The sequence below is a fragment of the Coturnix japonica genome, chromosome 5 (assembly GCF_001577835.2).
Source record: "Coturnix japonica isolate 7356 chromosome 5, Coturnix japonica 2.1, whole genome shotgun sequence".
Taxonomy (NCBI): Eukaryota; Metazoa; Chordata; class Aves; order Galliformes; family Phasianidae; genus Coturnix; species Coturnix japonica.
Genome location: NC_029520.1, coordinates 31,030,419 through 31,102,507, shown reverse-complemented (window position 1 = coordinate 31,102,507; position 72,089 = coordinate 31,030,419). Strand labels below are relative to the sequence as shown.

Genomic DNA, 72,089 nt, shown 5'->3' with positions numbered 1-72,089 from the left:
TAACTTGTTATAATATTTTACCATCTCTCCAAGCTGAGCAACACAATGCAGTTGAAAGCCTGTACTTATAAGTTGAGTTCTGAATGTCCCTGTCACATTGGTGACTGTCCACTGGACTCATTTCGGGATGTATCTGTCTTTCTTGCGCTGGAGAACCCCAGTCTAGGCATAATATTCTAGACAGTTACATAAGAAGTCAGCAATGAGGGATAATTATTTCCCTTAGCCTTCTGGGTGCACTCCTTCATGCATCCCAGTAGTTGATCACTTTTGCCAGAAGTCAGCAATTTTCAGTTTTGTTGGCTACACCCAGAATTTTTCTACAGAGTTGCTTTTTATCCATTCAACCCCAGCCTTCATAATTTCCAAAGCCATTCTATGATTCAGTGATACTATTTAATCCCAGGTGGAGGACGTTGTATTTTCCTTTGTTAAATTTCAAAAGTTTCCTGACATAGCATTCATCTAGGCTGTCACACACTCTCTGAGTATAAGTCTGCTCTCCAATATGGCCATTGCTCCCTCCAGCTTGCTGAGCACTTGTTCTGTTTTTTAATTCAGACAATTAATAAAATCACTAAACTATTTTCCTTGGTGTTGACCCTTGATAGATACTGCTATTAACCAGCCAGCACATGGGCTTCTCCCTGACAGTGGTATCCCTCTAAGACATCTTTCTATAATATGAGACATCCCACTTCTGTCTGTGACTGATACATGAGATAATAAAGAAACAGAAATATGAGTGATTAAAGATTACAACCTTGGCTAACAACCCAATCAGCCTAACAGCCCGATAATTACTAAATGTTAGTTTAGTCAAGAATTTAATGAAATACTTCATTCTGAAGCTTTCAAATTGTCCTTTGTCATTCACCAACAATCTTCTTGTAAAGGATGAGTAAATTCAATAACTCTGACCAAGACCTTCTGACAAAAAATTGTCACTTATTTCTGGAGAACCACACAGCTATGGAGTCCTGTTTCTTGAGGTCTTGTTAAGACCTAAGGACATAAGATTCAAGTCTTATGTCCTTTGGCATTCTTGCACAGCATAATCTTTTTATTACTTATTTGAACAGCCAGTTTGTAAAGTAATCCAACACAGAGTTCACAGTTTCTAGTCTGTTACAAATAATTGATGACAGTGACCTCAAACGGAATAATCTATCTATAGACATTGATGAGATAACAGCTCTAATAAAATGGTATTTTTGTCATATGATATTGTTATTTGGAGTTTTCTTCACACTGGGTGTTTTAAAGATTTTAACTATGTTACCATACTGCTTATTCCTAGGTCAAAATATACCCTAATATAAAGCTTTCCCATGTAAACCATGGTAATATGGAAAACTTAATAAATCCAAAGCAGAACACGATCATTTCAGCCCTTGATTGCACTTCCTGCTGATTCATGCTGGATAAGACAGTGGGAGTCCTGGATATCCCAGTGTATGAATAGCCCATGTGTCAAATGCATGATGACGTAACTCTGACTAGAACTAGTTTATGTCTCTATCCTTGCAGTTAGCAGATGCCCCAATTTCTGAACAGACACAAAATATCACTTTCCAGTAGAGCAAAGACTGACCTTTTCCATCCCAGTTCTTCCTTGCGGTTTGGTGTGCTAATAAATTAATGTGCTTGTAAGTGTTGTATATGTAGGGAACTACAACTGTAAGAAACATTCTACATGTTTAATGAAGATTACTGAAAATGCTGTCCTGGTAGGATCCACATCATACTGTCTAGTTCAGTAACTGAGTTAATTAATAGATTAATGTAATTTTACCTGGTTTCAGCAAAACATCAGACTGGTTCTGCAACAGACATCAGGCTATCTGGGCGCTGTAGTTCACCACCCTCATCTTATTGACATGCTTGACAGACAGCAAAATATTCTGAAGTTCTATCTGAGTTTCCTGCAAAGCATTTTTGTTTGATGAATACTGAAGTAACATCATCATACATGCATAAGATATGTCATCAGACCTATAAAGCTGATGAACTGTTTTACAGTAATATTGACTTGAAAAGAATCTTTCTAGGTAGATTTAGAAATCTTTTTATTTTTTTATTTTTATTTTTTTTACCTTTATCTGTTTTGATTTTATATACCTAGCTGACCCCAAAAGTAATGCATTCTATTTATTTCCATGAAAACTACAACAAATAAAAAGAGTTGATAACTCTATAAAGCACTACAATAAAGGAAATTTTCAGCTACAAAACATTATTTTTCAACATAGTCACCACTATTAGCTGTGCATTTTGGTAGTGATGAACATGAGCATGCATGCTGCACTTGTAAAAATCTGCTCCAGCAGAAATGTCCCACTGTTTTACAGCTGCTGTAAGAGCACTGTTGCTAGGAAAATGTTGCTCATGCAGTCCATCTTTCATTGGCCTGAACAGATGTAAATCAGAAGGCACCAAAACAAGACTATGCAGACAGTGTAGTAGGACATTCCAGCCAAGACTGGTGCTGCATGGTCTTCAAACTGGTGGCCTGGTAATGAGACCTAGCATTATCCTGTTGCAAGGGAAAGGTTGTATTCTTCCCTACACTGACTCTGAAAGTTTGAGCCTTCAGCTTAGTCAGCACTTTGTTTTTGCAGTCAGCATTGGTGGTTTGTCCATGTTCTAGGAAATCCAGAAAGATAACCCCCTTTCCCATCCCAATAGTCAGTGCACATCACTGACTGAGTGAGAACCGTGTCTTGGACTTTTCTCTGCTGCTGTCTGACTCATCAGAACAAAATGGAATGGAATGTTGGCAGGAAGGTTCAACTTCTATTGCTGTATCACCAACATCATGGACTATCATAATAAAACAGGCAGCATTACTTATGGAGCAGCCTCTGTACACTGGGGCTGAAACTAGCTCAGTGAAATCTTTAGTATGTAAAAAGATAGGTACTAAGAAATAAATGCAGTTCTACATCCAGCTGCTGCTAGCAGTGTGTGATGAGATCTCTTTTCACAAGTGCAGGTGCTGGTTATTCATGCAGGCATGTAAATAATTATTTCCACAGGTGTTATAAAATCTGATGCAAGAGGGAAATTTGAATAATGATACAAATGCGTGATAAGTAAGTAACTTACCAGAGCTAAAAATGTATAGGTAAGACCATGGAAGATTTTGAGGTACATTCAGGCCAAGGCAACATATCATGTTTCTCCCACTCTCCCTGCTGTTATTGTGTATTTAGTATCATAAACAATGATTAAAGTGCTTTATGTGAAATGATAAATTCTATCCTATTCTGCAACCCTGTTATACAGCTTTGGCTTACAAAGTCCCTTTGAAAAAATTAGAATATTAATTCAACTTCAATTATTTCAATGTACAACAAAATAAATTCCTCTTCTAAGGATATATAAGTAGTGCACATATTTATGTCAATTTTAATATCAATAATAATATCGTGATTTAATTTTATTAGCTACATTTGCAGTATATTTCCTCTTTCAAGGACAAATCTAAGGCTATCTTTCAATTTCCACATTCTGTCCAGCATTGCTATTTTATGTTTGTATTATTAATTTCTATTTTGACATTCAAAATCCCAGTTGAACACGTGCCATTGTTGGCTTTGCCAGAGGAGTAAAATTTAGCAAATACTGATCCCAAAGCCTAAGCAAGCAAGATGAGCCACTCATAAGAGAACCAACCAGGGTGTATAGTGGCTTGAACTTGCACTGAGAAGATCAATTGCAGAGCCTGAAAAGTCCAGGCCTCTTGAGACTCATCTGCTGAGTAACACCTTGGACAACTGTTCCCTGGAATTTAGTAGCAATCAGAATTGACTTAGTACAGGGCTATTAATTGCAATTCAAATTATAGGGCATGGTACAGCTTTCAGACAATTGGTGCTCAACAGATTAGCAGTATAAGGTATGTCAGTATTATCTGCTACTACACAATAAAACATGAAATTCCATATCTCAGCTTGAAATACCCAAAAGTAATCCATTTCAAGATACTTATTCCACGAATGAAATTATTATTTTGATCTGTAGCTATCAAGACTTTCGGTAGGAATTTATTTTGGAGTCATGGAACATGACAAGCCTTTAAGGATAAATTCTATTTCCAGAAGTTAAAGAAAATTGATTTCCCAGTCAAAAATGAAGCAGAAGCAATCATTCCTTCACTGGGAGAAAATAAAGACAAACCAGCCCTAAGCAGAGTAGATTCTGCTGTAGCCTTTCTCAAATATGCAAGCCTAAAGAGACCACAAGCCAACACAGTGTAGTATTTAAGCTCTAGTATTCTACAGGTAAACTACTCCAACATTTTCCCAGAGCAGAATCTCTGAGGTCCACTATGCTGTATACAGAAATATAGATGTAGGAAGAACTTTGTATTTTGACAAGAAAACACCAGTACGCTGAGCAAAGTGGCCACAAGAGCACTGTTAAATTTAAATTTCTGGGAAAACTCTAAAGAAAGCACTGAGAGACTAACATAAGAAATTACTTTTGATGAAGTATTTTGTATACATATCAGCATATATCAGCAGTTTTCTTATACTGGGATGAGTAACATTTTGTTATCCCAGAAAGCGTAACAATCTTACTCAAGCAAAGTTAAAAGATCACAAAAAAAAAAACAAAACAACAAAAAAAACAGTCCTAAATGGAGAGAACTGACACAAAAGATCAAGCTGACTGCAGGTGTTTATACCATTACTAGACTGTAGTCCAGGTAGGAACTGATGAGAATGAGAATGAGAATGAGAATGAGAATGAGAATGAGAATGAGAATGAGAATGAGAGTGAGAGTGAGAATGTCATATAAATGGCGGCTCTAGGGTATCTAAAATCCTTTTTTTTTTTTTTTTTTTTTTTTTTGGTGTGTGTGCACATAACAATGAAGGCAGAAGTAATGCTAATATAGGCATCAGCATGCCCCTGAGTGACCCAAATTTAGGGAGTTAGAGTGGATTACAGCTTTCTTCATAACCATTTTCTTTTTAACACTTTGTGAAACATTTAAGAAAACCTGTTTATTTCTTTTTTTAAGAGAACTTGGGGCCTAATGTTCTAGGGCCTAGTGTTCTCTGTGGCCATCAGTTTCTGACAAACTGCATGGAAACCATCTTCACACTAGACAGACATTCAGTGATAATTCTGCTTCTTATGTGCTGACATAGGCTGGATTTCAACCTGAGACTTGCAATTGCTTATCTTTCAAAAAACAATTGCTGCCTAGGTTTACTAAATTTTGCTGCTTTAGAAGTCATTAGGCAACTTTTTTCTTTGGCATAACTGTTCTGCTTTTTGTTTTCTTCTGTAAGCTATTCAAAGACACAGGATTTCTTGCTATCCAGAGAGGTAGTTAGACCTTTATAATTTAGATTTAATATTTATACAATTCTTCAAGTTTTTTACTTTAAAAGGTCTTAGTTTTTGATGTTACTAATGCATTAACATATTGGAAGAGAGTCTACAATATTACTGTAAACTCAACAGCATTTGCTATAGCAAGTGTTACTTGTGATGCTATCCATGTGTGCTCTGCTACAGTGTGCAATGACATGCATTGTGAAAGGACCGTTGTAGACTTTTTCACTTCATACTTTCTGGTAATGCAGAAGGAAACCTGGAATGAAGGAGGAAACACTGAGAAGAAATTGGATTGAACTTATTGACTTTGAAACCCGAAGCTTTGAACATTTAAAACACAGAATGAGTCATCTATATGTATGCTTGGCTTAATTTTCTTAATTTAATATCATTCTGAAATAGGCAACGCTTTATGGCATATCTTAATTTAACATATTTGACTACAATTATCATACTCATACAGTTGACTGTTACTCTAATTTTTGGTTTGTAAAAGTACAGTTACCATAGAGATGTTATTTAGAATGAGATTCACTGTGAGAGATTCACAAATAGTTTTAATTTTCCAGCATATTTGAGGTCACATTAATATTTCATCAATGAATAGTCTGTACAGTAGAGAGTCACGATTTAACTGATCAGTGATGAAGTGATAATATTTTCTTCACTGGGTTGAAAAAGTATTACCTAGAAGATAATATTGAATGTTAAAGACAGACTATATATCAGTGAAAAAGAAAAATATTTTCTTGTTTGCATTTTTTTCATCCCTTTCAGGAAGAAGAAAGCTTTTGTATCAGTAAAAGTGGATAATTGCTATTCAAGAGTATAATTAATAATATGGGCTTCCTACACACAGCTCTGCTAAAGAATGTCACTTCAGATTCAGATTATTTAATTAATGCTCAGTGATAGAGGGGTACAGTTGTGATGCCCTATGTATAGCTTTGATTTCTTTCATATTCCTGAATTATGCATCTGTAATAACGATATGCAAATTTTGACTTTTTAGTAACTGCTATGATAATACGTCACCTAATTTGGACCACTTCTGTGCACAAGTACCTAGTAGTGAAAAATTGCTCTTCATCTGTGGTTTCAGAATATAAAGTAAAAGGCTACTTAGTACAATAGTCCACGGCAGTTCATAGACCTTATGGCTGAGTTTCTTACGCATGACTGCCTGGAAATGAACCATAAATAACCATGGCTTGCTGAGCTAAAAACAGCACTATCAACCAAAATCCTATATCTGAATCTCCTGTCTGATCTCTTATTACTAATGTAGACAAAGAACTGGATACATAAAGCAAAGGGAAATACTTATTTTCTTCCACGCTAAAGCAAGAATATGTGGTAATTTTTTGCTGGTCAATGGAGAATTTTAAAATATTAACTCAAAACTTGCTTAGGAAAATAAGGGACAGAGCCCAGCAGACTTGAATATTATAGAAGGTATTCCTTCTCAATAATATATATTATCAAGTAGGTATATAATTTTATGCTGAAGTCTTTATTTTGTGTATTTACTATTCTAATTTTGTAGATATTTAGAACAAAAATACTTTGAGAGCTATAATAAATTATTTGTTACAATTCAATTTAGCATTTGTAGTTATATGAATTTTTAATGTTGTGTAATGTTTTGAATATTTATTGTCTATCTATTTTATGTTGAGCATATTGTTATGCCCTCTAGGATACTTTAAAGAAAACATTTTATTTGAAGTGTTATTTCCTGAAGGAACAAGCAGAAACTTCTGTGCTATTACTTAAACATGTAATTGTCCTCATCTCTGAGTAGATGTTGTCTAGATAAACTTTCTTCCAATTAAAATCAAACTGATATCCAACATGAATATAATTCAAGTGGCTGTTTTAACTAATTACATACTTCATACTCTTGATTCACTGTCACTATCGTATAGCCTGAAAATTGCAGGAACTTAATGTGACTATATATTGATCGATTCTGAATCTGAGCCCAAGACAATAGACTTCTAGATCACATATCCCTCAGAGATTGTATAAATTGTACCAGTTCTATTAATTTAGCTTTCCAGATACAAGATATTCTTTACAGTGGAGCAATATTTAATCTGCTTTTTAAGCAAACTCATCTCTATTAACTCTATCAATCTTCATCAGACCTACACAAACTTTCTATAGGACTCAGCTATCATACAATGATGGCACAGAAGAAACTAAAAGCTCCATAAATCTTCCATCCAAATAGAAGATTTTTCTAATACTACTTACTCTGGTGATGAAAAAGCAAACAATATGTAACAGATGTTATTCATGTTGTTTAAAACACTGCTGCAAGCTGTTCAGATGAAATTATTAGTGTGTAAATATATACAAAGCAGAAACATGACCGTTGACAAAAATATTTATGATATGTTTTACAGTACCTAGTAAGATGAACAGTAGTCACCTCAAGAAGAAACAAAAATCTGTTTCAATATTTTATTCCATTTTTTGTGTATGAATTAGTTTTATCATTTCTGAAATGCCATAAAACTTCACAGAGAATACAAAAGATTAAGTCCCAGTAACAATTTATTTTCTTTTGGGGAGTGTGGGAGTAGCAGCAGTCAGCACTGGAAAATAAACTCTTTATAATCCACTAATTAGGAAGCTTGTTTAAGTAGGTTTGAATAAATACCTGCCTTCCTCTCTGCTCTCAAAAAATTCCTCAGCATTCTTAAGTTTCCATTTGGTGTGAGAAGTACCTTTTAAGCTATCTGTCACACTTAAATCTCTCATCATGAATCCTCCACAAGGTCAGATATAATCAGTTCTTTAAGAGGCATCAGATAGCTTTGGACTGAATCCCATATGCCTCTGAGTACAGCAAGCTGATAAGCCTTCACTTTTAGCAGTTACCATCAGCAATTTCATGTTTTGTTCTACAGTGATAAAATTGTGCCTAGTGTAATTATTTGATCCATCTTTTGGCTCTCATCTAATTCTGTAACTGGCATGTTGCCAAGCACATGAAAGATCCAAAAAGGCAGCCATGGATCCTATTACTTGTTGCTGATTGCTGAGACCCAGCGATATATTTAGATTTATAATTAACTGGTTTTATTTTATTTCCTACATGAAGACACTAGCCCTAGACTACAGATTTTTTTGGTCTTAGTAATAGCGTTTAAAATGGTTCTGTTTACTGACAAAGTTTTCATTTATCCTGATAAAACCAGTTTTGCATGGAATCATAGAAACATAGAATGGCCTAGATTGAGAAGGACCTCAAAGATCATCTAGTTTCAACCCCCCTTCCACAGGCTGGATCACCACAGACTAGACCAAGTTGCCCAGAGCCACATCCAGCCTTGCCTTGAATGCCTCCAGGGATGGGGAAACCACAACCTATTGGGGCAACCTGTTTCAGTGTGACGTCGCCCTCTGAGTGAAAAACTTCCTCCTGATATCTAACCAAAATCTCCCCTTGTCCTATCACTATTTACCCATGTAACAGCCATTTGCCCTCCCATTTATATGCTCCTTTCAAGTAGTGGAAGAACGCAATGAGGACTCCCTAGAGCCTACTCTTCCAAGCTCAACAAGCTCAGTTCACTCAATGTTTATTCATCAAAGAGGTGCTCCAGCCCTCTGATCATCTTAGTGGCCCTCCTCTGGACATGTTCCAAAAGCTCTGCAGCTTTCTTCTGATGGGGACTCCAGGTCTGGTCACAGTACTCCATCACAGATAGATGCTGAGAGAAGACAGTAGAATACACTTCTCTGATATTTTCTTTGCTATAAGGATTTTTGGTGGTAATATTGTTTCTCCTTTTGTCCATATTGTCTCATAAACATTGACATCAGTAGAAAAAAAATAAACTAAATAAACTTTTATCCACTTATATGACTGAAAATGTGTGTATCCTCCTGAAAGGAGAGATAAGGTGATTTCCTCTATTAATTATTGGATTGGTCTACCGCTTTCTCAGCATCACTTCTACAATCCTTTCTCCTCTAATTTACTCTTTTACTCTCAACTATTTGCCATAAAGCTTTTCAGAGTCATTGTAAGTGCTTAGCTCTTGCTAAATTCAGGGTTGAATATTGTTGAAAATATGGGTCTTCCTAAGTAGTGCGGAGAAGAATCTGTCTTGAAGGAACATGAAGTAAAAATAGCTGTTATTGTGTCTTCATTTTCATATTTTATTGTAACAAACCTATTAATTTTCTCTTTATAAACTGTACTAGTTGTCTCATCAGAAATATTAACCAGGGAGACATAGCTGAGGAAGTGAGTGTCTCATTTTCCCATGTAGTAAGAAACACATTAGAAGTTTGCTGTGGAAAGTCAGTGACTGTATCTCATAAACTGTAGTTTTAGCAAATTTCACTATGCAAAAGAGTTATTTTTTTCCCCCCTTTTTAATGCCTATTCCAAGTAGATGTGTTTACATATCAGTTGCTTTAAATGAAACAAGTCTGTTCGTAAGGTTGGCACAAGGACCACAAAGAGTCATTAGAGCTGCAAACTTGGCTACACAAAAGCCACAAAATGGCAAGGAACATTTTCAACTCATGTAATGACAATCTTTGTTAAGGAATCATGTACTCATCATCTTGACTAACACAACATTGCATCAGGAGTACATGCTGTATTTACTCATCAATAAGTAATGTCTTGGAGAAGGTAGGGAGAGAAAAGATATTTTCTGGTTATGAACTTATTCTAGTCTTCCTTTTGCTCTTACTGAAAGCCTTTGTTATCTTTTATACTATCACTCCTGTCATTTTACATATGGAAGATAAGATCCAAGATTCAGCAAATAGCTTCACGAGCCCTTTTCCTCTTGGCTCAATTACCCACACAATTTGTGTTTCTCACACATAGGACAAACATTACAGTGTCTGACTTTATGTCAGTTTGGACGATTGCAGAATACACACGGGTCTGCGCCACAGAAAGTGGGAATTATACTAACAGGCTAGAATGATGCAGTCAAATTCTACTCCAGTGGCTCTTTAGTATTGCCAGGTATTTTTATTATCTTATCACTCCTAGGTATAATTTACTAAAAGAGGAAGCTAATACTGTGTCTTGCATAGGTAGCATTTTAGCCCTTTAACCTTAAAAGGTTGTCTGAATTTGTAACTGAGTCGGTCTTTGCTAATATATTTTTCTTGTTTGTAAGAGTTTGCGTGCTGTTTTTATAATGTTTTCATTGATGTCAAGACCTTAGTATAAAAACAAGACTGGCACTGTACTAATTTACCCCATGGTCTCCTGTGTATCCCTTTGCTTCTCTCCTTGAGCAACTGGCATAGCTGCAGGACTGTTTACTCCACGGCTTATTTCCCCTTTATCTTTGATGTCCCAGGATGTCAAAGGCTGTGAATTTAATATTGATTTTATAAAGTACTTTTACTGTAACATGTCAGTTAGGATTAGCCTCAACCTCAAGTAAGCTTATGCACTGAGCTGGATTTGCACGCAATGTGGCTCTCCAGCTCTCAGACTCTTTTCCCGAGCGAATGCTTTATTTATAAGAGTGACAGTGTGCTGTGAAAGCAGGGACAGCACACAGCCCCCAGCTATCTCTGTGTCTTGTATACACAGCATCAGTGCCCTGTGTATACATTAGGCTTGAAAATGTAAGTGGATCAGAGAGACGTATCATTTGCTGGTATGTAAACAGACAGATGAGTTTATAGATCGCATTAAACCCCAGTGGCTGTAACTTGTGGAAGAGTCTTCCTGGACTCCCATCCCCCATCTCACTCCTTCTTACTCCTCCTTTTGCATCAACACCAACACCACAAGCTAGACTCACCTCCTTTAGGGAGTAAATAAAGGCATTCTTCCAAAGGAAGAGGCATGTCTGAAGAGTATTCTTGCCTTGATCTAGGTCCCTTAGCCTTTTCCTGCTCCTTTGAATTGGCAGGCACTGCTGACGAAATGTATTAATCCTCAGATTAATCTGCAAAGTCCTTTCATATCTCAGTATTGATCCTTCACTCAATTCCAACAAAGGTGAAAAGTTTTTCTTGATTTCTACCCTTTTCCTCTCTTTTTTTCTCCTTCTTTTATCCTATGCATTTGGCGGGGGGGGGGGGGGGGGGGGGGGGCGGAAGTAAGAAAAACATCATTGCCATATTTTATGTCTAAAACAGCTATGTAAGGTTTCTCCAAAGATTGATAATACTGAGGCTTGGATCTGCGCTCCCAGGGGGGCAGTCACCAATTTTCTTCTGTTTTGAACAAGTCATGCCAAATGATTACACAGTGTTAATGAAAGATTAACTATTTAATGCATTAGCTTTTTGTAGCCACATGGAACAGCTGTGCATTTGGGCTATGTCTGCTCCATTCATAGCATGTTTAATTTTCTTATAGCTCCCCAGTTGCTCTGAGCTCACTTTCTTCCTCAGCTGGGACTTGAGGGACTTGAGTCTTCTGAGCGTGTTGAAAAAATTTCTTGTTTGGTTCATTAATAATTCCATAAGCCTTGACTTTGTAGCCTATCTACACTTATGGCAATACATAAATAATAAAAATGTTATAATTGTAGATTATGAAACAAGACTCCTGCATCTGCAATATCTTTGCATTCAGTGTTTCCCTGCTAAAATGTATATGACAGAGTTTTGTTTTAAGTCATTTTCACAAAAGATTGGCTGCTCCAACATAAAACTTCCAGGAGTTTATAATAATTTTGCTGAGATGCAGTAACTGACAAAGAAAGAAGGAATATGAATGGAATATTAATATTTATCTTATTATTCTGTGTTTCATATAATATGACAGATCAGCTATAGAGCAAAATCCGTGGTTGCGGTTGCAGGGAACAAACTGGAATCAAAAAACTGAAATCTGATTTCATGTGCATACAGAGAAGTACGCATATGCCCTCAGTGCTCCCTACTTATACAAGAAATGGAAGTACATTTCTGGTAGAATCTGGCAAACATCACTTAGGCAACAAAATCAAGGTCACGTAATTTCTTTCATGAATTCACACAAACTGGTAACAGACTCAAAATCTACAAATCTACTTCCAGAATGCTGTTTCAGAATTTAGTAAGACTGTACTTTGATGCCCATTCTCACATTTCTTATCCATGGGAGGGACATTAAGTGTAAATAGGCCCAGTCTTTTATATATTTCTCCTCAGGGTAAAAACACAAGAATATTCCCAATGTTATGTTCAAGTTTCCCACACTGGATGTCAGAGGATAACATTTTAAACATATATCAAATTCAGAAATCAAATGAAGTCTCTGAAGCATTTTGAGAATAGTCTGCCAGTACTGCTGATGTTATGGTAAGCCCATAAATATTTGATATTGATATCACATCTTCTGGTTCTTTTGTGTTAGGTATACCAAGTATTATCTCTGTTTTATGTAGAACATAAAAATTATGTCTATCTACAACATATGATGTGATTATTTTACGGGTAATATAATAAATTGAAACATTATTTTCAAAGATTTATGACTATATTTAATAAAGTATGTCTGAGTAATCAAGGATAATGGATCAGTCCTCAGCAAAAAATTCAGTTGGAGAAAATTTCATTCTGCTTCTATGAAATTCAAGCATACAAGTGAGGTTGAAATATTAGTGAGGGTTTTTCTTAAAACTTAATAAAAATCAATGAAATTCCCCATTTTGTAATTAATTTTTGTAATGCTAGAAGTAAAGATTGCAATTAGTGTGTGGTAATTAAATTTTAGTTAACATTAACTAACATTTTCCTAATAAAAAAAATCCATTCATATTGCTTCCAAATTTTCTCCAAACAATGTGATAACTGTGACACATCAGAAATGCTGAGTTTTTGCCTCACTTCTGGAAACAAATCCATGCATGTGTGTAAATCTATTCCTAGGATATTATTTTATGAATATCATTCATATCTATATAGATATAGATAATTTCATCAAAGCATATACTCAGAGAATTTTTATTGGATGTAGTTTTACAGATGGTTGTCGATTTTCATTCCTTTTTCATTCCTTTTGAATGCTAAAAAGACGCAAGGAATCAAAAAAATCTTTCATGTATTGCAGCTCAAGCTCTAAACTGAAACTGTAAATGGGGACTCTTCTGTCACAGACCAACCAAAGGCTGCCAAACTGTTAGCAGACTTCTCTGGCTTTGTGCATCAAGATTAAAAATAAATAAATAAAAATACATTAATTTCATAGCCCATTTATAAAACACAGAAATGTTAGTGAGTGCTGCTTCTTCATACAGCAGCAGGAGGCACAGAAAGACTAATGTTTCCTAATATCACTCAAACATTCTGTGGTATAGTCAAGAATTGAATGAAGGTCTCCTGAATTCCCATTCACAGCAAGCTGCTTTGCTTTCATCCAATAAACCCTGACTGCCAGAGGCTATTGCAGGGTGGCCTAAATTAAGGGAAGCCTGAGGTAATTTTGAATTGTACCATAAGGTCAAAGCAGTCTCTACTACTTTGTTAGAGCTCTTAGTGCAGTGGTGGCAGGGTCACTTCTAATGTTTCTTCTTGTGGCTCAAGTAGCCTAGCGAATAATAAACACAGGACACTCACATGGTCAGATTTATTTGCCACTAGAAAGTCTTTAACAACAGTTTATGCTAACAAAGTTCAGTCTAAGGCTGTTTATGAATTCTTTATAATTTATGGTATATGAATGCTCATAGCACGTTTCCACCATAATTATGAATATCTACATTTTTTAAAGAGAAATGGTAAATAGACAGTAGCTAATTCAATTTGAGAGGATTTATTTTCTTAAGAACAGTAATTCCAAAGTTCTGGTAGAAATGTGAATGCTTGTAAACAGCAAATCTTGAGATGTATATGTATAGTTAATTTGAACTGCTGCTTAAAATTTGAACATATGCTTTTGCACAGTCTTTAGAAATAGTTGACTGACTCTACCTATATATATTTTAATAACACACAGAGATGCATTTCAGTATATACATATGACATCAGCTTTTGTATATTTGTGCATTTACCCTCTAAATCATGAACTGACATTGTCATACCTGCCATGATATTTACTTTAGATAAATTTGGTCCCCACATCTACTTCAAAAGTACTATTGCTGTACAGTTCAGCTGTAATGCCACCTTTTCCACTGGACCCTGTCCTTGAGTGTCAACTTTGACTTCAGCATTCTTATCATTTAACAGTGCACTTGAGGATGGTTGAGAAGAAAGGCTAGGAACTAAGAACGAAAGCTTATCTCCATTCTTCACAAAAAAAGAAACCAGTCAAGCATTCTTCCTCATGTTTCAATGAATCAGATCTAGAAATATAGACATAAAAGCACTGTCATGCTCTATAAGTTTAGTGTACTGAGAGTAAGTTTCAAAAATGGGCAAGTATATGTATCAACTACATGTTTGCATTATGGCTACCTCTCAGTTTTAAGAATTACTCCTAAAGTATCATGCTACTCTCATCTCAGATCTGCTGGGCCATTGTCAGCCTGTGGAGGTTCTGCTTTGTGTGACACTAGTTGCTGTTCTTGCATCCTCAGCATCTGTGGATATAACATCTTTCCCTCTGCTTCTCAGAGATACTCACACAAAACCCCATCTCTGTTTCTTCACTTCTTTCCTTATTAGTGGATTTTCAATCTGTTTAGACTGCAGTTTTCTCAATCTAATCCTCACTGGTGCTGATTCTTACTTGAATCAAGGTAATACTGCATAGTTTTGCTAGATTAAGAGAACCTAAAAACAAAGTTCATAACCCACAAGACTGGATTTATTACAGGAGACAGTGTGAGTGTAATCTTACTTTTCAGATAAAAGTCTTGATAGTCACTCAGCATTTGTTATTTTAGTAACTGAATTGTTATTTTGTTCTTGTGCCATTGTTACTATATTTTCTGTCTGAAATTGACTCCTTAAATTTTGTAATTCAATGTGTACACTCGATCTTGGTTTGTCTTGCTTCACAGGAATATGGTGAGACAATATTTAGATATATTCTCACTGAAAATTTTGCACAAAATATCTTGCCAAAAGTGACCCTTTAGGACAGAACTTGCAGGACAAGCAGTCTGCTAAATAAAGCAGGTTCTCTATAGTGAGTTGGCTATATGTATATATTGACTGAGATTCTTCTTGTCAGCAAAACTTCTACCTTGGACTTCCGGAGGGTGGACCTTGAACTGTTCTGGACGCTGGTAGGGATGGTCCCTTGGGAGTCAGTCCTAAAGGGCAAAGGCTGAATGCTTCTCAAGAAGGAAGTCCTACAGGTACAGGTACAGGCTGTCCCCATGTGCCTGCAGGGAAGAAAACCACCACTAAGGCACATGTAAAATAAAGTTGCAGTCAACAGCTCAGTGTCCAGTTGAAGACAAGTTCCTCAGGGACTAATGCTGGGACTGGTGCTATTTAACATCTTTGTAAGTGAATTGGACAGTGGGATTGAGTGCACCCTCAGCATGAGTTGTGCAGTACACATGCTAGAGGGAACAGATGCATCCAGATGGACCTGGACAGGCTTGAGAGGTGAGCCCATGCCAACCTCATGAAGTTTAACAAGGCCAAGTGCAAGATCCTGCACCTGGGTCAGGACAGATACAGACTGGGTGGAGAATGGCTTAAGAGTAGCCCTGAGGAAAAGGATTTGGGGGTGTTGGTTGATGAAAGATTCAACATGACACAGCAATATGGGCTTTCAGCCCAGAAGGCCAACTATCCTGGGTTGCATCAAGAGAAGTGTGACCAAAAGTCAAGGTATGTGATTCTGCCCCTCTACTTTGCTTTCATGAGATTCTACCTGGAGTACTGTGTCCAGTTCTGGGGTTCTCAACATAAGAAGGACATCAAGCTAGATGGAGCATGTCTAGAGGAGGGCCACAAAGACGATCAGAGGGCTGGAGCATCTCCTTTATGAGGACAGGCTGACACAGCTGGGACTCTTCAGCCAGGAGAAGGCTCCAGGGGAACCTTATAGTGGCCTTCTGGTACCTGAACAGGGCTTACAGGAAAGCTGAGGAGGGACTTTTTATAAGGGCATGTAGCAATAGGATGAGGGAAAATGGTTTTAAACTGGAAGAGGGTAGATTTATGTGAGATATTAGGAAGAAGTTATTTGCTGTGAGAGTTGTAAGACTGGAACAGGTTGTCCAGTGATGTCATGAATGCGCCTTCCCTGGAAGCATTCAAGATCAGGTTGAATGGGGCTCTGAGTAACCTGGCCTAGTGGAAAGTGTCCCTTCTGTAGCAGGGGATTGGAAGTAGATGATCTTAAGGGTCCCTTCCAACCCAAACCATTCTATGATTCTGTGATTAGAAATTCTGGTGAGGGGTAGAGGTCCCATATGACTAGAGACTTGCTAGTGCAATGGCTTTCTGTAAAAGGGTCATAAGGAGAATCCGGGGAATTGCAGGCCTTTCAGTATAAACTTTTTTTCTCATGAAAGTCTAAAATTCATACTAAAATCTGAATAAGAATTAAGACAAGAATGATATTGAAACACATCTGAGAATGTAGATGGAGCATTACTTTCAGATCCCTTTGATTCCCTCACCATTTTCTAGCCAAATTTCATTTAGTAACTCCAATTTTCTTGGCTTTGTACACCATGCTAAAATTAGGTGCATCCTTGAAAGCCTTATTAAATGTCATTGGATTTATTCAAGCACTTTGTTTTGGTGTTTTGCCTTGTTTTGAGCAGCATAACTTAATCAGCAGTCATGTAACAACATCCAAGACATGTACAATAATAGCCTTGTGTTCTATTTTTCATTAATTGAAATGGATCTTGTGATGCCTTCCATTGTGCTTGTATTAATTTCACTTTTTTTCTGTGAAAAGGCTTAGGAATATATTTTAATTAGCAATTAAATGATGTATGTAATAATATCAAGCACAATCAAACCTCATATGATGATCATAAATGTTAGTTTTATCCTCATTTTGGAGCCTCTCCTATTTATATCGTTATACTTTTCAGGACTTAGAAGGCTAAACCCATGATCTAGTTTAAAAAGATGCAGGTTAGGATTATAGCCAAAGTACATTCCATATCAGGAAATGCATTACTGAGTGTTATGATAATGGCTTCTTTAATACAAATACAATATTCTACTTTAATTCTCAGAAGTCAGTTGGAAAGTGTTGTATACTAACAAGTGTTGAGGCCTTAACATTTTTTGTGAAGAAAATTCACCATATACTGTTCAGAATTCCAATGTGTTCTTTCACGTTCTGTGTCTCAGCTTCAGCTGAAAGAGTATTTTCAGTAATAATCCTTGGAGTTAAAAAGAAATAAATATTATTCAGCTTTTTCAGATGTCCCCAAAATTTCTCAAAGTCCTTCCATTTTATTAGTCTTGCTGTAGAGTAAGGCTGAATAATGAAACCTCATTTATTTTGATAATACTAACTGAGTAGATGTGTGGTGTGTTTTTGTGTTTTTTTTTGTTTTGGTTTGTTTGTTTGTTTTGGTTTTTTTTTTATGGCTGCAGTTTTTTAAAGACTTCTGAGGTCACTTTTCACATTTTTACTGTTGAATACAATTTCTCCTGTAAAAGTATTCCTTCTGGGTATCTGTGTTTCTCAAGAGCTGAAAACCACACTTTTGTTACAATCATTATACATCAGAGGTTCCAGGAGCAAACCAATAGGCAGCTGTGACTGGATTGTTACCACTGAGAGCCAGAAAGTCCTTATGGCAAACAGGATTGACAAGAACACTGCAATAATAGTCCTACAATGGCTCTCTGTTGTTGAAAATATTTGGTATAGCAGTGGGGCAGCCTATGTGAGCCTTCAGAAGCTATCCAGCAGAGCTGTGTTTTACTTCAGTCTTTTTTCACAGGAAAGCAACCTACTTATTTTGGGAAAATTATGCTTGTGTGGGAAATGATCATTGTTAAAGATAAAACTGTGATTTAATTAGCAGCCGGACCTAAAAGAAAAGTGCTAACAGTTAAGTCTGTGGAGAAGTTTACACAAGTACTAAGTGTTTAAAGCTAAAATATAGTTACATGAAACGTTTTACATTACTTTTTAAATATCAGATTAACTGTGTTATTTATAAAATGTATTTTATGAGTTCATGCTCCAAAGTAAATGCACATAGTTGCTAAAAGAAAGATACTGTTTTTGCTTTTACTTCTCATGCTGGCACTTCTAAAGCTTGTTGAAAAAAAATTTGAAATCCCTGTCACTGATGTGTTTAAAACTATTTTCATTAAAAAAAAAAAAAAAAAAAAAAGTAATCATATATAATAATACTACACATGATCTCTGCTTCTTCAGAGCAAAAAAAAAACCTAAAATTTTAACGCAAGCCTCTGCCTGACTGTGTTGAAGGTGTTTAGCCACCTTTTAATCAGGTTAGTATTGTTTATGGATAACGCTGAAATCACTTATTGTCTTAAGCAGTCATAACACCTCAGCAGTTATATTCACAGTCCACACTACAGTAGCAGATGCCATACTTAAATGGACAGACACAACAATTCACTTTAATAATGAATTAAATCTTTTTCTTAGAATAATAATAAGGGTTATCAATTCTCTGCTGTTAATTATACTTCCTTTTAATAAGATCATATACAAATACCCAAATACAAATTTCAGGCAATTCATGGTAAACATACTGAGCTACAGTTCCTTTTAGGGATGCCTAATATAATAAAGGTATCTGGCATCACTATTTCCAGAAGCAGACACAGAAAAAAGTTTCTGCAAGGAATTCAGCTGCTGGTAAAGAAAAAAATCTCAAGGTGGCACTAATTAGAAATAATTTGAAGAGTCTTGCTTTGTGGTTTTTTTCTATACAATAGTGCTTCTCAGAGTGCTGAATTATTTTGTTCAGCAATGAACAGAATGATAATACTGATGTATCTGTCATTCATGTCACTATCCCTCGCTTAGTCAGTAACAATTGTTTCCTGGTTTTATGCCATTCTGCCCTGTTACTCCTCTCCATAACACATCAAATACTTTTTCTCAAATTGTTTTAACTAAACTACTTTTTCTAACTTCTCCCACTTGATCATCTCCCAGATTTTTAATGTCTGCTATCTATATAAGCCAAATCCTACAAAGTTCCAGTTCTTTTACTCCTCACATTCCTTCGATTTCTCATCACTGTCATAGGAGTGACAAGAAGGTGTCAAGGTTCTTTTCACAAAAGTAAAAGGAAGCATAGACTAAGTTCTTATTTTTATTAGTATATAAAAAAATAGTATATATATAGACATTTTCAGTTTCATCCATTTCTTGATGTCTATACCTTTTGCAATCTCAGCACAACAAAGTAGGTCTGGTTATATTTGGCATAAGAAGCGTTACGCATCCATGCATTCAGTAGGTTACACAGTATGATACAATATGACACTTTGCTAATTGTAAGTCATACATAAGACTTTTATCAGAGGATTATTTCTGAGGTGGTTTTAGGGTATTCCACTTTAAACTTCTAAGAGTTTAAGATAAAAAGTCAAAAAGGAGATTTGAATCAAAAGGAAATATTATCACTATAACACTGGGTGAAAAAGCCAAAAGGAAACTAAAATTTTACTTTTACCTCTATTTTATAGAAAGTTCTAATCACAAGAATATGCCAAAAAGAGAAAGTTTATCGAAAACTGCTTTTGGACTAAGAAGAATACTGAATGGGTTAACCAGAAGAAAAAGAACTGCTTTATAATACCTGCCATCTATGATTATTATAATCTTGCAGACAAATATAATTACAGTGTGTGATGTCTGTTTATGTCTGTGAAAGCTTTGATTGTGTAGCCTTGTCTGTATTACACTGCAAAACAGCATAAACAATTACACTGTATAGTAAGTCTAATCCGGTGCTAATGCCCTGAGCTATGGGTGTCACTTCGAATTGAAAGGATTTATGTGATATTTATATCTGCCTTTTTCAGGTGAATTTGATCACAATGCACTTAGTGTTTTACTAATTTGCAGAGTCTTGAAGCTGATTAACAGACTGTAGAAATAAGTGGAATTACTTGAATACGAGCACATACAATAAAATAACAATTACTCTAGAGTTTCATTATCTGATACAGAAATGAAAAGGGATGTTGCAGTGTCTTTGTAATGATTAAAATATTAAGATAGGGTCATTTAAATTTTAAAAACATGGTTGATAATAACATTTTGTCAATGTGCATGTTCCACTCAAAATAAAAGCTCTTAGGCCATATCTCTGCCTCATGCCTGAAAAATTCTCAGCATGTGAAGGCAATAACCAGAAACAAGCGAGCATTGTATTTTGTTTATATTTACAAAAATAAAAACTTTAATTTATAAGAGCATTAGGTAAGAAATGGACAGACAGAACTGAGCACAACTTTCGTAGATAGCTAATGTCTTTTCTCAGCTTGAGATTAAATTGATCCTCTAATCTACAGGTAACTGGCAAAATAACCAAAGGTTTACAGAGAGATAGTGGCGAGGCTTTAGAATACGTGTTTGATGTGTATGTGGGGTGACTAAAGTAAATAAGAATACAAATGCTCATCATAGTGAGTTACAAGTGTCTCTTGCAGGAGTGCCCAGATTGTAAATTTCTTTGATTTCCCACTTACTAGCAGTAATCAGGGTATAGAAAAGAATAAACAAGAGGAGTCTGGTGTCACAGCCTTCTCCTGGGGTTTTGGATGCCTGGGCTTAGAGCCAGCAGTGGCAGTGCAGCTGTGTGGCCTTGAATTGGTGAGCTGTTTGAAAAAGAGCTGTGAGAAGCATTAGCAGGGGCTGACCCCTTTCATTCAGGAGCTGCATTAAAGCTGGGCAATTGCGCTTGGTCCTCACTTGGCCATGTACCTCACTGATGTGACCCTGCTTGACCCCACACCTGCCTCAATGCTTATGGACTTTTGTATTCTGTCCCAACATGTTAACTGACTTTCCCCAGATGTGCTTTGCTCTCCTTGTTCTCCTACCGTGCGACTGTGCCACTTGTCATCCAGGACACTATTCCTGCAGCCCTGCTGTCTCAGCTCCTGGCTCGGCCCCCCAGCAGAAAAGCCTGCTATTGCAGCTTTGACTCTATTAGAGCCGAACCAGAACACAGTTTGATCGCTGCTAGAAGGAAGAAAGCATCTGACAAGGATGATATATGTGTTTTGCTCCACTCTTTTTAGAATTAGTTTGCACTTTGGGTGAAACACAAGGATTTCTTCTTACTGTGCACTTCTGTGTCTCTAGAAATTTTGCAGTTCTGTGAGTGGAGGAGTCAATAACTGGAACACCATATGAGAATACTGACAACTCTGATGTCTCAGTATTCTGATATGTAAAATTTTAATCTTGTTCAAATGTTGTTGTTGTTTTTTGTGTTGTTTTATTTTTTTTTAAGTAAATATGTAGGATCAAGCCTTTGCATGCCGGTAAGAGTTATCTCTCTAAGACACTGTACTGTCATCAAAGATACATTATTTACATTGTGAATGTAAATCAGAGCAGGTTAAGGTTACACTGGCATAAAATGCACATTGGCTCGGTTATTTCTATATAAGTATATATATTATTATTATATACTTATACATTAGTGACTGAAGGGACTGCAGTGACTGAAGGAACTGGGGCTGTTTAGTCTGGGGAAAAGAAGGCTGAGGGGAGATCTTGTTTCTCTATTCAAATACATGAAAAGCACTTCCAGCAAGAAAACGGTTGATCTCTTCTCACTGGTGACAGGTGACGGGACAAGGGGAAATGGCCTCAAACAGGTTGGGTATCAGGACAAACTTCTTTACAGAAAGGGTTGTTAAGCACTGGAATAGGCTCCCAAGGGAGATGGTTGAATCACCATCCCTGAATGTTTAAAACCCTTTGGACATGGTACTCAGGAACATGATTTATTGGAGGGCTGTTAGAGTTAGGATGGTATGGTTAGATTGAGGTTGAACTTGATGATCTTGAAGGTCTTTTCCAACCTGAGCAATTCTATGATTCTGTGATTCTAAGTCTAGCCTATGACCACAAAACTACTATAATTAAGGATGAACATCTCCATTCATCCTCTTTAGGTTTCAGTGTGTTCCATATATATAACAATGCATTTAAACATTTGTATTAAGGCTTGCTTTGGCACAGACACTCAAACACACTTTAACACATGTATGATTTTTTTAAAAGTAATATTTTAATTTTCATATTCTCTAAAATGAAACTGAATTTACATTAATAGTCTTTCATTTTTTATATATCAATCATAATAGAACGTAAAAACAAAACAGATACATACCTATGTCATGAAACAATACAAATATTATAATGCTGTTTTCATTTCCTTCTTCAAGAAACAAACTTATTTGCTCTTTAGCTGTGTGTTACAGGACTGACCACAGCTTCCCAAGACCCTGTGAATTTCTAACTAATTGATTAAATGGTATTTATGTTGATATTGGTTTTAGTAAGTTCAGTTAGCCAGTAAAATTAAGGAGAGAAAAAAGGTTTTTTGAAAGTGAAGAGTGCCAAATTCAGGAATGTATGCAATTTTAAATACGGTCTTCCTAACATAATACAGAAATAGCAAACATATTCCAAGATAAATAAAAGAAATATATATGCATCCACTCCTGAATGAATTAAACCATTATTTTGAAAAGCGTTTCATTAAACACTCAAGGATTTCAAAAAGGAAAATAGATTCTAAGTACAGGGCTGTTCTTTTTTTGCATTCTTAAACATCTGAATCTGTTCTGCATATTAACAAGTCAGGAAGGAAGCAAACTACTTGCGTTCTTTTCCAAAATAGTGCAAGTTCTGCACTTTCTGGATGAGGACAGCAGATGGTTAGCACATACTTACCGTGTGAACACCTGAATTCCTTCATAGTGAGCAAGATGGTGTTGTTGCAGCATAAGAATTTCAACAAATACCATCCAAATGTTCAAAATGCCTTCCAGCCAAGATCGATAAAATTCTACTGTTTGTTTCTGTTTATATATATGAGCCTGTGTGCTTATATCTTGACGTGTAAGAAAGTGTGAGTAACTGAATGCCCAGAGGATCACAACCATTTATTTTTTAATATCAGAGCAGAGATTTAGCCTCTAGCTGGAAGGGTATGCTTTTGCCTAGAACCAAGAAATGAGGTCTAGTAGTATGGTATACCAGTCCTCACTTTATCTCGGTGGCTTGTTAAAAGTTTTGATGCAACATTTCTGCTAGAGTTAAGTAGGTCAGGTCTGAGTAAGACCTAGTAAGTAAATAATGGGCCTCAGTAGAAACTCCCTTTCAACAATGACCAGCCATGGCATTGCATTTTGAATGATGTGCAATAGTGTAAACTTTTGGCCAGGATGTGCAAGATGTTACTTGTATGCAAAAATACATAATAAATATGATATGCCTTTCTCCACACCTAAAGTGATTGACTCTTTTCTACTGTCACTTCATGACTCTTACACAAAGACACACATTTATACTGAAACTTCAGACACCAGTGTTTCACAAAATAAAAAGCTCACCTTTCTACAAATTATAAAAACTGCTTTAGTCTGAAAATCTAAGATAAAACATTTTCTTTTAATTAAAAAAAAATTCCTTAGTAGTTATGTTAGACTGAAAAATGACAAGTAGAACAAAGTATAAGCATATCAGTAATCAAAATGTAAAAATTGTTCATAACAAAGAGAAAAAAATGACATTTTAAATAAATATTCCATCTTTTCAATATGAAGCTGACCTAGCATTATTTATTCCTGAGTCACACACACAAATGTTGCTATGCAGTGAACCATAGTAGCATAAAAGTCTGATCATTCTGCAGATTAACAGGATCTCAGTAGTATTTTCTTTCTAAATATAAGCTATATGTTATATGCACTGGCAGAGTCTTAAAATGATATTAATGTCTTGATATTGGTGTTACCAAGAAAGCATTGATACTTTGAACCAGTGCTGCTGCTATGCAATTCTGTCATTTCGAAACTTGAATGAAGTCTAGGTGTCTTAATGCTAGCCTGTATCAAACTCTTTAAATGACACACCAAATATGTGATGAACTAATAAATCATTTTGAAGTTATTGGCACATATATCTGAAAAGATATGACTTCTTAACAAGCTTTCATAATTTAAATACCCCCTCTGTAAGAACAATTGGACAAAATGCAGAGTGTATGAAGGGAAAGCTGTTTGTTTGCCGACAGCATTGAAAATGAAGGTGATCCTGTAATTGGCTACAGTTTTAACTTTTCCATCATCACCCTCACACATGAAGGTCTTCAGTGTTTGTCAAATTTATAGACAATCCATGGACAGTTTACAGGTTCTTCAGTAAACCAAAACTTTTCAGAAACCACTGTGAAGAAAAAAATGCTTTCTCTAAATTATTGGTCAGCTGTAGATTCTGCATAGAAAAAAGCTGATAACAAATGCCTATAAATTCCTTTTATTTATGACACATTTCGTTTTTAGCACTATGGCGTTTGTGAAGTAGAGGCCTGCTTGTACACGTATCCTACAATATTTATTTCTATGTTAACTTCAGATTTGAAATGGAACTAATATGGAACACTTCTTTCTGTCAGCTTTCTGTAGTGAAGAAGCATAAAATAACTTTTTAAGTCCCAGCACTGATGGCACGGCCACATAAGTATGCCAACCAGCAAACTCTTTATACTCAATCCGCCTTTTTCATCTCTTTGTACCTCCATATTACCACGGTTTGAAGGAACTTTGATTCCTCCCAAAATCACCCAAAATCCTCCTTTTCCTTGTATTTATCTACTCTTCTAAAAATCCCACAGTAAATCCTGTGTAGTCCCCAGATGTTTTCCCCTGCATCTCTTAATGTATCCCATACCCGTCATTTCAAGAGGTACTCCAGTACTGACTAATTTTCATGGGTTTTGCACCTACTCAATGGGGCAAAAAACCCCATATTTTGCCTTCTTTTCAATCCTTATTTTCTGGTCCCCACATACTTTTGCTCCCCTGTGGTTCTCTGGCCCTGAGGAGATGGGCCTTCAGTGGGCTGACAGCTCCTAGATGGGCCAGGAAGAAACGTCCTCCACCTGTCCCTCTGTATCCATGTCCCTTTGTGGGTGTGTAGATGAAATTTTAGCACCATACATATTCAGTATGTAGGCTGTTTAGAAAGGATTCAGCAGACAAAACAACCTTAGAAAACATCATCCTCAAAACTGCATAAAACAAGGTGTTGCTGGACTTCCATATCAGTCTAAGTACCAAGATTCATAACAGATGATATATCAATTCCTGTCTTCATGTCTGGGAATGCTGGTGATGAGAAGAACATGTACTTATGCAGTATATTGACTTGCAAACAGAAAGTGTCTTGATTCCTCTAGAGCTTTAGATGGCAAGTTACAGACCTACCAGACCCAGTGATTATTTTGAACAAAAAAAACCCTACAGTTTGGCATCTCTGATAGTTGTGTGCTAATTTCATTAATTCACTAATTAATTTCATTAATGTCTTTGTTCATGCTCCCAGGAAAAATACTATTTCATGTGATTACTTTGTTTCCATATGCTTGGTGTTGGTTTTATACCAGTTTGGTACTTCTAACAGTGTTAACAGGCAGGACTCTCATTTGTCATATTTGGAAGCAAAATGATCTCAGAGGAATTTTTAAAATTAAATTCTTATGATCTTTTATTTTATTTTATATAAAGATATATAAAATTTTATGATCTTATGGATGATAAAACTATGGAATACAAAAAAAAAAAAAAAAGAGAGAGAACTCAGCATTTTCAAGGAGACCTTATTCTGGCCTTCCAGTACTTGAAGAGATCTTATGAGCAGGAGGGGGACTGACACTGCATAATCTGATAGTGATAGGGTAAAAGGGAGATGGCTTCAAACTAAACGAGGGGAGATATAGGTTAAATGTTAGAAATAAATTTATTACTCAGAGGGTGGTACAAGTTGCCCAGAAAGGCTGTGGATTTCTGGAGGTATTTAAGGCAAGGCTGGATGGGATCCTGGGCATCTTGATCTAGTGACTGGCAACCCTACCCACAGCAAGGAAACTGGAACTAGATGGCTTTAAGGTCCTCTGCAACATAAGCCATTCTATGATTTCTATTTCAATTAGTTTTTTGAAATGCATGGAATGATTTTAGAAAACTCATTTCTAAAGAAATTTTAAGAGAAAACACAGGCCCCATCTGAATGAAAATATAGACTAGACACAGCTGTATCATTCTACAAGGTGAGAAAGGATATCACAACTTTCTGTTAATCTATCAAGTAAGTTCACATCTGCTACTACTGAGATAATGTAAAATCTAGAAGCTTCTATCTTTCCACAGATGTTAAAGTTCAGTAACTAGTAGAAGGAACTTTCTGAATGCTGGTACATTAAATCAGTAGAAAACGAAGATAATTCATTAAAATGTTTTTCATGTGAAACAGGTATTTGGCACAGGACGTCAAAATATGATGACCTTGAAACAAGAAGCATTTAGAAATCCTGGATTAAACAAACCTCTATTAAAATAGAAATACATGGTTTAAATGGGTTCACTGTGTGCAAGTCATCTATGAAAATAAAATTTGCTGTATATAATGAGGAAGAAGGAAGTAATACATACTGTATATAAATTAGTAGCATTCTCTCTTGCTAAACTGATTTTAGTCCTGACCATCTTATCTCAAAGAAGATTACATCCATAATAGAAGGGGATTTCAAAAAATGTCACAGAAAACAGGTAAATGCCTTGGCAAATCTGATCAGCATCTTTAGTAGAGAAAAGAAGAACAGAGCAAAATGCGCAGAATACAATCAAATAATAGAATACATGCCATGGAAATTCAACCTAGGGAACAGATTGCCCTGACTTACAGTTATAGTCCAGTGAATATCTGATTTGGAAGACATACAAACTTCCATGCTATTAAATCCAAATCAGCCTGCAGAAAGTTAGAAAAAGACTGTTCTTCTAGATAGATTATTTCAGGTATGTTTTTGTGTAACTTCCCCTGGTGTAACTGCCAATTGACTATGATGGGAATTAGATTGAAAATGTAGAGGATTTCTGATTCAAAATATACAGGTGAATGCATTTTTAAAAGTAAAACTCAAATTATTTTCCTGAAGTATGACTAAGCACAAGCCTGATTTTTGCACCAATATATTACATTTCTATTTCTGCTTCTTCTACATTTGGAATACTGAGAGTGAGAACATTTCTAGATTGGATTTTCTGCATGGAAATTTTTTCCAATTTGTTTGTTTGGTGCAACACGTATTGTAAAAATAATATTTTGTCTGTGAAAACAGTAGGATATTCTGTGCAAAATACTTCAAATGTTTCTTTTAAGGTGCTTTATGTTAAGCTTCCATTAACTTCAACCCTTCCTAACTTACTGTATTGTAATGTAATTTGTTGTCACAAGGAGCACTACTGCTAGTAAGGCAACAGGAGTAATTGCCATTGCCATTCACAGATGTATTGTATATTCAGATAATTAGCTCAAACAAAAACATCTCTTGTTCTCAAGTAAGCATACATTAGCAAAACTATTAGCAAGGCTAGTGCAGCTGATCTCAGCTATAACATATTCTGCATGACTGATTATGATATTTTATCTATAGAAATGTCCTTTTAAAACCTCCAGATGAGCGTTAAGCAGTTATCAAAGCATTTCACAAGACCTTCACAGCATAGGAAGAAACCTTTCTCTGCTGTTATGTAAAATAAGATTTCTATATGTATGTATTATTTATCAGTGATCATTTAGGGTTCAAAAGTTACCCCCAGATATCACAATCTTGGGATAAGTCATATGGTACTATCAAGATATTTGTAATTCATCACAACCTTTTTGTGTTTAATAACTTTGTTGTTAATCTATGAGTAGGATGTCCTTCAGTGAATGAAATCTATTTTTACAGCTGTTTTAAAATTGATTAGATTGCAGGCACGCCTACTGAAATCACTCAACCAATTGAAGAAACAGAATGAGATTTGGATTATAGGGTTTCAGATAATACCAAGTCCCTTGTGAAAGGTATGTTATTTCTTCTCTTTGTTCTGCTTTTGGAAAAGTATAGCTGTGGGATGGTTTTTTTTTTCCAACTGCATAGGTCACAGGAGTTAAAGATTTCCGAAGCAAAATCGGAGTCTGTGTTCTGAATAAAACTAATCTAGAGGAGAGTGATTTGCAGGGGTGTTTGGTATGTTATGTATGATCATCATTAGAGTCCTTTCAAGGACATATAAAGATCTTCTTTAACTGTTTTTTTTTTTCAAAATAATTAAAGTATTTCAGTTATAGCTATTATATAACCACATCATTAGTTAGCAAAGCTCTTACAGTGAATCATTCTTCATGTTATATTATGTAATTATTAAAGATAACNCCCCCCCCCCTTCTTTTTTAACCAAATTCTGTGTGGTTAAATCAGTTTTAACTAGAGCAACTGTTTCAAAGGATTTCAACATAAGCAGCTTCTTCAGCTCAACCTGTAAAACATAGTGATTCCCCAAAAAAAAAAAAATTACAGCTAAGGATTCTACTGATAAGCTTGGCATTTTTCTTTCAGAAACCATTAGGCCTACTTTTGTTTTTTATGGACTGTTAAGGCACTGAAGTTATCTTCAAGTCAGATTCTTATCTATTTGTGTTTCCAGAGAAGTCTTTTGTTTATAGGAAAAGCATGAACAAATCCTGGAAGAGTACTTTTCTAATATCAACAAAAACATTTATCTTTATTTTTTACTAAAATAATGCTCATTTATCTGAAATACTTTTGTTCATTTATGTTCTGTAATTTTAGTTAGTTAAAAGATGTTGACCTACACTGATGTTGACAAAACATACAAGTTTGTACGTAAATATAAGCAGGAGAGTTAATTTACATTAATATAAGTCTTCCACTAACTAGAACGATACATCAGTACAAGTTCCACGACAATCTGTCCTGTTTCTTTCAGTAGTGTTATTGATTTGGATCACAGAACAGGAAACATTTCCCACATTTGAAGATTACACAATTTTTGAGAAAATGCAAGCATAATGGAAAACAGGTTTACATTCAAAAAGTTCTTAATAACCCGAAAGGTGCTGCTGAAAATAGGTTGCTGGAAGGAGGACCAAATGCCAGTTTTACATGCAGGCAGCCAGCAAAGATCTATGACAAGGTTTGATTCTATGACAAGGTGATCTGCTTGGTCTATGAAAGTAAGGCTGTCAATGTGGTCTACCTGGACTACAGTAAAGCCTTTCACACTGTCCCCCACAGCATTCTCATGGAGAATCTGGTTGCCCAGTTTGAATGGGCATATGCTCTGCTGGGTGAAACACTGTCTGGATGGCTGTACCAGAAGAGTTGTGGTCAATGGAGTTAAATCCAGTTGATGGCCAGTCACAAATGGTCTCCCCCAGGGTTTGGTACTGGGGCTGCTTCTATTTAACATCTTTATTAATGATATTAACGAGGGGATTGAGTGCACCTACAGTAAGTTTGCAGACAAGACCAAGTTGGGAGGGAGAGTTGATCTGCCTGAGGGGAGAAAGGCACTGCAGGGAGACCTGGATAGACTGGATTGATGGCCCAAGGTTAACTGTCTGAGTTTCAATAGGGCTGAGTGTCAGGTCCTGCACTTTGGTCACAACAACCCAGGCAACCCTACAGGCTCAGGGAGGTGTGGCTGGAAAGCTGCCTGATGTAAAGGGACCTTGGTGTACTGATGGATAGTTGGCTGAACATGAGCCAGCAGTGTGCCCAGATGGCCAAGAAAGCCAATGGCATCCTGGCTAGTATCAGGAATTATGTGGTGAGCAGGACTAGGGAAGTAGTCCTGCCCCTGTACTCAGCAGATTGTAGAATAAACATTAGTTCCATGATCCATAAAGACCAGACTAGTTGCTTTGTTCATCTTAAACTCCATACCACCACGAAGTCAGTTGTTATGACTTAATAAATAATTAATAGACACAATCAAAAGTACACACTAATCTCATTTACAAAAGTCTGGCTGAAAACTTTCACATTTACATGGGATGCTAAGTACAATTTATCTTTGTAAATATGTAAATACCAGTTGCTTTAGCATGAAAGATAAATTTTTCTTCTTGGTTTGTCAGTGGTTCAGCTCTGAGCAACACTGAGTGTTTTAGTTGGTTATGTTGTTATTTAACAGCATCCAGAAGACCCTGACATCTTTAAAGATTGGTATGAAGGGATATGAGGTGATAAGAGGAAAATTTTCACCATTGAGTTAATATTAAGAAAACCAAAAAGAGTGGGACAAAAGGAGGGAAGGGGATTTTGAATATGAATAGCTCTCAGAGATAATCTGCTGTAAAAATAAGCATGACTCCCCACTGTCAGATTCCTTTCTATTAATACAACTTGAAGATGCAGGGCTGAACATCAGCCAGAAATTGTGAAGCATGCTTTAGCTTGACAGCTAGATATGAATAGAGTGAGAAAAACTTTTGGAACCTACTAAGTACCAGGTACAAGGACAGGTATTATCATCTTTTCTGTAGTTATTGTCTTAGTGCTTGCTTATCTTTTGTTTGATTGCTTTTGTTTTGTAAACAAATACATTTATTTCCCCATTGTCTCAAGGCCAATGAATTTCAATGTTATTCTATGATACAAGATTATTCAAGTAAGTGCCAAACATGCAGATGGGTATAATCAAGCATTCTATCTTTTCCCAACACATTTTTAGAGGTTTACATTGTCTCTGCTTTTACTGGTGAGTTGATAATATAGAAGTCCACAAGCTTTCAGAGGTTAACCAAGTAAATTATTTGAATCTGTCAGAACATCTTTAAATCCCTTGATGAATCTTTTTGGGATTAGATTTCAGAAAATACATCTGGGCTAATTTAGATAGTGTTCATTCTGTTTTGCAAGAGTATGGTAAATTAGGTGATTTATTATGGTCCCTTCCTATTTTCAGAAAGGGTATGTGTATATCTACTGTGAAATTGAAATAGGTATTGAAGCATGAATGGTGGCACAAATTACCTTTAAGATGATTAACGTGGTTAGCAAGAGCAATGACAACCTTACAGAGCTGCACGAGCTTTCTGGCATTCTGGATGCATGGATCCATGGTCGCAGGCTCCATTATTCTAATATGCCATGTTTCCCTGCTGTTTCTACTTCTGTCATCTTCTCTTTCTCTGTGTAATGTATAAGCCCTACTATAGACTTGGCTATTATATTCCATCAAGTACACTGAAAGCTCTTTAATATAGGGCTAAATTTAAAGGGGACAAATCTTGTCCAAAGTGAATGTCCCTTTTTATATATTAAGCATACAGATCAGATTCAATGGAATTATTGCAAATTTATAAATTTGCATGATTAGCTGAACTATGATTGCTGCCCCTGTGGATCTTCCCACTTTACAGGAAGTGAAAGGAAATATGACATCACTTAGAATGGAATGAGAAATTGACTGACTAATTGACTATAATATAAAGATTTACCTGGTTGTTTACAAAGAATAGCTCCTTTGGAATCCTTTCCTATGACTTCAACTATGAAGTGACAAAATACATATTTCCATGAAAAGAGATTGTTTGCTAGTCTTCAGTAGATCTTGGGTATTGGAGTTTGTAACCATTTTTTGAATGTTTTGTTCTTTTTTCTTTTTTTAATCTTCTGAGCTATTTTATAAAAAAATTCTTAATTAATTGATAAAAAATTAAAGTCTATCTGAGAAAGAAAATATGGGCATTGAAAGGAATTTACGCAGTCTTCTTATTAATAGTATACTCAATTACTCATGCCTCAGCTGATATGCATTTATTTACACCCTGGTTTCTTTATTTTTAGTCCAAGGCTTTCGTTTCTTCAGCCAGACCTTGCAGCACTAAAGGAAACAACTCAATAAAACCAATTTGGATACAATGCTCAGAACTGGTACTTAGTACAATATCCAGTGTTGGTGACATGATGTCTGGAGCCCTGCCAATGCTGATTTAGCAGTATATGCCAGCTCAGTGAGTCAGAAACAGTTTTTACATGTGCCAGCTCAATTGTGCAGGGTTGCTCAGAAAACCCTTTCAGTTTTCAGGCAGAATAATTGCTATATTTCCAATCTACTTTCCTTAGGACAAAGGAACAAAGGAATGGAAAAGCATCAATAGAATAGCTTTTACTTTAAGATCTGTAGCCTGCCCTAGAAGGTCACTGTTTGAAAATATTTCTCTGTAAGTGAGTATTTAGGTCATGTGATAGTGGGTGCAGCTTTCTCTCATTCAAGTATAGAGGAGCAAAAATAGTAAAGGAAGAAAATAAGTACTAGGAAACAGTAACAATGAAGGGTAAAGAAACACTTGCTTAGAAAAAATATATATATATTTATCAAAGACTTTGGGAATGCTTATGTGTAGTTCTACTTAAGTTTAGCCCACACTTCATGTCTGAGGGAAAAACAGAAAGATGAAAAACAGGTATGAACCTTTTTAACACGTGGATGATGAAATCAAATAGGAACAGTATAGTCATTGGGACGGTGCTTTTTTCTGAGTAGAGAATGACTTGTAGAAAATACCAGTTTCAGACCAATTCCTGTACAGTTCTTCTGTTCAGCACACTATGAAATATGAAAGCAAATTTTTTAAGAAACAAGCCAAAATAGCTATTCATCATTTGCCTAGGACACCATCATTACTGACTGGTTTCATAAAAAGCAAATTGTAGTTCAGGCTTTACGGAAACCAGAACCCATGTGGAATAGGTTTAAGGTGCTTGATTTAAAAATAGTAATAAGACTGGAAAAAAAGGAGGAAATCTATATTATAATAGCCACTGAAATCAGTAACCATCACTTACTGAGTACCTGTGACAAGACTGGTACAACAAAGAAAATTTACCATGTACTCAAATTTCCACATAAGGCAATTACAACCTCACTAAGAGGACCAGTGTTGTTTGAACACCCAAACCCACGTTCCCTACCCCAAAACCTAGCTACAATAGCTGATGTAGGTGGTAGGAAAAGGAAATTCTCCATTCCTACTCTTTGAATTAAAAACCATCATGTGTAGTAATACATCAAGGGATGAAGCACCTCTTAACTCCCAAACAACTCCTAATTCCAATGAGTTTCATGGGAAGGATAACTTTCTATTACTTGTTACCTCTGGGAAAAAAAAAAATTAAAAAATCCATCCTAGCATTTTTGTTTCAATCTTTTTTATTTTGCCTGCTTTTATCCCTGTCTCTATGAAAGCTGGCTGAATTTCCTATCAGAATTCCTTCCCAATCCTTTTTCTGTGCCTGTGTTTCCTGTTTCATATCTTACCCTTACACATTACATGATATTGTTCTTCGTCATTATGCTGATCTTTCATTTACAGAAAGTTTCCTTTCAGAGTTGTTTTGATCTAATCAAAGCAGATGGTTTTCAGTCAGCAGAAGATATCTTCAGTGCATGTCAATGAAAATAACAGAGTGAATGTATTTACTTTAGGTTTAAATTTATCTTTCAGCTTCCATATTCCACTTGACTGATGATATAAGATACATCTAATAGTTAAATACTAATAGATACTTTTTTAAATTGGCATAGGTAGAGAGGTTTAATGTTGGCTAAACTGATCTTATAGATGTGTTGTATTAAAAATGAATAATAGTTCAGATAAAAGTAACAGGATAAATAAATCAAAAACACAACTGATAGATTTATTGGCATCAATTTCAAACTACCTTTAGGCCAGTTATGTGGCTTGCTGATTATCCATGCTGAGACAGCAGAGGCATCTGTTTTGATTTGCAGGATCTAGTTCACATATGGAATCAGAACAACCATATTCACATAGATTTGCACTCTATGGAACTCATTATTTCAGAGTGAAAATGACTCAGTGTAGAGAGATTAATATAATTTATCTTTGCCCATTTACTAACCGACCAGAGCAATTAGGAACTAAATACACTTTCTCCTTGTTCACCCTCCTCCAACTTCTCTCCCTGAGCGATGCAGGGGTACAAGGAATGGGGGTTGTGGTCAGTTCATATCACTTTGTCTCTGCCACTTCTTTTGGGTAACTCCTGTTCCCTGACACATGTGAAGTCTCTCCTATGGGATGATGTTGAAGAACTGACCTGAACTGAAAGGCTGTGGCTTTTCAAACATTGCTTCAAGACAGGTCCATACCATGGGAACACCCTTTAGGAGAGCACTGTTCCTGCATGGGTTCCTGTGGGATGCAGCTCCCTGAGATCTCCCTCCTCACTGTAGGTTCCCCTCCATGGGCTGCCACTCCAGCCTGAGGCTGCTCCTGTGGGGTTTCTCCGTGGGCTATGATATTCTCCACTGTGGGCTTTAGTCCCAGCACCTAAATCATCTTCTGCCCTCCTTCACTGAACTTAGTGTCTGTGGGATTCTCTCTGTCATATTTTCTCTCTCCCAGCTGCTGCTGAACAGCATTATTTTTGCTTTCCTAAATCTGGTCTCATAGAGATGCAACTGATATCACTCAATGGCTCAACCCTAGCCAGTGGTGGGACCCTTTTGGACATTCAACGAAATGCATAGTGGTTTTTGCAATGTGCTTTTGTAAATTAATCTATGATGCTTAACAAAGAATTGTGTGACGTTTGTAATGTCATTCTATGATATTTTCTTTAAAATATGGGGCAAATGGAAAAAAAAAAAAATACTGACCAGATTTCCTCCTAAGTATAATTCACAATAAAAACTGGAGAAAAGAAAATCACATTATTGTTGTGAATGGAAAGAATCTATTTTAAGAAAATCATCAAGGATTATCCAGGTTCGTTGTAAATTTTGGTTTATTTAAAAATTGCATCAAAGTCAGTAAAAGCAGAAACTATTAATCCAACATAGGATGGAGGTTTGAGCTCTTCAGATTCTCTCTTGTACTCCAAAACAACTGCATTGAAAGATGCATACAAAAACTGTAAGACCAAAAAATGTTTAAATCTCTAAAATCACACACAACTTCAAGTAGAAAACCTTAGTATAAAACCTAAATTACAGAATGGATTTACACAAGCCCGTGCAATTCATGTCTACAGCATTGGTTGTTTGTATATCCATGTTCTCACAGTCCAAAATGAGGTATTACACCAGATGAGTTTTGATCTTGTTTGTAGTCCAGCAATCCATATAAATCATCTACTTTGCTATGCAAGTATATGATGGGGTTAAGTAGCAGAATAGAAACAAATTTCCTCTTGGCAAGGAAAAAGAATTGTAAAAGAGAGGTCAGTAATCTAGACATCATTTCTAAATAATACATATCTTCACCCAGGCATATTTGCATGGTCAAAGACTATAGGGGCCATCAAACTACATCTTTGTCAGGTATAACCTAAATATTAAATATAACCCAATATTAAACTATCAATATGTTCTTCCTCAAAATGAGTATTATTCAGAGACCAACTTTTTTTCTGCTACTGAATTAAATGTTATTTCTGGTGAAATGTCACTACAGGTTTCTGCACAATTGCTGAGGATAGTGAATGTGTTGGTTAAATGGCTTTTGATTTAAAGATAAGATCTCTAACTTTGCAAGATAGCAGCTTTGAAATGACTGGCACAATAGGGAAAGTTTAAACAGCCCTAGATAATATGATGAGTGTTAATCACACTGTCTGCATTGGTGGTAGCTCCTTGTGATGTTTGTCTGTGTATGCAATTTTAAAAAGGAAAACAAAGAATAAAACTGAGGACATGGAACAAACATCTGATTGCAACTACTACTCTGTTTCCTACAGAAGTTTCTTTCTGTTTATTGCTGAAATCAGCATGGAGATATTGAAATGATTTAATTATCCTGCTTCACAGACTGGTAATTTTTGGTTTTAAAGATGCTTTCATTTTAACAGAAAATATATCATAACCCTTAATGAACCTTAAAGTATGATTTGACACTTAAAACACAGCAATATATATTTATACTTTTCAGAAAGCTTTACATGGACATCAGTTATGTGGCAATAAGGACGGAAAAATAAGTAATTATGTTTAATAGAAGAATAATAAAATTGTTTACTGTACTTAAAGTTTCTTTCATTTAACGTTTTCTCTAATCTGATTAAATGCAGTAAAATGAATGATGAGTCAAATAAGTCCAATAAGTTAACTTGGAAGATATAGATACACATTAAAATTATTCCAGAAAACAGAGAGTACAACACCAGATGGCCTTGGTCCTGCAGGAAGAACAGATACACGTAGTAGAAATTAATCAATGCACAATAATTGGAGTATGGAAGATGGTCTGGCCCAGGCACTCCATTTACTCACTTCATCGTAACAGCTTCTAGATGCTGTTGGGGGAAAATAAGCTGGGCTCATTCAAAATCAGTCAGGGCTTAGGGGAGGTAGAGAGAAATGGAGAGGTTTGACCCTAGTTGTTACCAAATGAGTTTGCTCAAAAGAGCTGAAGGTGGAAGCAACTAGCATTGATGCATTCCAAAATATGTTTGGTAGAGAGCACTGTGTTCAAGGGATCTGATAACACTGAGTTTGTAAATCTTTTACTGTTTCTTTTTCATCTGATATCTTCTCGAAAACTTGCATCCCACTTCAAAGAAAAGAGCAACTGAGTTTAAGTGAACTGAGTTTCTTGTGGTGGCCACTTGAGTCAACTTTCAGGATAAATTTTGAGGTATTTAAATTCAGCTGTATCTTTTTTCTCTCCTGTTTATTTCTAGTCATCATTCTTTACAGTTACATGACACTCTACCTATCAAGAAGAGGAAAAAGAAAAAGAAAAAAAAATGTACATAGTCTTATGTAAAACTATTAGGGTTTGGATATAGAAATGCATATAACATTCCTCAAATGTTTCTTAGATTTTCTGTAGAGAAGCTTCACTCTTCTGTTTCATCACTGCAACCTTTCCAGTTCAATACTAGCATTATGACGCTTCACAAACTTGGTTGTCCTGTATAATTCCAGTGTTTTCAGGATTATGTAACAGGAGAAGAAAAGGTGTGAAGCCTAATGCTTTCAGGTTACTGAGATGTTGTGAGACTGGTAAACCAGGACATTCCTGTTGCTAATTAGATTTAGGTGAAGTAATTTGAATAAAGTTGAGTAATTATATCTGAAACTCCTTATCTGGGAAAATATATGCTATATTGTCTGTATGAACAGTGAACGATAAGATAATGCTTTTGGGTTGGTTTATGACAGTAGAAAATGGTTACTTATTTATTAGTTTACTGTAGACTTAGCTCCAGATAGAATGTTCCTGACAGAGCTGAAATTCAAGGTTTGGTCTTACTGATGAAATTTGAAGCTAGTTTAAAGAATATGTTTGAGGAAATCATTAAAATTAAGAGAATGAGCATTAAGTACAAGGAAATTTCAAGGAAAATGCCACCTTTATTATTCTAGAGAAGAATATACAGAAGAGTTACATCATAATTAATGTTTTCTCTGTTCAGATGAGATGTGTGAACATGCTTGGGCAAAAGTGCATACATCTTTGTATTAAACATGAATGAAATCCTTGCATATTTACCCTTCATATTTTTTCTTTTACGGATATGTATCTGTCAAGCTCATGATCGCTGAATGCAATTCTGTCACATTAAAAAAATAAGATGAGATGACTGTGAACAAGGCCAATGACACTGAGCTATAACAGGACAGAATAAAGCAGAAGGTTTGATAATGAGAGATTACACTTTCCAGCTATTCTTGAGGACCAGAGGGAGGGAATTATTTGGTTTATGCTGGCAGCAATTTCCCTAAGCCATGTGAGATGGCATACCTCAAGCTGTTGCAAATGTAGGCAGAACAACCACAGGCCATGGCTCTTGGTTGGATTTAGATTCCCTGGGGCATAAAATATATTGAAAAGGCTCCTAAATAGGGGCTGATCACTTAATTTGACTGTTTGAATGGAAGTCCCACATATTCTTCAATCACTAACACTTGTTCACAGCTCCCTTGAAGCTTAATAATCACTTCTGATTTTTTTTAAATTAGATTAGCTGCTCATGGTTACAGTTTTACAACTGTAACATATCAAATGTGTTAAGCAGTACTTACGCACTGTCCTCTTTCCTAGGTTCCATAAAGCTGCAATGAACAAAGGTTATTAAGTTCCTGCTGTGTTCAAGTTTCCTACAGGTCAGTTTTAATAAACTGTTTGTTTGTTCAGAAATGTGCAGCAGCCACGTTAATCTCCAACCTTTGAAAACTTAAACCAAGCTTTTGCGAAAAGAGCATTTGAAAAGAGAAATATATTAGTATTCACTTGTAGATATTTAAATAGCCTATGATTTATCCCTGTTCTGTAACAAAATTGTGACTAATTGCAATGGTTAAAGATTGTGTTGTACATTTTTCTGAAGCAACAATACTTACAGTGTTTTGTTCTTTATACTGTCACTGCAAAAAAAAAAAAATCTTTCAAAGTTTTCTGTCTGAGAGAAAAAGGAACACCTTTCTCCTTATTGAAATACAAACAAACATCTATTCTTATGCAAATTCTATGTCAGACATATAAATGACCTTTTTTGTTGTTCCTGTATGGGAGCTGATTGATTCATGCTACTAGTCTAAAATGTACATAAAAATCCACATACTAAGCAAATTTTTGTTAGGTCAAATAATGCAAAAGATATTATGAAGTATTTCACAGTTACATTATATTTCAATTTAAATCTAGTCAGGTGTTCTGTAACGATAGTGTACCTTAGACAGAACTAAGGTGCTGATTTTATCCATCTAATTAGGTTTAGAAAGGTAAGAATGTTAATGTGTTTATGTATATCTGCTAGTGTGTGTACTGTACAGACCATTTGTAAATTGCCATAAAGATTAGTCACCTAATTAGTTGCTACTGTATATTATTTTTAAAAGATCCAGATAGAGGATACATTGGCAAATGTTCAGACCATCTTTATGTTATTACATCTAATTGTAAACACCAACACATTTAATTATCATGTAAGCATGAACAATTATGTCATTACTTTGTAAACACGCATGAAAGGTTATGCATCACTACCATAAATTATAAAATATTATTAATATAATGAAAGACAACAATACCAAACTTCTTCCCCAGTCTTTGGTTTACTCATCACTTGAGCAAGTCATGTTTTTATGTTTGAGAATATGTATCTATTCCATATAGAAAGTTGAGAAGTTTCTCAATCTTCCCTTTAATATTTTATTGAAATTACTTATGCAAGAGTAGCTCCTTGACAATATGGAGTCACATACATACACACACATTAAAAAAAGTGAATAAGAAGTAGGCTAACAAAAAGGTAGTAATTGTATATGATCATTTTCACACATGCTCCTATACATAAAATACACTATTTTTAGAAGATTATTTTAGAAGACTTATGGCTGCCCTTTTAATATTCAATTTTGATTTGCATTTAAATTTGCTATATTTTTAAAATCTGGACTGAAATTCTCATGTCAGAAGTTGAATTTTAAGTACTTTTAAAATAGTTGTTAACAATATAAAAATCTCACAGCAGGTAATGTGAAATTATTAGCTCATACATGCTTTGGATCAGAAACCTGAATTTTGTTCAGTTAGATACTGTCAGTTTATGAAACTGTAGATCATGTGTCCAACGTGTTGGCTTCATTCATTTGCCACACGGAATGAAGCGGAATTGTCCAGGGCTACATATAAAACATAAGTTAATGAATCTAAGCAAAAAAAAAAAGAAAAAGTTTTTTTTTAAATATTTTGTACTAAAGTGTAAAAAAACAAAAAACATAAAACCAACAACCATAACAATAGTGGAATATTTGACCTTGTTTTTGTGAAACCAGTGCATCATTCCAGTTCAATGAAAGTGGCTGCAATTCTTAGTGAGCTCTCAAGGCTCAGAGAGTTTTGATGAAATTTTACCCTTCCTTGAAGAAGGAAGAATAAGGAAGAAGGATCTATTTTCAAGGATTTTGAAAATAGTTGTTCATAGATGTACATAGTGCCAAAAAGTGGTGATGTAAATAAGACATGATTCTGAAGCGACGGATATTTTCTCTCTAGTAAGATAGGTCTTATAAAATTCTTGTTAAGAGCTACGATCAATTTTCCCTTTTGGTTCCATTTGAAAATCTGTAGGTCATGTGTGTATGTCAAATGAAATTGGAGTTGCATATATATATATATACATATATATATATATAAATTGATTTTTTCAGTGATCTTGAATCCTATTCTCATATTCCTTTAGTAAAACAGAGAGCAAGGCTGTGTGTTTTGCAGGATTTTATTTAGCCACTGTATCAAAATGCATACAATTATTTGCCGCAATTTGAGTTGGCACTGCTCTGTGCTCTCCCTGAGTCCTGATTCCTTACAGTGACGATTGCAGGCTGCTGTTCGGTTGTTGCTGAGCAATGGCTGAGCACCCAGGGCTAGGCCAGGTGACTCGGTAGGGCAGAGCTGCCACCATGATGGTGTAGGGCAGGGGGAGGCCACACTGCAAGCTCTGCCAGGCTGCACTCTATAGGTTGGACATGCCTGCTCTAGGTATTACAGTTTATCTTGTACTAATTAATATCGCATTCTAGATCCTAGGAAGAACGTTTTAGAATTGGGCAATATGATTTCAACATCAACTTCTTAGTGCAGGGCACTGCGAGTGCTAGGCATGCTTCAGCTCCTCCCAGCAGCTGGTAGGCCCATAGATACTATGGACTTGTACTTATGCACTTGTTTTTACAGGGACCAGCCCAAAACCAGAAGTAGTTCAGGTATGCCAGCAACAAACTGCATACAAGTCTGCAAAGACCACAATCTCATTTGCTACCAGGTAGCAATCCACTGACATAAGTATTCTATTTCCTTTTTAATTGTTCTAGTATTATTCTGCTATGAAAAAAAATATCTGCAGAGCATGCTGAGACAATGGCTAATCGCATCAGCTGAAGGACAGTAGCTAACTAAATCTCTGTGCTGGTGATTATGTGCGAGGATGATAATTTTCTAAGCTAGAAACTTAAAGGGAAAAAAAAAAGAAAAAATAGAAAAGAAGAAGAAAAAAAGTAAGAAAAAACAACCCAAGAAACTCAGTAAATGAGATTGATTTAGCACTCAGTTCAGCCCTGATGTGTAAGTTTTAGATTATAGTCCCTGCGTAGCTGTTCAGGGTAGAATTTCTTCACATTTTGCCTAATTAAATACACTACACTCTGTTCTGGGTGTATATCAAGGATAAACTATGAAAAAGAATGAATTATCACTAGAAAACTGATTTATCCATCGTGCAACTGGGAAGGCCTGTAGGAGCATGGAACTGGTAGGTGAAGGATGAGGAATTTGAATTGTGACAGTGTGAACTGAATCTACCACAGAATTCTAATGTGATGGTGATGGAATAGCTCAAACCAGAATTTTGTCATATGGCTGCTAATGGCAGCTAAAAATGGCCACATTTCTGGGTACCTATTTGAGTCATCTTTGGCAGATACATAGAACTGCCAAATGATCACAGCTGTGACTGAAATGAGTTGGATCTCTGCTTGTTATTTTAAGTGCTCTGAAAAATCAGGCCCAAACTCTTTCAAATTAGTAAAATCATTGTTCCCTAGCTACTCTTGAATATTTGGTCAATTTAATTTCTTTCAAAAATTTGATTTCTTGTGTAGGCTTTCTTATTACTGACAAAATTGTTTTACAACTTCTTGACATTTTAATCACCTTATGGTTTTAGCATATATTTTTTTCATTGTTTTGATATAGCTTTACATAGGTACAGTCAAAGGCCCAGATTCAGATAGCTTCTGTTCCACCAAGGTATTTATGTATTATGGCAATATCAAAAATGTCATCAATGCTTTCAATATTATTTTCACTTGCAAAAAGACAATAAAGGAATGGATTACTGTAATTGTAAACTGACTCTAAACCTTAGCCGATTAAATGAAGTTTCAGATGGGCACATGGAGACACTCATTTCACTGTATCATCTGAGAAGTTCATTTCCTTGCCTGTTTCTGCTGGGAATGCAGTGTCTCTTCATTGTTTTCAGTAACTTACAAACAGCCCCACACAAGAACATATGTTAAGACCAAAATAATAAGGAACACACCAAGGATTTCCTGTTCAGGTCAGCAGCGATGTGGGAATTAGCACAGGAGGATCCCTGAATTTCAGAATAGTTGATGTGGCAGGGGACCTCAAGCCCTACTCCTTGCTCAAGCTGGGTAAGCTACAGCAGGTTTCCTAGGGCTGTATCCAGCCATGTGTTGATTATGCCCACAAATGGAGACTCCATAACTTCCTTGTACTAACATGCCTGTATTTGGATCAGCTTATATTTATTTCTATATTTTATTTCCTTCTTAAGTTTCCTAAAAGTCCTTCTTGCTAAATGTTTAAACCATATTAACACAGTTGGGATCAATATTTATCAGCATTCATCAACATGCAACTGATTTTTAGGACAACTACAATATTAAATTGAATGCAAACTAAATGAAGTACTTTCCAAATAAACTAGTAAACTAATATCAAATATTAAAAGGAGCAGATTAAAAACTTGTAGGATAAAAGTTACAATGATTTTGATTGTGATTTCAAATCCATGATTTCACAGCTCTTCATCTACTGCTTAACTTTAAATTTTAAAGTCTGTATTTTCTACTCCGTGTGCTGAATCTGTAGAGATGTAAAATGTTATAAAAGTCAGTGGATTTTTGTCTCTGCTGAATTCCAAGGCATTCAGGTTTTCTGCTGTTAATGGCTGTACTGCCACTGCACTGGAGAGATTGTCTTTGTGTTCTGAGAATCAATCAGAACGTTATGTTGAATATCATGTTTTGTTGAATATCATGTTCTTCCTGAAAGTCTAACTTTTGAGCATTTATTGTATATGACAGCTTATAAATTGATGCTGTTTCTGTGGTGGGCTGCCAGTTATTTTCTTCTCAATTCTAATACATTTCCCAAGTTACAGTCAGAGAAAAATTGGTATCTCTATGCTGTTACTGCTCTAGTCAGTTTTCCTGGCAGATAATCCTTTTGTTACTGCCTACTATCTTTTCCATCAGAACATATTAAAATTTGGTAATAAAGTTTATGCTCTTCTTCCTGTGAATCTCAGAATCACCAATTCTGTGGAATCTGTGAAACATATTACGACAGATTAGTAGAGAGTTGGGAAGAAAGACAAAATCTTTAACTTATACAGGTAACCTCCCTGAACATAAAAATCATTACTGCCTTTATAGCCATATGTTCAGACTTTTCACTCAGCAAGAGGAAGTAAAGGACAGTGGGTGTGCATGTGTGAGATGTACAGGTATGGTGACTTATGGACTTAATAATAAAGGAAAATAAGTTTAGAAGCCTAAGGAAAGGCTTTCATCTTGGAAGGAGGTATAGGAAAGAACAGAGGAAAATAGTATGCTGAGCCTCAAAGTGTCAAGTGATGAAAAGGAGGAAGAAAAAATCATATTGTGAAATGGGGATGTATTTCTGAAGTGAGAGCTTAAGTTCTGTTACAGATCTTTAAGCTAATGACTGGAAAATTACAGGAGATTCTGAGTTAAGAATGTTTGACTTGTGTTGTCAAAACTGACATTGTTTGCATGCGTGCTGACTCAAGAGGGCAAGACTTGAGCTAGATGTGAATGAATGAGATTGGGAGTGGAGACATAGAAGAGGTGATACAGTGATGAAAATTTATCCCAACTTGTCCTTACTACAAACTGCCCCAGTTTTCTTTTTTAGCAGTGAAAGTGAGATGAAGAGTGGCCTTTTTTTTTCTTTAAATTCCTGGGCAGCTTCCTTTTTGCCAGTGCCAGAATGTTTCCCTGAGAACCCCTGAACACAACACCCCAGATTTGCACTTTAAAAATATGAACAGTCTGCAAAGAGATGGAAGTAATATGCAGATTGTAACTAACTTACCAGTCAATTTTGCATCATTTTCCAAATGATCTATCTTGAGAGATATTTAAACTTATTTTTTGAGGTAAAAATCAAATGGAAACATCTGTCTTTAATGGTTAAGTTTGCAGCACCAAGTAGCCTGTTGCTTTTGATCTGATTTATACAGCTAACTTCTTGGCCTACCTCTTTCCATATTAATTACCTTTTCTTTCAGCTATAACAGTAAATAAACTAGTATCCAGTTAAATATATAAATCTATTGAAGCACAATTTATTCTGAATTTTGATCAACCATATCGCAAGGAACAGCTCTTTTCTAGAAAGTGGCTAGCCTTTAGGAATCCATCTGCCTTCATTAGTGGAATGAATGGTTAATATCTGGCAAATAATTCCCAAGTTTTAGGCAAAATTATTCCAAGTATCTGTCATCACAGCTAGAACTCCAGAAGCTCACCAAATGTCTCTGGATAAAAATGTAGATTTGACGTTTTAAGGATGAAAGTGATTGTTCAAAAAGGGACATAGAACCACTGATCTTTAACAGAAAAGGTAAAATACATTCCGACTTCCCTGTCCCTGCTTACCTGGGCATGACTTTGGAATGTACTATCAGCAGAAGTACGGTGGTGAGGAAAGAACACAATCTGCATTCTCAGGGATTCTCAAACCTTTTCTGTACTACTGGGATGGTGGTACTCCCGTGTTTTGTCAACAGACGAAAAGGAAAGAACTTTCCTCATCTATTTGTGTCAGAGAATACAGTTCACTACCGTTTAAAATACAGTTTTCCTCCATAATAAGTAAGACATAGTATTTAGCTTCATAAAGCAGCCTCTGGATGGAAGTGCAATGTGTTCCAATACAGTTTGCTTTCGCATGTGCAATTTGTTTGTGACTCATGAATCTCCATCAATATGCCTTCTGTAGGAGATGTTATAAATGCCATGAATCCTTTATTTGTATTTGAATCACATGTATAAGGCACTGAGATTTCATAAGATAACAAACAGATTTTGAGAGGTCAGCAGTTTCCAACTCCAGAACAAAAAAAAAAATTAAAAAAAATTATCATCTGTGTGCAAGATTTTAGTGAAAAGTTAATGTGAAAGAGCAACAGAAATTCCTGACAAAGACTCTCCCCCTTCAGTTCCTCCCACAGCCTATCCTTTTGCATCCTTCTTAAGTATCACCTCTCCTTTCCATCAGGACTGGCACTCAAACATACCAGATGGCAGCCTCAAGATTGTAGCACCCTTTAATGTCTGCCCTTTACTGTCTGGCAAAAGTGTTGACATTTCTGCCTTGAATGAAAACTGAAAACATTTAAAAATATATTCAACATGAACAGTCAGTGTCTAAGATGTTGTTTACACACTGCTAATGGGCTTTGACTTTAATAGAATGATCCTTAGGTCTGCAGAACCCACAGTCAGGTGTGAACTGGATATTTTCTTCTCTTATTTCTATTACGTTAGAGAAATAACCACCCGTTCTGCCCATGGACTTAAAAGCTGCAAATACTTTTTCTGTCAACAAATAAGGAAGCACTGTTGTCAGTTTTCTTGCAAGCATCGATTGATGATAGGAGAGTACAATCTCCTAGAATAAGCCCCAGGAAAGTCCTGCCACTTCCTCTGGGAGGAGTTGTTACATTAGTGCGATCAGGAGGAGGTCAAGCTTTTAAGCTGGAGGAGCAAAAATAACAAGTTTGTGTGCTGTTAAATACTTGAGTCTTCACCAGTTACTGGATTTTAATGCTCACCATCACATGTTTTTGTCTTTATTTGGGCACTGATGTTCTGGAGGTAAATTTTATAAATGTGTCTTCATTACTGAGCTGAGAGCAGAAATAATGGAATGAATTGTTCAAGTAAGTTTCAGGAAAATCTCTGGAATTTGTTTTTCTGAGGGACTCCAGATAGGGGTCTGAATCCATAAGAAGACACGTATTTTTCATTAAAAGTTAAACAGTCTCAACTTATCGTGGAGCAGTGTCACAAGAATCTCTTATTGTGTCACAGCAGTGGGCAATGGCTGAATGTACTGACAATGTGAAGAATGCAGTGGTAGGGTGCTATATATCCCTTGCAACTCATTCATACTGCAGTATTATTTCTGATGGATATTTAAACACACTCTTTATCTCCTTTTCATCTTAAGTTAATAGATAGCTACAAGGGTGAAATGAACATCAAATGATTTTAAAACTATGCACATCTGTTGGGATTAGGTTCTGATTTGTCATTGGTGGGAATCTGAGAGATGATTGGAAGGGGAGTAGAGCAAAATACGTAGAAAACCTATTTCCTGTCTGTAGGCTGATGAATCCTAAATCATGCCCTAGTGTAAAGAATACAAGGTTGCTCTGATAGGAATGTGATATAATATGAGGTGATGTGAGCTTTAGTTTAATGTATTCTAATGTTAAGATTCAGTTTTTATAACACATGATTTTCAGCACATTTAACATTTTTACCTCTTTGTATTGATATTCAGGGAGCAGAATGTGTAAAACTGATAAACAACACATAATATATTAAAAAAGGGGGTGAATTTCAGTAACCTATTTTTTTAATCTTGATGACATTATCAGTACTCTGATAAAAAGAAAAAAATTTTATGGGATATCAGTGTTTCATGTAACAATTTACATTACTAAAATTTTAGCATTATAACTCTTACTGTAAAGTTTTTGAGACAGCGTGCTAAGTTTTATGTTTTCTTTTTTGTTGTTCATTTGTCTTAAAATTATTCCCGACTGTTAAGGGGTACAACTTTTTAAACTGTAGTATAAGTATCCACGTAATTCTCAAATACGTGAAATAATTCAAGACACGTGGGTGACCAAATATAGGACTTCATTTACCAACAGATTTCTATGATTAATGTATACTACTTAAAGATCTAGCACAGAACAACTGCTAGTGTCTGCAAAATGAATACTACTTTCTGCTTGCAAACCCTGTATTTTGACAGGCCATATTGTCTAGAGATAGGAAGAATGAATAATTTAATCAGATATAGGTGAGACAAATAGTAAAAGGGACAGTAAATGGATTTCCTTATTGAAAGCTGCCTTTACTTCACAAGACAAGCCAACCACTCCACTCTAAAAGCTAAGATGACTGCAAACAATTTTCCTCTTGTTTGTTTCTAAACAAAATAGACAAAACATTCGGGTGGCTAGCAGATGTCTGTGGGTTGGTCTGTGGAGTTAGGGGGCACACGCCTTACAGTGCCCTTCTTGAAAGTTTGTAACGGAATCTTAAAATGAAGACTACCACATTGATCTGATATTTATAAAATCCATTTTCTATTTAGCAAAACTCTGGAAATCATAAGGCTCATTTCCATAAATAAATAGCATAGATTTACTTTTCCAATCAAGGTATTATCTGAAATAATATTTCATGTGACTTGTTCATCCCCAAAAATAAAAGAATGCCACTGCAGTTTTGTAGAGATTTCCATTCTCTTCTTCAGTGGTATTAACAACAAAAGGAATGAACAAAATGAGAACATACATATATGTCCTCAATTAAGGGGGGAAAAAAAAAAAAAAAAAAAAGCACAAAAACAAAAACATATACATTAAGAATGACATATGAATAGTCTCCTTTGATCACAAGATGTGGAATAAGCATGTGGGATACAAATGGCTTATGTCAAGGCATGCTGTTCTTGCATTTCCTTACAGTTCTTTCGTATTTAAAATGCTGTTTTATCTCATCTTCACATTTGTACATGCTGAGTGATAGGGTTAGAGAGAGATCTAGCACTGTTAATTTTGTACATCTAAACTGTTTGTTGGTATGTTGGGGACATCTAGTGGAGATAAAGCTCTTAGCCAGTTTTATGTCCTATGCTGATGTAACAGGAGCATTAGACTATGGAGAGCGCTTGTAACTGTGGGTGCAAGCCTGGAGTTTTGGATGCTATAGAAGAGAAGGACCAGCACCAGTTCTCACCTCTTCTTTCACTGCCCAAATATAGGGTATAGGAAATATCTAATGTTTTCAGACACAACAAACTGATACTATGTAGATTATTTAAAGGTTTCAAAATAAAGTTCCATTGATATTGCCAAGACCAGTAGCAAAACAGAGGACCGGAACCAGGGTGAGGTGATGCTATGGGGAAGCCTTCCTATCTCTTCTTCAGTCTCAACCTACTGCTTAAGAGATTAAAATATTTGGTACAAATTGTGTTTGCATGTGATGCCTGGTGCTGACAGAATGCCGCAGAAAACAGATTTACGTGGTCTTTTAGATGAGTCTAAAGGAAAGAGAACCAATTTCAGTGGCCCTGGCTGTGAATACTAAAGCAGTTTTACATATATTATACGGTTGTCTTTGTTAGACTTCACATCCTTACCTGTGAAATCAGTCTCAGGCCCAGTGTAAGCAATAAAGTAAAAAAGAAGTCAAGCTGTGAGAGTTCTCTTTTCTTTCCCTCAGAGAATTAATGCTGAATCGAGATACTTTGGTTAACAGCACTATTTTCTACAACACAAACATTTTATTTTTAATAAATATTTATGAGGAGTTGGCAAGGGAGGAGGAGGTTATATTTTGTTGATTAGAAAAAACAGTGATTCAATAAATGACATTAAGCTACTAGCTTTTCTGCTTTTGTTTCAATACTATGAATATGCAGAGACAGAGAGTGCGAGTGTGTGTGTTTGAAAGAGGGAGAGAGAGAAAGAGTGTGTGAGACAGGTGGCAGTGGGGTTGCTATAGCAATTACTTGTCACTAATGATAGGAGGGTAATTACTGCAGCAAATTCCCACATAGCTATTCAGCACACAAGTTAGACTATTTCTCATCCTAAAATACTCCTTCTGTATTTGCAGGATTACCCTTTTTTATCAGATGGCTACAGGCTACATTTCTAAAATGTATGATGGTGTAAATCCAGAATTAGTTATAGTTTCACTGGAAACAGGGTTTAGTCATACCACCAGCTTCCAGAGTGAAAGTTTGAGTGGTGTTATGTCTTTTGAGGTCTGCTTTTCTCAAGACACAGCACAAAATTTTCAGAATTTTCAGAATGCTTTTTTATGTTCAGTGTAAAAAGTGCATTGAGGTCACCTTCAATTCTGCATTAGGGTAATGGAGACTAATATGTGATTGAGTCTAACTCATCACTTAATTGTACAAGATGTAAATCAGAATTTTCAGCAGTGAACTAATAAAATTGCTCTCTTCATAACTGTACAAACAACTACAAATCAAGCTATTTTTGAAGGAAAATAGACTGAAACATTGAGCCACTGAGATTGTTCCACTGCAATATCTTTATTAGTATATTTTTCATTTCTCTCTTTCTACTATTTGTAGATTAACAGTGGCTTATCACCTCATGCAAATCAGGAAGAAAAAAATCTACATTGCATTTAATCTTTAGAAAGGATCGTTCCACAGCATTTAAAACATTTCTAGTGGAATAAATATAGATGCAACTTCTTTGCTGATGCATTTAATGAAGACTGTGTTTTGCTTAGAGTGGTCATCACTAATAAAATGGTTGCAAAGAATATGCATCTCATTTCCACAAAAACCTGATGTTACCTTGGCTACAGTATTTCTTGATGATTCTCTTTTCTTTAATGATTCTCTTTATCCTATTACCTGCCTTTTACTAATGAAATTCTGGATTGTGGACATTACCTTTTAATTAACTGGCAGCAAATATCTGCTGCTTTAGAGAATTCATTTTTTCCCCCCAGCTGGCTTGACTGTGATGATTTGAGGGCTCTCACTATAATTCCTGTCTTTTCAAGACATTGAATTAATAGATTTCATAACTATGGCTGCAAAGATAGCACCTATACTTTCTAGATGAGTGAGATTGCCTATTGGACTGTAATTAATAAAAGTTTGATGTATTCTAATGTATTTCTTTCTGTCATTATAGAATCTGATATTGTGCATCTTTGTGGTTAGTGGCATTAAACTACATAGGCTTCTCTCTCTTCCTATCTTTCAGATAATCTACTGACACAGTCATTTTTCCCACTCTTGCATCTCAACTCTGCAGTTTATTAATCCAGGTAAGCATTATTTGTTGTATTAATATTCCGATGAGAAAGACATAAAATGCAGTTTTTAGGTGTTTTTTTTTTTAGTGCAATTGAGTTATTTCAGATTGTAGATAAAGCAAGTTAATATGCTGAAAGTTAAAATCCATTTGTAAGCTAGTGACTTTGTACAGTAATTAAAACAATACTCACTATAACAGCATGAATAATTGTATGTTCAGAGGATTTTCGCAACTTCATTTCCTTTGTTTATGCCTCAGGTGAGCATTTCATAAATAGGAAAGTTGATTTATAATTTTCGTCTGATGTGTGAATCATTAAATCTTATGAATCAGTTTTGCCTCATAGACAGCACTTGAATTCCCAAGGATTTCATGAGAAGCACTTCCCATTTTTCTCACTAAAAATATATAGCTGCCAATTATAATTCAGTGCACAGTGCACCCAGTAACCCTGATAATCAGTAAAAATATGTCAGAGAGCAAGATGGTTTCTCCAGCTGAATGGAAATCTCAACAAGCAGTTAACCTACAATAGGAAGAAACTCATTACTGGGATAGCTTGCTGCCTTACAGCTCTTGAAAAGCTGATTAAAGAAATAATGACGTGAAACTATAAAATCCTGGCAAAAGCAGATGACAGATATTTTGTCTTGCACCAATACTTATTTTGGCTCAGAGCAATACATATATGTAAATTTACTGACTGAACCGGTACATTACGATGAAGTACAAGAATGTCCATTTCCTTTCCACAGCCTACATCATTTTTATTGTTCCAGCTTTTTGACTTCTGACGACTTCAGTTCAAGTCCCAGTTGGGCTCCTGATCAGTAGGGTAGCTGATTTCCCAATAAAGAGAGAAAGGAAATGTGTAAACTTGTTGAAGTGCTCCACAAGCTCCAGCTTGCAAACCTCACAGAGGCTGCAGTCCATCCAGTGCACAGACTCTCACCTAATACAACATACTGTAAGTTGTGAAGAAATGTGTTTAAGTATAAATAGTCTCTACTGGCTTCAGGAAGTAAAACTGTTCCCTTAGTTTAGTCAACATATTGCTTGCTGGGGAAGCCGAGAGGCCAATTTCCTAGGCTCACCAGTGATTTCTTCCTGTAAAATGAAAGTTAGCAATAATTGTGTGTATAATATTGTCTATTAGGTAGTGCATAAAGGCTTGCATTGTATGTACATACTGTAGTTGTATAGAAAACATTACAGAGTGAGCCTGCTTTTAGCTTGATGCCTCATACAGTGGTAATTGAAGAGAACAGCCTTTTGATTTGCTACTATTTGCAGTTCTGCAGGAAAAACTAAGTTTAGGCTATCTTGTGCTGTGCATTGTTGCCCTGTTTAATCTTCTGATTCGCTAGGAACAATTACATGCGACACCTATGGAGAATTTAATTGCTTAGCTCCTGCCTCTATGGCAATTGTAATTACTGTGCAGTACTATTTGAAAAAGGAAAAAAGGGGAAAAAAAAAAAAAGAAAAAGAAAAAGAAAAAAAGAAAAAACAGAAAAAAACAACTGTGGTGTTTTTTAGAACATAACACTGAATAATACCAAGGTTAGATTCATACAACAGCATAGCTCCAAGAATTAGCTTCCAGAATTAACCCTGTGTTCTTTTGATGAGAGCCCAGGCAAAATAAAGCAATGGTTTTTGTAAATATCCTCATGTAAAGATTTCTATACAAGCTCTTCAAATGCATTTATCCACCAAATACACGTGGGAGTCAGCACAGCATCTTTCTTCCCCTCCTTTTCCAGCTGAGGAAACTAAGGCACAGAAATGTGCTGCCTAATTTGTCTTTATGAAAAATCCAAAGAAGGGAAAATTAGTATGTGAAAAATTTTGAATTTATAGCATTTTCAGGCTCCTTTTACTTCTCATGGATGTAGCTTTGAAAGAAACATAATAGGCAAAAGATGTGCCTTTTTAAGCTTTAAAACCCTAAAAATTTTTGTAAAATGGAACATAATAAATAAATGAATAAATGTTGCTGTGCTCTATTCCACTGATAATTCCTGTTGAACAGAATCGAAGATGTCATTGTCTCCGTCATCACGAACAATTCCAACCAAAGTGGTGTGTAGGCAGAACTATCCTATTGCATTCTGAAGGAAATTTTAAAAAGCGTCCAAAGGGAACTACTGTATTAGAATTTCATTTCTTCCTCATAGAAAAGAAAGAATGATCACTGCTTCATTTGCAGCAAGGCATTTTTAGTTCTTTCATCATCTAGATTTTCCGAATGATCTTGATAGCAATTCATTTAGAAAGTAAACTCTTGTTGGGAAGTCCTCAAGAAGCTTCAAGAGTTCAGAGCTTTCAGAAGTGGAATACAGATCAAAATCAGTACCAGTACTCCACAAAAAAGAGCCCATTCTGGCTTAAATAAATGCCCATGACATCTTACAGCAATGGTGAGATTTATTTTTCTCAAGCAAAAACTAATCATATAGAACTGAAATTCACTCACAATTTTCTATAGGTTTCTTGCTCACTTTCAACATCTGCTATAGTCTCTGCTATACAACATGGCCAAGCATGTGACCTATAGATATCAAAAAATCAGAACATTACTTTGGTATAATTATACCGAACAAGAAATATATGTTTAAGATAACTACTAGGTTTTTCTTTTCGCAGCCTATCAAATGTAAGTTTAGTCATGCCAGAGAAGGTATAATGCTATAATTGCCTGTATGAATCTTGGTAGCATTTAGACAGCGTGCTGCAAAAGTGAAGGTGTACAGTACATACCCCTGCAGATCTGCTTCTGTGATTAACCTGAGAAATTCTGTATGAGGAAAAAAGTAACTAAGAGAAATGTGTTTTCTTCAGATAATTATTAACTTCTTTTGATACTGACATCAACAGTACTGACAAGATCTCTTTGAAAGTCAAGATTACCTTTCTGGAAGTTTTGCATTCTTTGTCATTAAAAGAAAAAACACCTACATTGACATTTTAAGCTTTTCCAAAGTTTCATATTAAAAAAGCAAATGATTTGATTGAAAATCCCTTGAAGGTCACAGGGAACTCATCTCACACATGAGCCATTGTAATTTTTCCACATAATCTATCCTTTCTTTTTTTTTCTTTTCAGTTAGTAACTCTCTGAATATATACAATTATGACAATAGCTAGCCATTTCACTGAATTAAAAGCAGTTTCATGTATAAAATCTATATGTATTCTCTCCACCTTTTTTATGTTGCAAAAAACTTCATCTGGACTTCTCATAACATAATCTGTGTGTTCAGAGCCAATATGATCATCTCAGGAATTGTTATTAGCAGATCTGTAGTTTGTCATTATCTGGCCAAAAAAGATTTGACAACTTCAAATCACATGAAGTTTCTGCTCTTTTAATTACTTGGTTCTAAAGTAAAGATATTGTTAAACAATATTTGCAAATTGTTTTTTAATTCCATTGGAAATTTAAAGTCAGGCTTGTCCTTATTCTACCTTAAAACCATGTTCAGACTTTGTATCCTCTGAATTTACACATCTAATCCTCAACCAGCTTCAAACTGCATCCCTTATTTTATAACGTGAACAGTGCAAGCACAGTACAGAAGAGGAGAGACTCCAAACAGTGTATCTGAATGCACTTTTAAATATGCTTTTCCATTGGAGATATTTGCAAATGAAACCCTGCGATGCAGCATTTAATTCCCACGAGAAGTGCTATTCTCATTATATCTTCTGTCTGTATACAAGCTTCTGCTGTGTTACTTGTATTGCCATTTTCAGCAGGGACACAGAAGAGAGAAAGGATAGGAACTCAGACAGAATTACTAAACTGTAACACAAAGATAATGAACTCTAATGCAACAGGACAGCAAATTAAAAGACTGGGAAGTTGTTAGCCCATGTAAAAATAGGAAGAAAAAGAGCTTTATTCCATACTTTTGAAGCATTCTTCAAAGATCAGAGCCTACTAAACGAAGCAGTCCAGTTAATCTGCCTAGAGCTCCTCAGTTCAGCTCTCTTTACAAAAGAAATCCAACCAGACATTTTTAAGAGCAATTATTTTTTTTATGAAAAGGAAATAACTAAGACCTAGAAAGGCACATTAGGGGCTAGAAGACACACCAATCAGGAAATGGTTTAAGATCCCCATTCAGCTCAATTTGTTTTAAAGTATTTCAAAACCCCTGAATACAGCAAATTCTACAAATAGCCAAATGGCTGGGAGACACAGTGCATATTGCCAAACAGATTTAAATGCAAAACCAAGAGTTTTGTTTCCCAAAGCTGTAGAGGGTGATTATAACACAGTCCAGTCTTAAGGCAAAGTGAGTTTCTGTTGTTTTTATGTATTTCTCCACCACAGTCCTAATGTTCTCTTTCTGTATAAATACACCTACAGAAGAACAAACCCATAAAGAAATTTGGTAATTCCAAAAGCAGCATGGATTTGGCAAAACTATACCCTGCTTCACAGCATTACCAACTACAAGCATTCAAGCATCATCAAATGTTCCCTGTATCAGTCTTGGGATCAAAATTGTAATAATTTTAAAATACATTTTAGACTTTTTTGTTTAATGTTCATTTTAAAAGCTCTTATGAAAATCTAAATGGAATGTGAAATTTATGTGACAAACATGAAAACTAAGGATTTATATCTTTATTACAACAAATCCTCGGATTCGCGCCTATGCAAATAATTTTAGTATATAAAGCACACAGAAATGAAGCATTTATCACAAGACTGTGACAAAATTTGAAAGATGATTGTGTGGGCTGCAGTTTAGTTTTATTGCTTCTAGAAGTTTACGGGTACAGTCCTGTGAAATGTTACAAATCAGTTCTAATCCTGACCTTTTAAGTAACAGGCGTTCTGCTGATATTCCAGCACTTCTAATCAGTGGGATCAGGAAAATGTGCTCTTTTTGTCAAAAATAAGACATATGAATCTCTTAGTCTGGGTGGGAAACAGGCAGAGAATTGAAAGAAATTCAGATTTTTCTGGAAAAAAAAGCGTACTATCCACTCAGAAAATCAGATTCTCAGCTGTGTCTGCAGGGTATAGTAAAGCTACAACACAACCTTTCAGCAGTATCAAAAAGACTTGCAAAGTCCTTTGCAAGATTAGCAATACTGAATAATTCAGTACAGTTCAGCATATTTTGGTCAAGACTGTTGACTGCAAAAGTATATTTTCTTTCTACTTAATGACATTTTTGATTTTTAAGGCCTGCACAATAATGTTGAAGTATGTAGGCTGCTCCAAAGATAATGCCTCAGGAATATTGGTGGGAAATTTCAACTTCTACTACAATACTACCACCATCCACCACTGATGTCTTGGGCCAACATAATAAAATAGGAGGCATTACTTTCAGAGCAGCCCTCCTATTCTGCATAAGCAGAAATAGTGACATACATTCTCATTATCTGAAGAAATAGGTGGGGAAAAAAAAAAAAACTAACTCAATGACCTCAAAACTTTATGATACATGATAGGTGTCATACTGAAAATCCTGTGAAACCCTTGTATTACATGCAAGATTTCACAGCTGTTTAAAACAAGTAAAAGCTGACCATGACTGAATTCTCTGTCTTCAGAGCAGAATATCAGTGTTTACCACAATAACGCAAAATTGTCTAAGTACTATTTTAGAATAAAAGCCTTAAGTACACAACTCATCTTAGAAGTGAATAAAGAGAACAAACCTTCTACCCCAATACATATAAACCCAAAACAAATGTGAAAAACTATGGCAGGAATGAGAGTTGCATGTAGATGAAATGTTGTATTTAATGCAAAAAATGATTTAGCCATTCTAATTAGTGGCTAAATTATTCATTTCAAGGTTGTGATACCTATTCTTACAGGTCTGTTGGGTCATTCTCATTCCTGTGGATCAGTCCTGCAAATAGCACTAAAGCTGAACAAAACTAAGGCTAATAATTTTTGAGTTCCTTCAAGTACTCAAAATACTACTATGCTAATTCCCTGACAAAACCTTATCTAATCACTAACAGTGTACAGCAAATAAATGCTACAAAAGAATGCCAGATGAATTGTTTAGATTTTATTGGATATTTATTGCTATTTTATATTTAATATTATCTTTGCTTTCATTAACATTAAAGGGTAAATGAAATGAAGTTTCAACTTCAACATTCAATTAGATTTATTTAGGCATTAAAATAATTGACTGTTTTGTGGAATCCAGCTTTATTTCAGCCAGACTTTGTATCCTTTTGTCGTTATCTGTTCCTATCCTTCAAAGAATGTTTCAAGAAAGATGTTTATAAAAACCTCTTTTTGTTCTGCTAACCTTGCAAACTAAACATGTTCCATTTATTTTTAAATTAAGTGAAAATTAGCCAGGTGTGATAGATAAGCTTTCTATACACAGGTCTAAATATTGACAAAAGGAGACGTGTCACTGGAAAAATCATCAGTCTAGCAATTATCACGTTAGCATGTTAAGTGGAAAAAGATGTGAAACTTCCAAATGTGTCAATACAGATTAATTCATTTCCACTAGCTATCAGCTATACTGTGAACATCAGTGCCTTAATGTATACTCAGCGGTGGGTTGGCATTTGCAAGTAAATACTTAGATGCAGTTTATAGAATTGCCAGATCTGTGGCAAAATCATGTGAAACTCCTTCAAAAATATTCTGCAGAGTAAACTTCTTCAGAAATTCTGAACGTTACTGTAGTGAAGGTCCCACCATACAGGGAGAAAGATGAAGGTCAGGATTAGGAACAAGCAGTCAGCAAGGAATATATTTCTCACAGAAATAGCAGGAAATTCCAGATCCAAGTCAACATGGGCAGGGAAAAGAGCAGAAGGAGCCAACCACAGTATTCCTGCAGATGCAGCAGCAGCAGAGAACAAAATGTGCTAAGCTTTTTTATTAGTAAGTCCAGAAAACCAGCTGTGATTTTAACAGCTGGCTCTGCCACATTAAATCTAGTCTCCTTCAGTGAAGCTCCAGCCCTTTTACAGCTGTATGACCAAAACTTAAAGAGGATTTGTAACAGAAAAGGAAAAGCTTTTCCATACTTTCTCACAACTTCTGCTATTCATTTCTGATCTTTCTGTATTAAGATTTTATCAGTATGTGCCATTTTCATATCTATTCAGTATCACATTATTTGCAAGCCAGTCTAACCTTCTCCCCTGTTTCTGTTCATAAAAAATAAAATAAAACAAAATGAAATAAAGTTTAAAAATTGCAGTAAGTTAAGGGGTCATCAATAAGTGGCGGATAAAGAAGGGAGGAAGACAGGAAAAAAAATCTATGCCCTTCTACAGTGTGCATTTAAAGATAGGCATTTATTTACAATGTAAAAAAATTAACCCGCTCCAAGAGCACTGAGTGGACTGTTTACATAGGTCTGAAGTTTAAACTCTTCCTAGTGAATAAACACACTGACAGTTTTGTGACAGCTTGTGATGGAGAAAATCACAGTATAATAGCTCTCAGGATACAATATTTTGGAGAGGGAACTTGCAGAAAGTACTTAACACTGTGTGACCTAACAGCATGAAATAAATCCCTTTGAGACCAATTAAGCTTTCTTTCAAGGATCTAACATAATCTAAGTTGTATCTTGTTTGGTTGGTTTTTATGTGTAAGTCCTTTTAAAAAGATCTCGTTTTAAAAATTTGGTGTTATGTGATGTGTGCTCAAAACATGAGATATTTTTAGTAGTGATTAATCTGGTATGTATCAGTAAAAGGTCAACATCATAAGCGGAGCATGAAGCAAAGTCTGGTGAAGTCTATAGACAAAATCCATCCAATTCAGTGACTTTTGTTTCAGTCCATTAATAAATTATTCCAGGCTACATTATGCAATTTGTAGGGATAGTTTTGCAAACGCCTACAGTACATCACTATTGTATCTTGGCTAAATTATGTCCTGCATTTGCAGACTTCTCTATGAAGTGCTGTAAAAGGTAGGAGGATAAGGTAGAGCTGATGATGCAGCTTGGCTGCAGAAACCCAGTTATTGAGGTCCTGGACTTATTTGTAACAGCATTTCTTGTACTATGGCCTAATAGAACTTCTTTGGGGAAGGTAAGCAATATCTTTTCAATTGAACTTGCATTAATTTTTCTGTAGAAATGTATTTATCTGTTCTTTTCAGCCTCTTCCTCCAGAAGTGCACTATGCAGACAGCTGGTGGAATGGCGCTAACATAGATCAAAGCCTGAAACTTTGTCCAAAGAAAATGTACTGGCAGACTAATAAGATGTGTTATCTTCACATCTACTTCCTTCAAGATTTTTACTATTCTTTGACTTTTATGTGAGAACTTCGGAGAACAAAAAACAACGACAAATAGATAAATATCACAATATATACACAGAATTCCTCAATGAAAAGTTCAGGTTTTTCTACATTTCACTATATGTAGTTTGCACAGCATTAAATTTAAGATTTAGTAATCATCTTCGTGTCAGAAGAAGCTGAAGCACCATACCCATTAATCCCTTTTTGAATGCACTCAGGAATCCAGGACTTGCGAACGCCTGCAACAAGCAAGAATAAGTATTTCAAGATAAAATTTCAAAAGAAAGCAGGAAAGATATTTTAAGGTTTCCTTTACGTTGTTTTTACTCTTCCTTGGTGCTCAGCATCATGAAAATTTGGCCCCAAGTCATAGAGAATTTAGGCAACTGTTTCCCCATGTTAAATTTTAAAACTGGTTGCCATGGCAACTGCCAGACACAGCATATGGTGTGTCTGTTACCTCCAAGATAACAGAGCAATTTCTAAAGAATTTTCTTTACAATATGTTATGAACCTTTGTACTTTTTACAATTTTTTAGAGTGCAGTATAAGGTACTGTTGTTCCCTGACATTCTCTTCAAGTTGAATGCTCATTTTGTAACTCTCTCTTTCATATTAGGCAAATATTTCCCTCTTCTCCTTTTCTTTTTATTCTCTCAGTATTCAGCAAAACATGTAGGATTAAACCGGGGAAGAATAAATATCTATTAAGCTTTACCTAAAGATTCAATCTAGTTGGGATATTACCTTTCTTTCACAGTGACAATCCAAAAGACAAAGATACGAAAAAAGACAAAGTACAGAAGATGACAGAAATCTTAGTAAAACTTTTAAAAACAGGTCCTGGGCAGACAGGCATTTTGCAGAACTATCTGTAGTCTTCAACCCGTTGATTCTCATACTTGCCCAACTTCTCATGAGCAATGAAAATTAGTATCTGTGCAAAGTGACCTTAAACAAGGGGAATTAAAAAATACAACCTGTCACCTATTGTTTAGTAGGTAGCACCATTTGCCTTGAATAGCAAAGATTATTGCAGTCCCTTTTCCCTTGACTTGACCCTAATGTTTAGGTCTCAAAAAGAAAACCCCTAGGACAGTTTGCAATTGGGATTGCACTACCTATCTTTCTCTTCATCGGGGAGAAGACCTCACTGTCCATTATGGCTTCCAACAGATAAAAATCTCAATGCCAACACTGTTCTTGAGAAAAGGAAAATAGGTCTTTATTCCTTCTTATGCCCTTTTGTGCTTGTACAGGCTGAGACAAGAAGAATAGTTACTAGGATACATAATAATGCTCTGTTCTGTAATTCTTTGTCCCTTGAGTCCTTCATTCTAAAAACTTTCTATCATTAAGGTACATTCTGAACAAATCTCCAAAAAATTAAAACATAACTCTCTATCAAAACAGGTTATATGACTGCACATTTAATTCTCCCCCTTGAGGAGGAGCTAACAAAGAGAACGAATCACTCATCATATACTTCACTTAATGCACAACTACAAGATGCTGACACTAGCCTCATAAAGGTAAATGATAACAGATAACAGAATCAAATATTTTAAAGGGGACTTTGTATTTGGTAGTTTATTTATATATTATAATTTTTTGTGAGGAAAAGAGGAATCATTCCATAATGCATGAAATAGCCTCTGTAGGCACAACACCACAATGTCTGTCAATGACACTTTTCCATGTAACTGCGCATATTCCATGTGCACCAACTGACATCTCCAGATGCGAGAAAAATTTAAGAGAAAGAGGCCTCATTAAACTACCCTTGCATCAGTTTTCTAAAGTTCTGCCTTATCTTCCAGAACAGGACAAGAGAGCCTGTTTTTTGTCAGGGACAAAATGGTATTACAGAAATTCTATGGCAGAGACAAAACAGTTAACATACTCAGGTTGTCAGCACTGACCTGGGAGATCTCCTCATCTGCCTCTTTCACCTGCTCCCTCAACAGCTGACAGGAGCTCTAGGTATGGAAATCCACTGTACATTAAAAGGAAGAACAAATAAATAACTTTCAGATAAGGAGTGAACATCACAGATCTCTCCAAAGCCATGCTGCATCAGCCCTCCTTCTTCAGTAAGACCACCTGAATGGAGGATTGTCATCACCTTCTCTGCCTTTACTACCCCAACTACCTTTAAAAGTCAGCAAACTACTGCTATGGAGTAAACAAGTCCACTGTGAGTATGGTTATGAAGGAGAGTTGTAAACATGTTTTCCAGGTCATATAAGCACATGGGCATTAGCAGCTATGCATGCCTCTGCCCAAAATGCAGAAGTGATTGAAAAGATTCACATCCCATAAAATAATACTCTCCACAATACTTCTTTTGAGAAATGATCAATAAGAACTAACATTCTGTAAAACCTGATGGCTTATGGATGGTATTATCTTGTTGCATTAGGCATAGACTTGGCACTAGAGACTCTACAAACTGCTAAAGGAACTCTCTTCTACTTAGATACTGATACTCAGATACATCTTTCCACTAAGTCCTGAATTTTTCTAACCTGTACAGGCCACATGATGACTCTTAAAGAAGCAGGTGCAGACAGTCTTGGAAAGGATAAGCAAAGGGGAGGTCTTATTTCTGCTTTTGGCTACCTAATAGGTATGAATAGGGCCAGGTCACCTCAGGAGATCTCTTCCAACCTAAATTATTTGATGATTCTGAAAGTTTATTTGACTCCAGTTTAGGAAAGTATCAGAAGGCAGTGTTTGTCATTGAAGAAACTAATAGAAAATCTGAGCAAAACTGAGAGAAGAAGTGAAAGGGTGAGATATATCAAAAAAGTAGTTTGTGCCAAAGAGAATTTGCAGTTGTTCCCTTTGGGATGTATTCTTTCTGCGTTGGCACAGAGCACATTGATTCAGTAGATATATCTCACACACAAAAAAAAAAAAAAAAAAAAAAAAAAAAAGCACATAATCAACTCTAAACATGAAACTAAGAAACACAAAACAAAGGAGACAACTTATTCTATTTTGGGAAACAAAGCACAAAAAAATATTTTTAAAGCACCTCCATAATTATGTATAAATGAAGTATATCACTACAGCATATTAGTTAATCCATGTAAACATATTTTGCACCTGAATGGTTATAAACAGGCAAGCCATAACCTCATTTTCAGGCTTTTTTTTCCACATTATAAATTCATTTTTCTCTTTGCAAAATGTCACTTTCTTTCCAGCAGGTTAATCCCAGGAGGTCTGGTAACTACAATTACTCCATTTAAATATTCCACATATCTGTCAAGACTCAAAAGAATTCTGCAGTGTCAGTTTAAATATAAATATATATAATTCTGGTTAATAATCATCACTTCAAGTCTGTTATGAAAACTGTATTACTCATTCAAAGAGTGTGTGATGTTATGTGCATCTGTAGCATTTGTTGCAGCATTCATTGATTTATTGGTTAGGAAAACGACCATACTAACTACAAAACATCCATGATCTCATAAAGAATACAATGCTCTTGGAAGATAAACTTGTCAATAAGTTTTTATTCTAATTACTTAAGAAAAAAGCACCAGAAATTATCTAGCTTTTCATACAAATAAAGTCGAAAATGTACATAATACTGTAAAAGCAACCTCTAGTTAAACATACGTGATGCTTTTCATTTCTTTATCATTTTTATCTAAACCAAATATTTTCATCTGCTGATGATCAGAACTTTCTTTTTTTCTTGGTAGGGTTTTAGAAAGTTTGGAAAGTTGACAATTTTCTGACAGCTTTTAAATGTCTTGAAATACCATTTTTACCATGGGGAAAAAAAGAAAAAAAAAAAAAAAAAAGCATCTTAATAGTTTGGAAACTAAACATTAATCCAAAATAAACTGCAGCATTTAGTTCCTTTAAGTAGGATGTGCTTACCACATCCCTATTTACTAAGCCTGTTAGAGTAGCTTTTGAAATGAAGACAAAAGTGTAACTGTTCTTACAATGAAAGTTTCAATAAGTGGAACAAATATCCTTAAGCCCAGCAAACACAACTAGAACCAACGAATACTATTTCATAGCTTTTAATCTCCATGACAACGTACCTCAGATTCTTCAATAAAATGCCACTTTACATGCACACAAATATACTCAATTATGAACACCTACTATGTGTTCATAAATATCACCAGTGCTGTGGATCTTAAAACCATATGTAATACCACAGATTTCTTTCTCATGGAAAACTAATCAGTCAGCCCTCAGCTAAAAACTTAATTTGTATCCTTCTGCTTATATTAACTATTGAAAAATCAAACGGCAAAAAATGATATACATAGTATATGGCCCAAATGTATAAAAACATACCTTGAGTTCTGGAATGCACTGGGAGAAGTATCTGAACCATAAATAAATAAGAATTATTTTGAAAACCTGTATTACGATCACAAATTACATGGCAGAATTATTCACAGTGTATTTCTGTATCAGAAAGGAAATAGTTGATTTAAATATTACAAGCAGAGTGTTCAATAAGTTGTATGAGTAAGGATACAATTATTGATAAGAGTCATGTATTGATGTAAACGTGGCTCATACCTAATATTGGAAAAATCACAATTAATGTTTAAAAAACTGTCCAAGTGCAAAGTACAATTTTAGCTACCCCAGGAAATTGCAGAATTACAGAGATCTGCCTACAGAAAGAGAGAGATACTACCAATTGCGCAGTTTGTAATATTGCATTCATGAAATTCACTAGCTATACTCAGTTATCTTGCCTGTTCTGTGTTTTTAGGACTAATGCCCTGGATTCCTGCTGTAGGGGGAATAGAATCCTTAGAGTTGTAAGGGACCTCAGAAGGCCATCTAGTCCAACTTCCCTGCAATGAGTAGGGACACTACAGCTAGATCAGGTCGCCCAGGGCCTGATCCAACTTCACCTTGAAAGTCTTCAGGGATGGGGTATCAAACACATCTCTGGGCATCCTGTTCCAGTGCCTCACCACCAAGAAGAGCCAGGACTCATCTGTTTCCCATCTCCCTGTATTTATCAGATCCCCTCTCAGCCTTCTTTTCCCTCACTGTAAAGGACTGTTTCCTCAAATCCAACCTAAATCTACCCCCTTTAAGCTTGAAGCCATTTCCTCTTGTTCTGTCACAACAGACTGGGCTACTCTCAATCCTTTCATTCCCCACTTTGTATTGGTAATGGGGGTGTCTCAACCCAGGTGCAAGACCTTGCACTTGGATTTCTTGAATCTCATGAGGTTTGCCTGGGCCCACTGCTCAAGCTTGTATAGGTGTGGGATGTGCCACATCAGTGCAGAATGTGGTATTTTCAACAAACGAAAGAAACACGTATGCTCCCTATAGGAAGTGGACCTGTCAAACCTTCACACTGCATGGCCTGAATCAATCAGCACAGCTGCACCTCAGATCTTCCACCAGCCTCTGCCTTCAAAAGTCAGCATACCTCTCACTCCCAACTTTTCAGATACCCTGCTACAACAAGTCTAGCTAACATTTCCAAAGAACCTGTTTTAACAAACTTTTGCATCTAAACTCCCAACACCCTACCCAGTCAAAAGAGACTTTATTAGTTGCACATGTTTCAAGTACAACTTGTACCTGTTGCTGCATTAAGCAGATCTCTTCTCCCTTCCTTCTCCCAGGATGTCTCAAATGGTAGCTTAGCTATTAGGATTAATTCTGGGAAAAGCATTTTTTTCTCCACACACCAGAAGAAAAAGCCTGAAGAAGATTTGAGTCATAATATTACTCTTCCCTGTAGTGTATCAGACTATGCACCGTTTCCTACAAGTATGCTCATGACAACACGTTTTATCCTGATTTGAAATGTCAGTGCAAAGATCACAAAAGCATAGAACAGCTCAGATAGGAAGGGACCTCTAAAGATCATCAGGTACAACCTGATGGGAAAGGGAGCCTAGACGAGGTTATCTAGCACCCTATCCAGATGGCACAGGACTCCTTTGAACCATATGTAGCTTCCTTATCAGTCTGGAAGAATAGATGAAAAATAGAGCAAGGAGTTTTGTGAAGCACCAGCAGATTTCTTTTGTGATAAATATGAACAGAAATTGTCATCATTGTCCTTCTTGTCCATTCCTTCCTACCATCCCTGCATTGACCTGCTACAGAGCTCCATACATGTGTTTGCAGAGGAGCAAAGGCCCCTCCAACATATCTGTTCTTGCATGCTAAGTCACAGAAGTTTGGGGCTTGAGGGCATGTTGAAAGAGCCTGAGAGTTAGAAGATCTATGTACACATGAATAAATCAGCCCTTAAAGGTATCTCAAAAGGCATTATGGATTCAGGCTAGTTGGCTTGCTAGTATCTGTCTCAAAAGGCTCCAGTTTGACCATCTCTTTTTCTGTGATACTGAAGATCTATTGTGCATTCTAAAATTATATCAAATATGTAATAAAATAAAAGTAACTTGCATAACTTTCATTGACAAATGCTAAATTATTTACAAACTTCAGTATATAAAGTCTGAAGCCATTTTCACTGCAAACTAACAAAATTTACCTGTTTAGATATATTCCTAATTATTCTTTGCACTGCCCTAACCTCTTTTTCACATAATACTTCCACTGCTTGAATAACTTTGGTACGCATCCTTATTAAGACTGAATGTCATCTGTCTTTTAATTAGACATTTATGGTATTTCTAAATTGGATAAAAAGACAGAAAGTCTAAATGCCATAATTATATCCCTAAAGAAAACTTAAAATCTTTTCTCTTAAAGAGTTCCAGAATCATAGATGCATAAACTAGAAGATCCATTGAGCTTTCAAGATCCAATACAGGTACTTGAAACATCTAGCCATGCAACTCATAATGAGTAACCTTTTTGTACTGAAACAGTGCAAGTGTTAAGCCAACATTTCATATATAAAAATATATGTCCATTTTAAAACTACTGCATCATGTAGTTAATTCTCAAGTCAAAAGTAATATTTTTCTAGTATGCTAATGACATTTATGGGACTATAATTAAATAAACAAAAGATACTTTACTGTGCCTCAATTTCTTGTCCCTGTAAAAATAACAAACTGTACTTCTGCAGAAATATATCTTTCCTTTTGTTTAATATGTCACCTACAGAGAAAAAAGTTTTAGGTATCTTTTTATGTCTTATAGCTGTAGTCTCTAAACTATATGTAATTACGTTCAATGAAAAAAAGAAAACTATAATGGGAATAGCTTTATTGTCATATTTTTACTAGTGGGTGTGAGAAGTGATTTAACTTACAGGTACTGATTATTTAATTGTATTGACATAGAGCATACAGCCTACCATGACTAGTGAATCATTCAGACTGACAAGAGGAGGTGTAAAAAATCTTTTCTCTATTCTGCCACATTCTTCTAGTTTTACAAAGGAAAAGGCTTTATTCATAGGAGAGTAAGCCATTAAAGTTTTTGATAACAGCTACAAATGCATACAAGTCAAATCCATATGGTATAACTCTGAAATTAATTGGATAGTGAAAAAAACTATACCAGGAAATGATGGTATCATCTGATACATAATATAGCTGACTCTGAGCCTACACACGGTTTGAAAATAATCTTTGTAAACTCTACAGAATTAAAAAAAGCTTATATATAAATTGCTTATTGCATTTCATTTGTTAGTATGTGACCTTTTTTCAACACAATTGTTGCATAAACCCATTTATTTGTTTAGATGTGAAAAGGCACCACAAACTATTAAAGTCTTAGCTACACCATTATGTATGAAAGTAATTGTACTGTGTATTTTTAAACCTGTCACCCTGCAGTAGTAGTTGATTAAAAGAATATGAATTCATTATGCAAACTAATTGTGCTTTGGACAATACTTGACCAAAAGAAATAAGCAGAGTTTAGAGAAATTCTTGCTCTGGCTCTCAGCAACCTGAATAGGAAAATTTATCTATAGATGGGCTTGAATATGACTGCTTGTGTTCTACACTCATATTGTACAGACATAACAGAGCTCAGATTATAGATACACAACCAAACACAGACTCTGGGTTCAAAACATCTGTTTTTCTTATATCAGATTTGCTTATACGTGGCAGTAAAAGCAAGATGAAGAAAGCACGGGACTAATGGATTCATACAGATCTCTTCAGGTATTTTCAGTATCTTGTTTTCCTGAGAATAATTAAAAATAAGATACATATTATCTTGAATCTTTAAACAGTTATTATTTTTTTTTTACAGTTAGAGACACAATAGATTTTAGAGCTATACATTTCTCACCTTTTTTTCTAAAATATTTAGATAACATCTATTTCTCTCTTTGACTTTCACTATGTAGCATGCATTCCTGAAATTGTTATCTTGGATTTTCAGCAGCATTAATAACCCATTTATTAGTATTAATTAATATTCTAATAATCAGAGTAAAATAGTCTGAAAGCATTAACTAATATGTCCTGTAGCAGAAACTTTAAGCTTAAAATTAGATTTATTTTTTTTTATTAAAAGCAAAAACAATATTACAGCTGTGTTAGAAAAGGTCTAGTGTTGAAAGAGTTGTGAACCAGTGATTATATTCACTACATAGTAAGAGAGTTCCCTTTGAAATACTGACAAATGTTTGTTTTGCCAAAAATGAAGTGGGTTTCTTCAACAAATCACTAAAAGTCTGTCTGGTACTTCTAAGCCCAGAAAAGCAATGTTGCTAAAGGAAAATATTGACTCCCTTTTTTGTTTGCTACAAAATATAGCATAATGCATCTGCCTGAAGGGCAAAAATCTCTGAAAATCATTGAACTGAGAATGGTTGTATATTCTGCACAATTTCAGAAGTGGCATTTCAGTAATGATCCATGGCAAGGGGCTCCACATCTAAAATATTCTTTGGTAAAAACTAGTTATATTTAATGAGATAAAAATAGATGAAAGTTTTGGCAATGAAAAGAACGACCTGGACTATGCTAAGAAATGTACTGTACTATGAAAAAAATATATAGATAGTATTTCCCTTATGATGACACTTCAAAAGATGAAGTCTGTAAGATACAAGAATCTTTGTGCTTGTATATTTAGCAGAGTTTACTTCCTAACAAATAAGATTTCATAATTGTTGTTGATTTCTGAGTTGTTTTTCAGAACAGTGTATCTTAAGCATGAAATGAAAATTACAGGTATGGTAATTCACCTAATTTATCCATTTATAATTGCTGAAAAGCATGGAACTACTAGAAGTGAACTTACCCTTTACAATTACAGACTTGAAGGGAATAGTAAGAATTGTTTAGAGGGAGTTTGAGCGTTGATAAAGGATGCTGCAAATCTGATAAAGAAATCTATTAAAATGTTGTAATTGTGCATCAGTTATATAAAAAAATATTTTTAGATGACGTGACAAAAAATCATAGAATTGTAAAGCCTAAAGAAGAACAGATAATGCAATTATAACAAGATACAGGTGAGCTACTTAAATTACCATATTCCACTTAACAACTCAGTGATCATAATCATTTTACAATTCTGTTCTATACAGTGTTAGAAGAGTAATTTAGAAAATCATTACCTCCATCTAGTGGCGATTCCCTGAAATTTTCACTTACAACTACGCTTCCACAGGGAAGTATGCCCCAAGCTTTGATTCTACCTTGTTACACCTTGAAAAGCAACAGGAAAACAAACAAACAAACAAACAAACAAACAAACAAAAACAACCAGCAATCCACTTGATTTATTAAAGAAAAGCTATATTTTATTTTTTAGTACTGAAGTTAGTTCCAAAACCTATGTTTGAGAGTTTAGATTTTATTTAAGGAAACTCATTCGGCAGCAGTGCCCACATCTCTTCCAAGAATGGTGCTCAAAATATCTTGTAAAGAAAGTCAGCATCACTCCTCACACAGTACAGCTTGGGAAGCTGAGGCAGGGGAAAATTAGACAATTTCAACAAGTGCTAGAATGTAGAAAGAGCCCCGGCCTCACCAGCTGCTCAGGTCAGTTTTCTCCCCACAGAGAAACAAGATGAGAGTGGCTACTTCTCCTTTGTTATCTTTGGATCAGCTAAAGAACAAACTGATAGTGACTGGCATGCCATAATAACGCCACAAGTGTTACAATTTAGAGGAGCAAGCCATATCACTGCAACCACCACCTTAGCCATTACAAGTAGTCCCGTTTGCATTCTACTGAGACAATATAAACACTCATTAAACATCAAATCTGCTTATTCAGTCCCGAGTGGTGTACAACAGAACCAACGAGGCAGCATGGCATGAAGTTTACACTGCCACACCCCAGTGATCTACCTTATTATAAAGAAAATAAACAGGCCAAGTCTCCAGAGCAATTACTGTCATTTTCTGGAAGCCTTTAATCCAGATGAAGTCATTTTGGATATTCTTGTTTACACAACAACAAAAAAAGTAATCATTCTTGTGAAACTTTAGACACTTGAAAGCAGTATGCACCAGGCTGCTGCATGTTTATACCCAGTCTGTGACAGGTAAATGAAAACCACAGTGATCAAAAGCAAAGGAGCAAGAGATAGAAGTCATTTTAATATTGTTTTGGGTCATTGGAGAAAAATGAACATTAAAAAAGTTTAATTTTTATTTCTATTTTATTCCTTTTTTTGACTTCTCGGGCAACATAATGAAACTCAGGAAGTAGGCCCAATATTCACCAAAAAGTCAAAAATTCAGTTGTATTCTATGTAAAATCAAATACAGAAAAAAAAAATCCCAGTTATTAATTTAATAGCTAGCAATACATTGCGGAGTACTCCAAACCACAAAAAGACAATCACTTACTAATACCAATAAACATCATTTCATAACCAGGATGATAATGACTCACCTCTAGCTTCATCTGTCACTACCATCTCATCCATAATCTGCACAGCCATAATGTTACTAGGCCGCTGATCTAAAGGATCAGAACTATAATAAGTTGTGCTTTCGGACCTTACACTCTTGGATAATCTAAAATTAAAATATTGAAAGCATTCACTGGTACAATTATTCAAATATTATTTTGGATGAGTCATCTTAACAAACAGAATGCTCTTCTTTAGGCTTAATAGTATTCATCAGTAAGTAGTTCACTCTGTTGTTTTGGTCAATCACAGTAGATCCACAGAATTTGTACGGCCAAACCCTCACCCACACAAATTTATTTTCCATTGACAGGAATACTAATGAAAATTCATGGGATTGAAGGAATTCTTGACTACTGACACACTTTCTCCCAACCTATTCCACGTTAAGTGCATTTCTTCCCAGACTAAGTGGCATTCTACATGCTGCACTTATACCTGTTAATGAAGAGCACATTTAAGGATAATTCTCCAGACAACAGGGAGAAACTTGGTAGCCAAACAGTAAAAAAAATAAATAAATGCTGGAATTTCCTATGATTACAATCTCTCAGACATTGCCATCTAATTCCATCTTTTTGAATTTTCAACAATAACTTCAGATTTTCATATATGATCCAACTGCAGGAGATCAACCATTTGAAATATCCTCTCTTCTATCTGACAAATTATTTGGTATAATTGGTTTCATGTGCATTTTGACATAAACCCAAGTAGCAGCTGCACTTGTTTTCTGACTCTTCCTAAACAAGCTGTAGATCAGCCCAGTAAGTGCAGAACTTGAAGTAAATGAATACTATATTGTTTTCTACAAGTTCTGCAGCAGAGTTGTAAGAAGCACAGGTTTACAAAATGTATTAAAAAGACCAGAACTGAACTTTTCTATTTGTATTTCAAATTACACTCCTGAGCTGCTCCGCACACACAGTTTTAATATAGTGGTCTTACAGCTATATATTAGAACCTTCTCTTCCTTCTTCTCCTATTACACTCCTACCTAGAGAATGAAAAAATGTTAAATGGAAAAAATAATTCTTAATAGGAATAACTTTCCAAGCTTCGAGTTTTAGGACTATCAATTTTATAATAGATTTATTTATTTGTAACTGTTCGCATATTTGAAAATAATAAATGTTGTACTCTCTTGTTAGTGATTCAAGAAAAGTGTGTACTCAATAAGTCATCTCCTGCTATTTTTAATCATTTGTCTAGCAAATTTTCAGATCTTGGGCAATTTGCAAAATGAGAAAAGTCCAGATAATGATGGATTGTGTTAGTGAGCTTCAGCTCTAAATTTCTGCAGTTAGACAACACTCAGCCAAACTTATTTCTGTTCTTCAAAGAAAATCTTCCTCTGTAGAGTGAGAAGATAGTAAATTAAACACAGAATACTTACCTCAGGCTAGCAGAGCTGCGTTCAAATCTCATAATAATTAAAACTATTACTTAAGGTTACCAGATTTAAGGTTATCTAGGCATCTCCGAGCTCAGGCAGAAATAGTTTCGGAACAAATTTCCTATCTCTGTAAATACAAAACAATTCAGTAACAACAAACATAAAAATTATTCATATGCCACCAGTGAATAATTGAATTAATACTGTTAGCTCATCTGGCATTTTCCTTGTTTTTATACATAAACTCAATGCAGCACTGCATTGGCTTTTTCCTCCCAGATTCTTTATTGCAAAATAAACGAACAAACAAATAAACAAAATAAAATCCTAACTCCCTGAGATCTTTTACTTAAGTCAAGCACCTTATGAGAGAGTTCACTGGGGCCATCACCACCTTTCTTGTGCTTTTGTCTGACTCCAGAACAAATCCTTCTTGCTAAAATTCCTATACTAGCATCTAAATCTTTTGAAAAGAGATTAAGTGTTTGAAATCAACAAAATTGTAGTATGATCTGCATCCTAGAACTGAGATCCTCAATTATATGTAATTCAAAGGCATTTGTGCAGAACACAGAACAATTACATACTCTTCCTGAAGAGTACAACAACCCTTTCAGGTGGGAATGGAACCTGGTTTCCACTTTTCTTGTTTGCATCTTATGAATACAAAGAAGGGCGATCTACAATTGTCTGAGTAGACAAAATTAGCATCTGTATTGTCACAATTAAAAGCAAATTACTTTTTAAAACTTTTTGTTTGTTTGTTTTGTTTGTTTTTAAATTGACCCTTCATCAGGCTGGCTTCCTTTATGATGAGTGAATCTTTAACCTTCTGTCCCTAAAAATGTTGAGTATCTTAACTGCCTTCATAGTGAATGGTGTTCACAGCATCAGTATTAAAGGAATATATGACTAAGTGGATATTAGTGCAAAGGCATTTAAAGTAAAGTGTGATCGTTAAGTGCCAATGCCAGTTCATAGATGTGTTCCCATTGTTTCCAATATCTGAAGCTCTTTAAAACATTCTTGTTAAAGTCTAGAAGAAGAACAACAAGTCCAGAGTTCATGTGTTTGTTTGTTTTCTTAACAATCATATCTCCAGTAGGGTTCTCCGTGAGTTTTTACAATAAATAACATGCTATTTAAGTAACTGAAAGGACAAAACCTTCTTCAAATAAAGCTAATAATCACCTAAGGTACTCATTTTGTTGACTTTCAGATGCTTGAGAATTTCTTTCTTCTGCATCCACTGACTACTCACCTGAGTGTTCGTGGATGGTTGAAGATAACCTGATTCATGTGGTACTGAAGTGAACTAGAGTACTCACACAATCAGTTTTCTGACTTGCTTCGTTTTTACTTCATGAATTATTTGGCTATGGTCTGCCTAACTCTGAACTTT

At 35.5% G+C, this 72,089-nt stretch overlaps 1 long non-coding RNA gene across 3 annotated transcripts; it reads left to right on the top strand.

The window, feature by feature from the left end:
• The first annotated feature begins 28,219 nt into the window (after positions 1 to 28,219).
• LOC107315005 lies at positions 28,220 to 68,820 on the top strand. 3 transcript variants are annotated; one of them, XR_001555725.2, is made up of 6 exons: positions 28,220 to 28,312; positions 38,333 to 38,394; positions 50,130 to 50,193; positions 50,963 to 51,150; positions 65,199 to 65,259; positions 66,502 to 68,820. It is a non-coding gene; the product is annotated as an uncharacterized LOC107315005 (long non-coding RNA). The 3 variants fall into 3 exon arrangements; XR_001555724.2 differs by having other exon boundaries at positions 50,939 to 51,150; XR_001555726.2 differs by lacking the exon at positions 65,199 to 65,259 and having other exon boundaries at positions 50,939 to 51,150.
• The last annotated feature ends 3,269 nt before the right edge of the window (positions 68,821 to 72,089 follow it).